Here is a 72,089-nt window from a genome sequence, read left to right as displayed (position 1 = left end):
TCTCCCTTGGTAGCGATCACTATATCATATGCACCACTGTCGCACTCCCCTTCCTTGCTTGCGCCTCTACTCGTCATACCGAGGTAGTTCATAAGGACCGCTTCGCTTCACTCATCTTTCTACATCCTCTGCTCTCATTGCCAATCTCTCTGCCAGGACTGAAACCCTTCTGGTAGACGTCCGCACTCCCACATACACTGTCGCGCGCTTCCCGCGGTCATTATGGAAGGAAGATGAGGTTTGGCGGAATAAGCAGAAGACGAGGAAGCTGGGTCTATCCGCTGTGGTGTGATAATCTCCAGCGCATCCTAACATCTGTGTAAATAAACCTCGTAACAAGTGTGGTGGAGTTTGCGGGCTACAGATCACCACGGGACGTCTCCTACTGCGCCGAAGCAGAAGAATTGCTGGGCTACCCCCCCCCCCCCCCCCCTACGACGGAGATGGCGCTAGCAGATGATTCAACGCAGCCCACGCCAGCAGCTCTCAACCGACCAACCATCGCACAGCCTTATCGGGAACCCCGGCACTTTTATGGCAAGCCCCCGGGGAAGACGTGGATGACTGGCCCAACCACTACAATCAGGTGAGCAAATACAACCGCTGGGATGCGAATACCAAGGTGGCGAGTGCGGTATTTTTTTCTTGAAGAAACTGCGCTAACATGGTTTGACAATCATGAAGCATCCCTTACCACATGGTATCACTTCATGGAAGAAATGCGAGCGGGATTTGGCGATACCGATGCTCGAAAAAAGAGCGCCGAACAGACTCTGGCTCAACGAGCGCAAGTACCAGGGGAGACCTGCACAACTTACATAGAAGAAGTCCTTAAGCTGTGCAGAATAGCTGATGCTCGGATGACTGAGGAAGACAGAGTGGGTCACCTCCTAAAAGGTATAGCGCAAGGCGTGTACAACTTTCTTATCTGCAAGGACGATTTGAGTACCACCGCTGATGTAACACAACACTGCCGCACGTTTCAACGTTTGAAGCGACGCCGTACCATTCCGAAGTTTGGTCGGTTGCCTAATATCACAACTGTTGCCAGTGTGGATGTGTCTGAAACAACAAGCATGGCAGATACAATTCGACAGATCGTCCGCGAAGAGCTTCGGAGGCATAAAGATATTGGGGGCCACGTCAGACCCGTCTACAGTGGCAGCTCTTTGTCAGACAATAGCCAATCTTCTACATGTTATGCTCCATCTGTTACGTCTCCTTCGGACACCCGATGCTCTGCTGCTCATCGCCCAAACATCCAGCCTCTCACCATCAACGTCTACAACAGCGAGCACTCTCGTCCTCCTCGTCGACTACATACAGAACATGAAGCGTTTAATCCAAGCGACGATGAGCCTTATTCATCGAATGAACGTGAGCCGCCAGTGTGTTATGCCTGTGGAACGATCGGCCACATTTCGCATTTTTGCCGCAACCGCCGTCCGTACCAGCAGTATCGCCGACAGTGGGTGAACTCCCGTACAAGTTTTCCTGCTGACAATGATGATTCATATAGAAGAACACCTGGCCGGAATGAGTACAGAGCAACAGCTAGCCGACAAGAACGCAGAATGGCGCTGAACCAAAACGAAGCACCTGCCTTTGCCCGAAGCCTGACACCACCATCTCAGCGCCTACGACGCTCCCCTTTTCCCGACGACGGTCGCCACCTCCTGGAAACTAGTGAGGGCGGCCGATGGGGGTGAGGTCGCAAATGATTCTAGCTTACCCATGCCTCTGCCCGTTCCGATGCTAAAAAACCGAATTGAAGTGTTTGCGAACGGTGCACGTGCTATGGCGTTGTTGGACACATGTGCAACCGTTTCTATTATGTCTCGCTTTTAAAAACTGCCTTGGTCGTAAAATTATGTTTGCTTGGGATAGTGCGACAACATTGTCTGGTGTTGGTGGCGAACTGCTTAACACACTTGGAGGCTGTTCCGTGAATCTTGGTATCGCCGGCCACACATTCCAAACTGAATTCGCTGTACTTGCTCGATCAACGCATGACGTAACTCTCGGACTCGATTTCCTGGAACAATGTGGGGCCACTCTCGACTTTCGCAACGGAGACATTTCTGTGAGCACTCGAATTGAATTTGCTTTGCGTGAAAATTCGCGGACCAATCCTCGCACGCTTTCGGTTTCACACGACATAGTCATTCCTGATATGTCAGCAGCGTTTATGCAAGTTGTTAGCCCAAGCTGTGCCAGTGATGCGTTCGACGCTGTGGTTGAACCGCTCACCCTCCACTGCGCGAAGAAAAGTATTCCGATTCCCCGCTGCATCATCGCAGTCATGAATGGCCATTCTTTTTTTTTTGGGCGACTAACTGCTCTAACGAACCTGTTGTATTACCACGTGGTCTAAAAGTGTGCCAACTTTGACGAAGATACTTTTAAATAAGTAGCCGTGCTCAGTACAGACAATTCCTAGCCTACCGCATGCTCAGAAGTAGATGAGACAAAATTTCTTGCCATGATTAGCAAATCCCTGCCAACAAGTGACCGTCACAGTTTAGTGGAAGTTCTTGCGAAACATACGGTGGCTTTCGATTTCTCTCGGGACTCGCCGCCACGGATTCCCATTTCCCGTACTCAGCACCGAATCAATATTGGGACTGCTGATCCAATCCCTCAGAAGCCTTATCGTTTATCCCCATCAGAGCGCCAAACAATCAAAGAACAAGTTCGTGCCATGCTGCATAAGGGCGTCATTCAGGAATCGTCTAGTCCGTGGGCTGCCCCTGTGATTCTAGTCAAAAATAAAGATGACACATGGCGATTTTGTGTTGATTATCGACGCCTGAATACTGTTACCAAGAAGGACGTGTATCCCCTGCCCCCTATTGATGACGCCATTGATTGCTTACATTCCGCCTCCTATTTTATCTCAGTTGACCTGCGATCAGGCTATTCGCAGATCCCCATGCACCCGGAAGATACAGAAAAGACGGCATTCATCACCCTAGACGGGCTGTATGAATTTAATGTGATGCCGTTTGGAATATGTAACGCTCCAGCCACGTTCGAAAGATTCATGGATACAGTTTTGCGCGGACTAAAGTGGCACATTTGTATGTGTTATCTGGACGATGTAGTGATATTCGGGAGTACTTTTCATGAACAGAACATTCGATTAGAGATTAAGAAAGCTGGTCTGGTACTCAATTCCTCAATTCCAAGAAATGTCGTTTTGGAGAAGGCCAGACTGTGGTACTTGGACATCTCATAGACAAAGATGGATTCAGGCCTGATCCGAAAAAGATCGAAGCTGTCACTTGTTTGAAACCGGCGAAATCGTTAAAACAACTCGAGTTTTGGGGGGCTTTGCTCCTATTTTAGGCGTTTCGTTTCGAAGTTTGCTGACCTAACATATCCCCTTACTTGTCTTCTGCAAAAAGATGTGCCTTTCAAGTGGACTGCCGATTGTGACTCCGCCTTTCGTCAGTTAAAATTTATTTTGACATCAGGACCAATACTACGCCACTTCTGTCCATCAGCTCCAAAAGAACTTCACACTGATGCCAGCGTAGTTGGAGTTGGTGCTGTGCGCATACAACGCCACAATGGCGATGAACATGTCGTTGCATATGCAAGCCGTTTTTTGAGGCTGAGCGTAATTACACAGTAACTGAACAGGAATGCTTAGCTGTTGTATTCGGTGTGCAACGGTTTAGGTCGTATCTTTATGGATGTGCATTTAAAATTGTGACGGACCATGATTCCTTATGTTGGCTTGTAAACCTTCGTGACCCCTGTGGACACCTTGCGCGGTGGGCTTTGCGCCTTCAAGGATTCAGTTTTACTGTGTCTTTCAAGAATGGTCGTAAGCACGGGGATGCTGACTGCCTGTCACGGTTGCCACTTGAAACTACTCATTGCGACAATGAGGTCTTGGATGAATATATAGCTACTATCTCTACAAGTTTCCGCGATGTTGGTGAATTCAAGACTGCGCAGCGGAACGACGAGTTGGCGCCGTTTTTGATGCAGCAAGTTCCCGGAACCCTACGACCTCATTCTGCATTGTTGACGGTGTACTATACAGGAAGAACTACTCGTCAGTAGGTGTGCGGCTTCTGGTAGTTCCTACAAGTTTTAGGTGTCAGGTTCTTCGGTTAATGCACGACGATGCCACAGCTGGACACTTGGGTTTCGCGAGGACATTGCACAGGACTAAGGAAAGTTTTTATTGGCCGAAGATGCGTCAAACTACTCAATGTTATGTGGCCAGCTGCCTGCAGTGCCAGCGTTTCAAGCACCCAACCTACTCTCCGCCGGGCCATCTTCAGCCTATAACGCCACCACGAACGGCATTCGAAAAGGCGGGAATTGACCTTCTAGGACCGTTTCCCCGTTCCCTCCAATGGAAACCGTTGGGTGATAATGTGCGTACACTATCTTACGCGGTACTGTGAAACTGCTGCTATACCGTCAGCAACTGCTTCTGATGTCTCGGCGTTCCTCCTACAGTCAATCATTGTTCGACATCGGCCTCCTCATGTGTTAATAAGCGATCGTGGCCGACAGTTTACGGCAGAAGTTGTAGAAGATCTTCTTCGCCTCTGCTCATCCCATTTTCGCCATTAAACTCCTTATCACCCGCAAACAAACGGTCTTACCGAACGCACCAATCGGACGCTTAGCAATATGCTCGCAATGTATGCGGACTCTCGCCACAAAAACTGAGATGAAGTCCTTCCGTTTATAACATATGTATTTAACACTGCTAAGCACGAAACAACAGGCTACAGTCAGTTTTTTCTTCTTTATGTACGACCTCCACGAAGCACTTCGGACACGTTTGTGCCTTTCTCACTCCCTGCTGAAACTTCACTAGCGCGTACTTTCTCTTTGGCTGAAGAAGCTCGTCGACTCGCTAGACTTCGCACTCTAGCCTCCAAGGAACGCTACAAGCAACGCTACGACAAGCGTCATCAAGATGTTAATTATGCCCCTGGTGTTGGTGTGGCTTTGGACGCCGTTGCGTAAGCGCGGCTTGTAGCAGAAACTGTTAACAGTTTCTGCTACAAGCCGCGCCAGTGTAGTGGTGCAATTGCACCACTACACTGGCCCTTTGTTGTACTGGAACGCCTCATAGCGGTACACTTTGTAGTCTCTCGCCTGACCACCCAAAGGAGTCGTTCTCGGGACTCAAGTAATCCATGTGGCCCGCATGAAGCCCTTCTATCAACTTGACGAACCTTGACCCGCCCAGCGGGCATCGTCTGCGAAGGGGGCAGTGTCACGCTCTTCCCGCGGCCCATATTGAAGGAAGATGAGGTTTAGCGAATAAGCAGAAGAGGACGAGGAAGCTGGGTCTCTCCGCTGTGGTGTGCTAATCTCCAGCGCATCCTAACATCTGTGGAAATAAACCTCGTAACATCCACACTCCCTGCAGCACCACACTCCACTTCTACAGACAGCCATCTGCTGCACCTGTGGGAAGCCCATCATGGTGTCCATCACCGCTGGTAGGCACAGAAATACAATCGCTGCTTGCGCCTTCGTTAGGCCCAGCTTGCGTCTGGTATGTAGGAGCACAGCTCTTCCCTTCTTCAGCGACAGTGGAACAAGCACTGCGACGGTACGGCGGGTAACCTGGGCCTTTGCGACATGTGGGCGCTTTTCAAGGTGCGGCGAGACTTACGCGCCCCAAAACGTGGAAGCGCAACGATATCCCCCGTTTCTTTCGCTCGTCCCCACTCACCGATATAGAGCTTCTGGAAGCCTTCCTGGACCGCTACTTCTGCAACGACCCGCTTACACCACTTCCCTCTTACCTTCTTACCTCGAATCACCCAATCTCAACCTTAATGCGGACATCTCCTTGGGTAACATACGTGCAGGTCTATAGATGCTCCGCCCCACCTCGGCCTCGGGTGCAGGTCTCGTCAATAACAAAGCACTCCGCAATCTAGATGCCTCATCTTTAGAAGCCATTACTGACCTCATTACACGCTAGCAAGCTTGACACATACATGCGTCTCTTCCCAAAAGGAGGCAAACCTATTGCCCTGAACACCTCGCCCCATCTTTGTCACCTCCTGTCTCGGCAAGCTCTTTGAGCATGTCATCCTGTCCCGCATTAAAACACACTTGGATGACCATGACTTGTATCCGGTCGATGTCCGTATTTCTACCCCAAATGGCAACCCAGGATGTTATGCTCAAGCACTGGGATAATGTTCTGCACCCGTCGCCACAAGCGCACTCGAACTGTTTTTGCGCTGGACCCTGCTAAACCATTTGACAAGGTACACCACAGAACCAATCTGCAAGGCAGGCTTTAACGTAAGATCGTCCTTAAGGTAGTAACTTCTGCCAGTAGTACTTCTCCCGAATTCTAATATTCTTCTGTGTAATATATCAACCTATCGCTAACAGCAACGATACTAAACTGTTACAGAACTACTTTAATTACATCGAATCCTGGTGTAGCAAATGGCTCATGTCCCTAAGCACAAATAAGACGCTGTACTGTGATAGTCATCGCCATCGACATGCACCTGTGCGTTGTGCGACGAAGAAGAAGTACGCTGGGCTCGCCGTTGCAAGGTCCTGTCCTCACAGCTCTCCATCTGAGCGTCAATAAACGCCCTATTACAATTGGCGGAGGTGCCGGAAACGATCCCACCCAAACTGGAACTGCGAAGCCGTACACTACCCTCTACGACCGCCATGCAAGACACTTCGACGCTGCCGGCCGTTCCACCCACGATCATGTGTGCTGGCGTCGTGCGCCAGCGTGACCCTTGCCTGTTCAGCGGCACGGCCGATCAAGATGTCGACGACTGGCTGTCATCCTATGAAAGAGTAAGCACCTACAACAAGTGGGATGACTCATACAAGCTCAGTAACGTCATATTTTATCTGACGGACGTGGCGAACCTCTGGTTTCGCAACCATGAGGCTGACCTGTCATCTTGGTCGACATTTAAAAAGAATTTCGCGGAAGTGTTCGGCCGCCCGGCAGTGCGTAAGCTTCGTGCCGAACAACGTTTACACGATCGTGTTCAGCGCGCTGATGAGACCTTTACCAGCTACATAGAAGACGTCGTTGATCTCTGCAAACGAGTCGACCCGGCCATGCCGGAAGCAAACAAAATCCGCTACATCCTCGAGGGCATTTCTGAGGACGCCTTCCTGATGCTGGTAGCGAAAGATCCCACCAGCGTTAGTGAACTCGTGAAGCTTTGCCAGAGCTACGACGAGCTCCGCAAGCGGCGCGCTTCTAGGCGCCGCTCCAGTGTGTGCGACGAAGGCGTATCCGCATTAGCCCTGGGTGGTTCGCCAACTTCTGAAGGGAGCCCGCTGAATCAAAAGATCAAAGATTTTATTCGTGAAGAGGTCGCACGTCAAATCTCACTCCTTCCCCATTTTCAAGACTCGGGCCGCCTCGTTCCTGAACTGGCTCCATCTTTGGCCCCTGCTATACGCCGTGTCGTGCAAGAACACGTCGCTGATGCCTTGCCGTACAACCCCGTGGTGCCGCCTGTGACGGCACCTCTCACGTATGCCCAAGTAACGGCTAGGCCACCACCTTCGCCCACGTCTGGCTCCTATGTGCAGGTCCCTGCCTACCGTTCACCGCCGCATGCTGAGCCTTCGTTTCAAGCCCCACCCTCAAGGTTTCGCCCACATCCTATGAAACCTTGGCGTACTACGGACAACCTTCCGATTTGCTATGCCTGCGGTCGGCCGGGCCATGTTGCGCGCCTTTGTCGCCAGCGCCTCCAACCTTCACAGCCTGACATTCGATTTTACCCGTACGATACCGACTCACGCTCGCAAATGATTCCGCCCGGTTCTCAATTTGTCCCACAAGATCGCCAAACCTATACCACTCGTCGATCACATTCTCCTCGGCGCCGATCGCTTTCTCCAATGCTGCGACGTTCTACCAGCACCGTTGAGGGAAACTAACAGTCGCAGTTCCGGGGGCAAGAACTGCGCTTGTTTCGAATTCCTCAAGTCCTCCATGCCGTCCCGCTAATGTTATCAAAGTTTCTGTAGAAGGCGCCACAGTTCTCGCTCTCGTCGATACCGGTGCAGCCGTCTCCGTCATCAGTGAAGCGCTCTGCCGTCGAATTCGCAAAGTGACCACTCCGATTTCCGACTTTTCGCTCCGCACCGCCTCATCACAGCACATTCACCCCTCCGCATCTTGCACAGCCCGTGTGGTCATTCAAGACGTCTTGTACCCCATCGAGTTTATTGTTCTGCCGAACTGCTCGCATGATATCATCCTCGGATACGATTTTCTATCGACTCATCAAGCCGTTATTGACTGTGCTCGTGCACAAATTGCCTTCGCCCCCCTCTGTGATGCCCCCTTCTGTGATACCCCTCCCCGCACTGCAAAACTTCTCGTCGCCCATGACACCGACATTCCTCCGTTCTCTGCTGCCCTCGTACCACTGTCTTGTGAGTGGGTAACTCCTTTGACTGCGATTTTTACACCTTCCGAAGCCACCTCCCGTCATCCCTGCCTCCTTTTTCCGTTCGCTGTTCTCGAAATTCAAGACGGCAAGAGTGCACTTTACGCCTCGAACCCATTTTCTTGCCCAGCAGTCCTGCTCCGTGGCGAATGCATTGGACGTCTTGAAGAGCTTGATCCCAGTCATATCACCACTCTTGCTGACTCAACCCCCTCCTTCGACGTTAGTCTGTGCTCTTGCGATGTTGCGACCGCTTCGACGCCCTCCGACGTTTTCCAACATGCTATTGATGCTGATCTTCCACTTGCGCAACGTGATCAACTTGTCGCCCTCTTGCAGAACTTCGCTTCTTCATTCGACTTTCCTCAAACTGACTTGGGCCGCACGTCTGTCGTAGAGCACACCATCGACACCGGTAAAACTGCACCTTTGCGCCAGCGCCCCTATCGCGTGTCGGCTTCGGAGCGCCAAGTAATTGCTGATCATGTGGACGACATGCTCCGTCGGGGTGTCATTCGGCCATCCCACAGTCCCTGGGCGTCTCCAGTTGTGTTGGTACCTAAGAAAGATGGCTCCTTCCGGTTTTGTGTCGACTACCGCCGGCTCAACAAGATCACGCGCAAGGACGTCTATCCTCTGCCACGCATCGATGACGCACTAGACTGCTTGCAGGGCGCCGAGTTTTTCTCCTCGTTGGATTTACGATCTGGCTACTGGCAGGTGCCAATGGCTGACGCTGACCGCTCTAAAACTGCCTTCATCACACCAGATGGATTATATGAATTCAACGTCATGCCCTTTGGGCTTTGCAACGCCCCGGCCACATTTGAACGCCTCATGGACACTGTGCTTCGTGGATTCAAGTGGCGAACCTGTCTTTGCTATCTCGATGATATCGTAGTCTTTTCTACCGATTTTCAATCCCACCTGCTCCGACTGAAGGACGTTCTCACTTGTCTCGCTACCGCCGGCCTCCAACTGAATCTGAAGAAGTGCCGCTTTGCTGCTCGCCGACTAACAATTCTAGGTCATGTCGTTTCTAAGGATGGCATTCTTCCCGATCCCACCAAACTTCGTGCAGTTGCCGAATTCCCACGCCCAAAATCACTGAAGCAGCTACGAAGTTTCATTGGCCTATGCTCCTACTTTCGCCGCTTCATCTTAAATTTCGCCTCTATTATTGCTCCTCTCATCCAGCTCCTCTCCGGTAGCTCCGACCTCTCCGCATGGACACCTGCTTGTGATGACGCCTTCAACACTTTACGCCGTCTTTTGGTTTCGCCTCCCATCCTCCGCCACTTCGACCCGAATGCGCCAACTGAGATTCACACTGACGCTAGCGGTATTGGGATAGGCGCCGTTCTCACCCAACGCAAACCTGGTATCCGAGACTATGTGGTGGCGTACGCAAGCCGCACCTTGACCAAGGCAGAGTCCAATTATTCTGTTACGGAAAGAGAATGCTTGGCCATTATTTGGGCCATCGGCAAATTCCGTCCGTATGTCTATGGCCGACCATTTTATGTGGTCACTGATCATCACGCTCTGTGCTGGCTGGCGTCCCTCAAGGACCCGTCCGGCCGCCTTGCTCGCTGGGCTCTTCGCCTCCAAGAGTATGACATTCGCGTCATATATCGCTCAGGCCTCAAGCATACTGACGCGGACGCTCTTTCGCGCTCACCGCTGCCTCCCTCTTCGTTGCCTGATGAGATCTGCGCCTACGATTTGTCTTCGCTTGCCACTATTGACACGGCCACGGAACAGCGGCGCGACCCGTGGATATCTACACTTCTGGACTTTCTTTCAAGTCACTCTCCAGGTCGTCTGTCTCGGGCGCTTGCCCGCCAAGCTCACCATTTTTCAATTCGTGACGGGCTGCTCTATCGCCGCAATTATCTTCACGACGGAAGGAAGTGGCTTTTAGTCATCCCCCGTCATCTCCGCGCCGAAATTTGTGCTGCTTTCCATACTGATCCCCAGTGCGCCCACGGCGGAGTGTTGAAAACCTACACGCGCTTGCGTCTACGCTTCTTCTGGCGTGGAATGTACCGCTTTGTCCGCCATTTTGTCCGCTCCTGCCAGTCTTGCCAACGCCGAAAAACTCCTCTCAAGTCCTCTGCTTCGTTGCAGCCGTTGCCCTGTCCTGCCCGTCCGTTTGATCGTGTCGGCATAGATCTATACGGTCCCCTTCCTACAACTTCAGCTGGCAACCGCTGGATTATCGTGGCAGTGGATCATCTAACCCGCTACACTGAGACATCATCATTGCCCTCTGCTTCCGCACGCGACGTGGCTGCCTTTATTCTGAAAAACCTGGTTCTTCGCCATGGTGCCCCTCGCGAACTGCTCAGTGACCGCGGACGCGTTTTCTTATCAGACGCTCTTGAGGCTCTCCTGAAAGAATGCCGCATCATACACCGCACCGCTACCTCGTACCACCCTCAGACGAATGGACTGACAGAACGTTTTAACCGCACTCTCGGTGACATGCTGGCTATGTACGTGAACACCGACCATTCCAATTGGGACCAAGTTCTACCGTTTGTTACTTACGCATATAACACCGCGACACAGGCCACTACTGGATTCTCTCCATTCTTTCTCCTTTACGGGCGCGAGCCACCCTGTACTATGGACACACTTTTTCCCTACCGCCCTGACGTTTCCGAATCTTCCCCGCTATCCGATGCCGTCACGTACGCAGAAGAATGCCGTCAGCTCGCCCGCTCTCTCACAACAGAAAATCAGTGGCAACAAAAATACCTCCGTGATACCGGCGAAGCTTCGCCATATCTCCCGGACACACTGGTGTGGCTCTGGGTGCCCTCCACAACCCCTGGCCTTTCAAAGAAGTTTCTTGCTCGCTACCACGGGCCATATAGGGTCCTCCAGCAAACATCTGCAGTCAACTACGTAGTTGAGCCCGTCACGCCCTCTGCGGACTTGCGTCGCCGTGGTCGTGAAACAGTTCACGTGAACCGATTGAAGCCATTCTATGACCCCGCTGTGCTTTCCGCGCCATAAGTCGCCAGGATGGCTCCTTTTTTTACCCGGGGGGAAAATGTACTGTGATAGTCATCGCCATCGACATGCACCTGTGCGTTGTTCGACGAAGAAGAAGTACGCTGGGCTCGCCGTTGCAAGGTCCTGTCCTCACAGCTCTCCATCTGAGCGTCAATAAACGCCCTATTACAACGCATTAATTACATTCCACCGTAGACAGTCCTTTCCTTCACCTTCGTATTATATATTTGGCTCTAAAATTTCCGCTGTTGACTCTTATAAATATCTTGGTGTAACCATTACCCGTTCCCTCACTTGGTCTACTCACGTCTCTAACATTGCTAAAGACGCCAATCACACGCTTAGTTTTTTACGCCGTAACTTGCGACTTTCACCTCCTTCTGTCAAATTGCTGACCTATTTAACACTCGTCCGTCCCAAACTGGAATACGCATGCGCAGTTTGGGACCCTCACCAGTCTAACCTTTCTCTCACCCTCGAATCCATCCAAAATCGTGCAGCAAGGTTCATTCATTCAGGCTTCTCATATCACTCAAGTGTTACTGATTTGAAGACAAAAGCTAATCTCCTTTCCCTCCAATCACGCCGCAAAATAGCCCGGCTGTGCCTTTTTCATAAATTTTACCATTCATCACTAGGAAACTGTGCCATCATGCCTTGTCACCGCGTATCCCATCGACTTAATCACAATAAAGTAGTATACCCGCTATCCGCAAATACAACTGCACATCTAAATGCTTTTTTCGTCCAGACAGCAAAGGACTGGAATCGCCTTCCTGCCGACGCAGTTCATCTCATCCAGCCCACTTCAAAGCATTCATTGAAAGACTCACCAATGAACTGTAACAGCCCACCCCTCATGTAATACCCCACCAGGGGCATTTGAGGTATATATAAATAAATAAATCAATAAATTCTTTCAGGCATACGACTAACTGTCAAGTGGCTGGCAGACAGGTCGTCGTGAGAAGCGCTGAAGATGTCAAGCCGTAGGTGCGTAGGTACGACGAGTAGGACTCTCTTTTGAGCTTTTAAAATTGCGCCTGTGGAGAACTCCACTTCCTAAAGCGTACGGCTGTAAGCCACAATGAAAAACAAGCGGTGCCCGACCACAGCGTTCTTCCAGATACTCGATGAGCGGCGCCAGCTTCGAGTCCTTGCGTTGAAGGTCAGCCATATGGGACTGGGTAATGGCCGCAATAAAGGGGAAATCGGCAGGGTTTTCCACTGCAGTGGAGTTCAAGGATGCGCATTACAAGCAATCCGCATCTTGATGTTTATGCCCCGATTTATAACTAACAGTTACGTCATACCTTTGAAGGTGGAGGCTCAATGATCCGAGCCTCAAACGGGTCTTTAAGGCTTGCCAGCCAGCCCAAGGAAAGATAGTCGCTGACAATGCGAAAGGGTCATTCAAACACATATGGTTGGAACTGGCTGATGGCCCAGATTATCACGAGCGACTACTTCTCCGTGGTCGAATAGTTCACCTTCGATGGTGACCGTGTTTGGCTCACATAAGAGATAACTCGATATCTTGCTGATAGCTAAGATTACCGCAAGACACTACTTCTCCGTGGTCTAATAGATCGCCTCCGATGTTGACAGTGTTGGGCTTGCGTAAGCGATAACTTGATCTGATCCGTCTTGGCGCCGTGGTTACGGCGCTCGACTACTGTTCCCAAGGACGCGGGATCGAATCCTGGCCTGCGGCCGCTTTCCTCTGGAGGCGAAAAGCAAGGTGCCTGTGTGCTGTGCGATGTCAGTCCACGTTAAAAAACCTCAGGTGGTCGAAATTCCCGGAGTCCTCCACAACGGCGTCAATCATAGCCTGAGTTGCTTTGGGACGTTAAACCACACAAACCAAACCAAACCGTCTTGCCACTCAATAAATACCGCCCCGAGGCCGAAGCAGCTGGCATCAGTGTGTACGTCGGTTGCGGTGTCTTTATCGAAATGGGCGCGCATTGGGAGACTGTGCAGGCGACGTCGGAGCTCATAGAAGGCTTGTTCTTGATGGCTTTCTCAAAGCAAGGGTGTTTTCTCTAGTTATTAGTGTCAGCGGTTCAGCTATCTTCGAGAAATTTTGTACGAAGCTAGTAAGAGCGAAGACCGAGAAATCGCCGATTTTGTCAGTGTGGCGGGCAAAACTTGACACTGCGGCAGTCTTGTCGGGATCAGGTAGAACACCCTGTGCACTGACAACATGGCCTGGAAAGCGAATTCCCTTGAAAACGGAATGCATTTTTGGGCCTTAATTTTGCGCCTTTGCTTGAAGCACAATACGCAACCAGTCCAGTTGTTGCTCAAAAGTAAGCAAAAGATGACATCTAAGCACACGACTGCCACTTCAGACGTGATAAAACCGTGTCCAGCATACATTGGAACGTGACCGGCGAAGAACAAAGATCAAACGGAAGCACCTTAAACTCGAATACGCCGTCGGGCGTCACAAATGCAATCTTCCTCGGTCTCTCTGATCCACCTCTATTTGCCAGTATCCGCTTGCGAGGTCCAATGAGTAGACGTACCTGACGTCACGTAGTCGGTAGAGGGCATCATCAATCGTGGGGAGCAGATAGACGTCCTTTTGGTAACGTTATTTAATTTTCGGTAATCGACACAGAATCTCAAGGTGCCATCTTCCATCGTCGTCCGCAAGCATTTCATCCACTTGCGTTTTATTGACCACGTTCCTTAGGAGAAACACGGTGCGGGCCTTGCATACCGGCAACGTGGTCTCATCGGTGAGGATACGATGCTTGGCGACCGATGTATGACTGACCTTGTAGCCCATGGCGAAGCAGTCTGCGAAATCAGAACAACCGATAGAAGGTTCCTCTGATCGGGCCTGAAATACGGGCTACTCCTAAAGGTTTGAAGGGCATGGCAGAGTGCGGCCTCTGCTGGGGGCTGGCCACGGCAGTGCATAAATGAGGCAAGGCAGTAACATCGTGAAGGAAAGCAACAGCTGTCTACTTGGCGAGATACCGCATCTCCTTAGTAAAATTAGTCAGAAGGATAGTAGCACAACCGTTATGGTGTTGAACGAGTCCTCGAGCGGCGGCTCTCTCCTTCTCGAGAACTATCGGGAAGTGCCCATTCGCGATGCCCTGGTAGTCGTGAAAAACATTTACCTCACAAGAACCAGAACAATAAACCGTGCTGACACCCTCACCTCATCGTCGACTATACACAAAACGTTGAGTCCCGGATCCTCGTTTTCAATGCGCACCACGTATAGTTTATCGAGAACTTCACACGCTTTTTATCCAGGTCAATTACAGCGCCGTTGGTCAGCAGGAAGTCTAGGCAGAGAATGAAGTCCTTCTGACACTTGGGCAGTACCGCGAATTCTCCGACATACAGAAAACCCCGGACGCCAAGCCTCGCAGTGCACTTTCCAGCAGAAGTAATCAAGTGACTCCCCGCCATGAGAGATTTCGGGCCGGACCAGTGCGTCAAAACTTTCTTCAATACTCAGGCAAGGTCATGACTCAATACTGAATAATCGGCACCAGGTACGTACAAATCTGAGGTAGCACGTCAGATACTGTCGCTACCTCAAATCAGCAAGATCTCGTCGAATCGGCTGGACAATGACGGAGGATCTTAACATTTCCCGACATCAGTGACGCTTCCTGCAAAGATTTCTGGTATAAGTTTCCCCGGCGAGGGCAGGGAGAGCTGTGTCAGGGTTAGATGAGACTTGGCGAACAGTAGCCAGTCGGGGACGGAGATCTACGCTCTTGGTAGCCGAACATGATGGTATACTGTCGCTCAGCAAGGTGGCTTGCGATCTCAGTAGGTCGTTCGCCATTCCGAGGGCAGGGGTCATCCTTCGATAAATCCCGAAGGCCGACGTGGCGATACGGGCACGCCCGGTAGAGGTAACCTGCTTCACCGCAATGATAGCAGAGAGGCCGACGGTCCCGGGCACGCAATATTTGACTCTTACGGGCTCGCTGGTAGGTGGCGGAGGGGCACTGTGGGAGCTGCGGCGCTGAAACCGTAGTCCGACGTGAGAGACGTACGTAGGACGGATGCGTAGATGCGTCTCGCGTCGAACTGGTGCGGAACGTCAGACACTTGCTCGGCTGTCATTCTCACCTCGTCCCGGAGGACTTCAGCAAGTGAGAGAAGAGATGGCGTTTTGTGAGGCATCCGGATGGCTTGCAGTTCCTCGCGCACGACAGAACGGATGAGGTTGCGTAATGCATCCATGTCGCTGTCGACATGTAAAGGAGTGCGTCGGACCCAATAGTGTTCACATCACGGTTGTATTGACGGGCTCGGTGTTGCTGCGTTCTCTCCATGGTGGCAGCCACACAAAGAAAATCTGCCACAGCGCACGGTGGGCTGCGCATCCGTTCCGCGCAACCTTCTTTCCTAACGCCCCGCATCAGGTGGCGGAACTTCTTTTCCGGCATTTGTAGGTCTGTGCGCTTGAAGAAATGTGTTATGTCCTCTAGAGCTGACTGCTCGAGTGTAGAGCAGCTTCTGCTCACTCACGGCAGTCGGAATTAGGAAATGTGCTGGGAAACGTCTCTTTCAAGTCACTACAGAAGTCTTCCCAGTATGGAAAAGATGCCTCATGGTTTTCAAACTATGTCCGTGCCGACTCTTAAAGAGAGAAGTACACATTGTGGAGATTACGCTCACCGGTCCACCCGTTGTAACGAGCAGCACGCTAGAAGTAGGTCCCAAGCCAGTCATCTGCGTTCTCGAACACGCCGCCATAAAAATACGGAGGTGTTCGCTGCTGATGACAAAGGGTGTACGTGGGAAGCTTGCTCTCAGGTGTCGTAGCATGTTCTACGGTCGTCTGAGGCTGCGACGTCCTGGTAGCGGCAAGAAGGGGATCAAATTACGGTGGCTCTCCACGTAAGCGGTAGCTGAGGCGCTGATATACCGGGATAAGCTCCATAGGGATAGGTTGGTTAATCAGGACTGGAATCGTACCCGGCCCAACCTCCACCATATTGTAACGTAACGTTACACAGAAGGCATTCTGGCACCGAGAAAAACCAGCAAAAAGTCAGGTCAGCACGAGACGGAGTGCAGTTTCACTTCTTCGTCTTTTCCCAATCGCCCCAATCATTCTCCGTCGTCTTGTATGAATGACATGTGTAGTATCACGAAGGCTAATGAGAAAGGTGTGACAAAAAATCGGGCACTTGGTCACGAAGAGAAGAAAAAAAATGCGCACACTGGCGGCGTCTTTCTCCTCTAGAACAACACCCGTGAGAACAACACAAAGGGACTTGTGGATGGCTACACACAAGTAAGCAGAAAAAATACACTTAAAGCCGGCTTGGAATTTCTGTACATCAGCCTTGAAAAGCGGGTTGTTCCAAAATATAAGCACAACATAATAAATGCAGAATGGTATCACAATAGTATGATAGCGATCAAAACTACTCGCGACCAGTGTGACAGAAGTATTACAGGGAGCCTACTGTACATGACTAAAAGCAGTAGATGGCCTCAGAACTTTAGGTCACGAACAGGCGGCAGCGCTTTTTCGACCACAACGAGAACGTTTTAGCCATGACAATAACGCGGCATGTTAAAATATTGCTTAGGAACAGTCATTGTGCATATACAGTGAGGTAAACATAATTCACAGAGCGATTCTAAATCCGCAATAAACTGTTCTTGTCGTGCCAAATAAATGATCGGGTTATGGTACGGATGAGCGACTGATAAATGTTGTGTTTTAAACTGTAGGTGTTGAGAGTTATATTTAGAAAATTGTTATTCAGAAAAACACGACCCAGAAACAAACAGTGGATGCACGGCAAAAGTGCATCACATCTCATATTTTATGTTATCAAAATAATTATTATACTTTATTAGAGAGTTTTAACCAGCATTACATCATGGTCTGCCAAAGCCGCAGCGGGCTTGAAGGGCGGGCCGACAGGCAGTGGTAGCAAACTCTAATGTCTGACAACCACAGTATACGTTGAAATATATTTAGCAGACACATGCAAGAAAAAAACTGACAGCAATGTGCGAAAAGATAAAAACGAGCCACGTAATTTGAGCTGATATGAATTGTGAGGTAGGACTTCTAGTATATAGCAACCAAGGCAAAAAATACCGAATTGGTACTGTAGCATTATCTCAGAATGAAACAGTAAAAGGAACATAAATATTCACACAGCAGAGTACAGGACACCAAATCAAAGAGAATTACATTCTTCGTGCTTACTTCTATACGCCAGTAGTTGTGAATTTCTGCAGTTATGTATGATAGAGATGAAGTTTAAAACAAGGTCGGAAACTAAAGTATTAAAGGGTAATACGATGAAGGGTTTGTTTTAATTTAAACTTTGTTTTTACGCAAAAGGCAGTTGCTTGAATTCCTTGAGACAAGATGGTATGTAGAAACTGCGGGTGCGCTGACCGAGTCTGGTGGAGCTGCTAGGACCCCGGTAACGTATTTTAACCGAGGCAACGCGAAGAAACATATTCACCTTTATTCTTTTGTGACTAGAAACGTCTGCGGATAACTGTTTCTATAGCAAGGGAGCGAAAATTTATGCACCTTCATCTTTTGAAAACGTCAGATCCGGCAGGTAATCATAAATCATAGCCAAAAATTTTCAAAATACTTAAAAGGATACAATTTATTCTATTTTCCCATCGAAACGCATAGTGACCAAACACCGTCATTCCATAACGTAGTATGCTATAACCCAGGGCATGTAAAATCATTTTACGAATGCACAGCGGCATGTAATATCTAATATTGTATAAGGTTCCTGAAACTGCACGAAACCTTGAGCATAGATAAGCTAATTGGGAATTCCAGGCGAAGTCACTGTCAAAAAAGACAATCAGGTATTTTACACAACAAACATAAGAAACAGGAGAACAACTACAAGAAGAGTCAGAATAAAGGTGAACCAGTAGCGGAAGGTTTAAGCTGCTTTTCTTCAAGGGATTGTGAAAACAGATAAGCTTCGTTTTGGAGACATTTACTTTACTTGCATATTTATCGAACTAGTTCATGACACTACTTGTTGCATCTTTCAAATGGGAGATTGCATCTGAAAAACGGGAATCTTGAGACAGAATAACTGTGTTGTCAACATACTTTTCTCAAAAGCACAGGTAGGAATAGCAGCGGCAAGGTCATTGACATATAGATTAAACAGGATTGGGTTTAATTAGATTCCTTAGAGTACTCCGGCTTTAATTTAGGTTATATTAGTCATACTGCCCATAGGAGACGTACCGAGTTCTGTTCTATAAGAAGTTTGAGTTTTAGAAAAGGTACGCGAAACCCTATCAAAGAGAGCTTAGTGAATAAAAGGCTGTGGCATACACTGAAGAAAGCTTTGCTAACATCAAGAAAGAGAACGCATACAACCTGGTTAGCGTCAAAAGCTGAATTTATAAGGTATGAAATATCCTCCCGGATAACCTGTGTGCTTTTGCCTGGTATAATGCCGTACTGCGCACTTGAAATAATGTTATTAGCACCGAGACACTTGAACATGACTACCAGCAGATATTTTCTAGTAATTAAGAGATATACGGCTAAACTTAAATTGGACAATAACTTTCGCGTTTGTTTTGTGCACCTACTTTGAAGAGAGGAATTACAATGCCTTTTTTTCATTTCGGAAGGCATAACACCACTGATGTTAAAAGCACGCACCTAACAGCATCAAACTTTATGCGTAACTCGTCAACAGAAATTCCTTTTACGCCATGTGATTTAGTAGATTTTAAATAAAAAGGGACTGAATTGAGGTCATATTCTGAGAATAGTGAGAGATGCTCAAATTTGCATGGGCTGTTTCTTAAAGTGCAAAAATCGGGGTGCGGTTTAGCAGTGCCAAAGATGCGTGAAAAGAATGTGTTAAATTCATTTGAGACAGTTGCGCCATTTGCAAAAAAAAAAAACTGGCAAATAAATATTTGCTGATGGCCACCAAATTTTGGTACACCGCTTAATTCATTTGCGAGAGACCATGTCTTTTTCATGTCTGAACGTGCCTCATTCAGGTTGGCACGCATGTGATTGCGCTTTGCCAACCGAATAAGAGAAATGACTATTTCTACGTGTCTTAAACTTCAGCAGCAGCAGCAACAGCAGCATGCAGCATGCAGCAGCAGCATGCAGCATCAGCAGCACGCAGCGCAGCAGCAGCGTAGCAGCATCAGCAGCATGCAGCAGCAAATGCGTTCACGTTACGCAAAAACGACTTGCTTAGTTTGTTCTTAGCTCACGAAACACCACAATTAATTCTACAGACAAAACAAACGTTACCGGCAAAACGAGTTGACGTGTTCAAAAACGCGGGGAGGTGGGCGTACTCGGCGGCACATGACCGGCGCCGTATCAACGTTGATATGAAACCGGGACACTTTAGATGCAACCCGGTCGACGTGTGATAAGATACCTTTGAAGTAGAGTGGAAAAAAACGTCATTACGCCACCTGGCGGGTAGTCAGACCCTTACTTGCTCGGCAGCGAAACGGCTGGAGTGTCCGCGCTTTACGTATATCTGTTTCTGTAAGGTATATGTGGCAGTGAAAGAAACAGGCGAAGCTATGCAATTTCGGCGTGCTTCAAGAATTCATGATAAGAGATAAGGTAGTTTTTGCTACTAATAATTCGAAGATAAGGAGAAACCGCTGCGAGAAAAGGATCTAACCTTACAGAAGGTGGAACAAAAGGGCAAAGCGGCCAAGATCGCAGCGTATGACGGAATGCTACTTGGTGAAATGACACCCTGCAAGTGCACTACGCTCACAAACTTGAGCATGACAGGAAAACGTTTCGATGTTGACAATGCAACAGGACTCATACGCAAACAGACTGCCCGAATAATGTGTATGTTATGCTAGCAAGAAGCCGAATCCTTTTATCATATGCTGCAAGCGCCGCCAGAGCTGACAGGTAGATGAAGTAAACGAACACAAAGCCGAGGACGGGTTCAACGTTTTAGATATCGGTGTGTGGAGCATCAGTGTCGGGACCGGTGCCGACTGAACTGTCAGCGGAAACATACACGAACAGGACACTATGTTCACAGTGGACATGGATTTGCGACGCACTCGCGACTTTTGATGAAGCGAAGGAAACAAAGATTGCTGCGGAAGCTTCGTTGGCTGGGTTAGGCGCTGCATTACTGCAAATATATGGAGGTGAGGGCGCATAGTGACGTACGCATGAATGACCCTACCAGATTCCTAACCCCGGTGTACGCAAATTTAAAAGGAAAAGCTTCCGGTAGTGTTCGCATGCGAAACGTACAATCATTTGGTTTTTGTCCGCAAGGTACTGATCAAAACTAACCATAGGACCTTGCTCGCAATCTACGAAAACAACAATGCAGACATATCTGTACGATTGCAGTGTTTTTTTTTTTTATTAGGCTGCTACAATGTGATATACATTGCAGTTCATTAATGGCAAGGACTTGCAGCTGGCGATCATATCGCGTGAACCGGTGCCAACCCCGGTGTCTAGTGAGTCATTGGAAGTGGACAGCGGCGCCCATGCCGTACAGATAGTCTCCAGCATCATAAACATGCCAATGAAAGAGCGTCTGGAAAAGGAAAGCAGGACTACCTGTACTTAAACGACGTGAGACAGTTTGAAGAGGGGCTATCCTCGACGGTAAATTGAAGCATTTTGCCAGAAAGCTGTATTTAGTATGAATACTACTCAAGGGCTGTATTCATGGCATACCTAGAGCTATGAGAGCAGAAATTGTTTAACGAATTTTACGATGGGCACCTCGGCCTGAATAAATGCAAAGCCAGAGCGCGGAGTTTGGTATTCTGTCCTGGACCGCGGATAGGTTGTGGTACTATGTAGCAATTACTCTATTCCAGCTTGGTGGAGCCACCTATGTCGTAGTGTAGGATGCCCACTCCAATTTCCCTGCAGTAGAGAAGCTAAGAGGCACAACAGCAAAAGAGTTCATAGCCACATAATTGGCTATTTTTTCACGGTATCGCATTCCGGCGCAAGTATGTACCAACAAATCGCACAATTTTCATTGTGAGTTTTGTTTAGTTGTGCAGAAGTACGACTTGCAGCACATACCATCGAGTTAAAAACTCCCAAGTTTAAACAGGCGGGCATATAAGGGAGCTCAATAGTTAAGCGCATCCTCAAGAAGACGAATGAGCCACGCGGTGACATTTGGTTGGGTCTCAACCTATCGTTCTTCTTCCTTAGAAGACGGCCGCTCTCCAGACGAACAGCTGCAAGGCCGACCCTCCGCACTTCCCTAACTGAATACAGCGACGATCCAGAAGTCCCAGTAGGAGAGCAGTGCCAGTCTTCGATGGGAAATTCAAAGAGGGCAGTTCAGTTCGTGTTCAAGGAGGCAATTGGTCACGGATAGCGACAGTAATCGAGAAAGCAGCACCGAGGTCGTACGTAATAGAGACAAAACCAGTGGCTCTTGGGCGAAACAGGCAACACTTGCTGCACATTCACGAAAGTGATGAAAGTATTCACAAAAACCAGGACGGCGACAGCCTTGGAGAGCAGTCTCAGAGTAGCAAAGACAAGGATAGGGACAGCATACAGAGACCGACGGAACATATGGTGCATCCGACGCCCGCAGCCCATGGGACAAGCCGGGACGTCGATATTACGCAAGAACAATCGCCAAGGCACAGAAAAACCATTGAAGAACCCGAAACAGCCACGCATGAAACAAATGTCACATCGTCAGGCTTACGAAAATCAACCAAGCAACGTGCGGAACCTTGAGTACTAAACTAACACTGCAGTTTTTGCAAAATATTCTAGTTTTATTTTTCTTTTGTCCGGAAGAGATATATCAAACAGCAGCTTACCTGCCCGAGAACGGCGGGCCTCATCTTTCCTTCCTTGGTTCCCTTTCACCTTTCAGTTCGTAGGCTTTAAGAGGCGATAAATAAACCACCGTCAATGGCTGCTTTTCGCCGGCGCCGCACCTTGTTGCAATGCGTGCGTATTCCTTTTAGCCGCTCGTTTCATGCACAATAATAGACTGGAATAACCTGCCATAACACATCGGTACTCGAGAAGACTTCAAAATGCTTTGGAACAGAAGGCTTTGCAATAGCAAATTTAATATTACTTATGTTACATTCTGTGCTTTTGCTAATATTTGTTATCAACTGTATTCTGTGAGTTTTAATTGATAAAGCGTTACTGGTGTATTTTTGTTTTGTACGTTTCTGTGCCCGCCTATATTAGTCTCACAAGAGGGCCTTAGAGTTATTTTAAATAAAATAATAAATAAGCAGGAAATCACAGCGATGCTTTGCCTATATTGACTCGGTGTATTCATCGAATTCGCTGCCCACTTATCCAGAGCATATGCTTCCTCAACCCGAGGAAACCGAGCTCTGATGTTGGCCCTACCTAGCTCGCCGCGCTGTGTGATCCTCAGTGAGGTTTGTCGAGACCTTGCTCCGTGGCAATATCAGACAATGTCTTCTTGTGTTTATATCCTGCTAATCATATTCTGTGCCATTTTATTATACTGTTTGTTGTCTATTACCTTCTTTTGTGTAATCTATAAGCTCTTTTAAAATCTGCTGTCCTCAATTTAGTCGTTTCGTCGTATTCATTTCCTTTGTAAAGATACTGTGGTATCATATAGACAAGACTTTCAGTCAACAAATCGGTTACTACATACCTTTAATGAGGATGCCAAAAACGCTTGTTTCCTGCAGAATGTTTCGACTTATTTTCTAAATACTTACTTAACTAGGTGCCCCAATCAATCGCATAGCTGTTTTGACAGCGCTTGTACATATGGCGTAATAGTGCAGGTTCTCTGCTTGAACGTCATTTTATTACAGATACGTGGAACTAATGAAAACAGTCCTGGCACCAGGATACTTACACGTCCTTACAACCTTTAGGCACGAAAACTACAGCCACGCAGGTGAGTCGGTCCATCATTCGTGCCATGTAGGCCATGCTGGAAGAGAGTGAGCTTACATTACAGATGTCAGCCTTAGTCCCGATGCTTTCATGGGCGCAGTCTACAGAGGTGAGTACTAGCGAAGCCGGCCGTGCATGGTAATCTCAATGACGAACTGCGGCTAGCGGCTCGCATGCTCACGGCGGCAGAAAGTAACTCAGCGATGGTAAAACAATGCTTGGCCATCATCTATACACTCCGATGATTGAAAGCCTACCTGCGTACACCTGTATCTTTGGAGGGACAAGGATCCTATTAGATGAAGGCCACATGACCTTAAGCTGACATAGAAGTTTATGTAAAAAAAAACACTACATGATATGCTACTAATGTGTTCAAATGAATTGTTTAGCGAGAGCTATTTTGCTAGATTTAGTTGTTTTGTGCCATTATGGCTAAACTAAGGCACTTGTCCTGATAAAATTGGGTTGTGCAAAAATTTGAAATCTCTTGCCACCATCTATGTAGAATGGTTAAAATAACATGGTTAAAATCTCGTATGTCGAAACAATCACCCTCATAAACCTAGGGGAATTGTTAAATATGCAGTACTATTATTGACGCATCTATGCATGTTTTGAGGCAATTACATGTTTCAAGTTTCTGTCAAAGATGGGAGACAGCCATACACATCGGTAAAAGACACGCTGTTTTTACGCTACGCTGACAGAGCTACGTGGAGGCTGTGCTTCGGAGAAGGCTCAGATTCTGCAGCTTTCGCTCTAAAAGGGGAGAATTAGGCATCGCCCACGCGGCGTTTTGATCGTGACTCAAAGACTGTATCTCTGTACTTCCAAAGCCAAGCAAAAAAGGATTTATAGGCGTGCATGGCCCTTTTACAGCATAGTCATTTACGAGAGGTTTACGACACAATGCTGATTTTTGCAGTGAGAGGCCAGACGTCTAGCTAAGAGACGAAATGTAATGAATTTGACAAAAAAATAATCATATTTGCGACTAAAAAAACACCAGTGACCAGTGGCATGTTTGATCCCCGTATATTTATCTAGCCGAGTTACCTGAATCAGACTGAGTTTCAAGCTTTTAAAAGCGCATTTTCACTAGAGATGGTTTAAGTCTGACGCATTCGGGCTTGAGTGAAAAATAAACCATGCTGAATTTCCCCTGTAAGAAGCTGCGAAATAGTGTTTATATGTAACATAGGCTGACAGCAGCAATGAGACTACTACAGGCCTGTAGCATCTGAATATTCAGAGCCTCAAATTGCTTTTATTGCTTCTCACAATTTAACTGACGCGTTTTTCACGCCAAAACATCCGGCACTGGCCAGGCAATCTTGCTGAATATGAAGCAGCCTTTTTAAGGTTTTAAATGAGCTCCTAACGATATGAATAAAATAAAAGCGGTTCCTTTAAAACCGGGAAGAAGTACACAACTTTCTCCAGTATGTAAATTTATTCCCTAACAACTGCCTATTGGCCAATATCATTTTTGTGGTTTTTGTGAGTTTTATTACCAAACCGACAACCACAGGCGTTAAACTTGCTTCCCCATTTGAGCTCGGCCTTTGAAAGTGGTGTTCTTTTCCAGGACCTCCGTACAACGTAAGTGACTCCGACGTCATGGAGCTATTTGGTAAGGCTCCTCTGGAGATTTATAAGCTGGGATGGTTGGTTGACGATTTTTTCCGGGTTTCTTAGCGCAGTAACCGTGTTTGTATATCGATAAGGCTCCCGTCGCTATTACTCATAGCCAGAATTCGGAATACAATTCTTCTCAGGGTTGCTAAAGGCAATTGCCATTTTCAAGTGTCACAGAAAAATACAAAAAAACGAACGCTTTAGCCCTAGTTTTTTAGAAAGAATTTCATTGCCATAAAGGAAAATTTGTGCATCAATTTTGAACTCACATTTTCGCTAGCATTTAAAGTCACGGGCCTTTGGAGCAGTCGAGAGGTACATGGGTGCCTCAAGCTATTTTACCAAATTCTGGTAAATGGTCCCACAATGACGCTTTTCCAGGGAATCAAGAAGGCAATATTCCCTCGTACATGTCTAAGTTTGAGTTGCAGTATGATATCCGTGGTCGCCCGAACTGCATTCCGCTTCGCATTCTAGAACTTGCGAAAATGAGCTTGTTAGTTTAGCAGGGGTGCACCTCAAATCTAACCTATGTGCACTCATTCGATTTCAGTGTCTCGTAAGCAGCTGCAACTACTTTGAGTACATGGTTCTTGTAAAAGCCTTACCGGTTGTTAGCAGTTCGTGCAGCCACACTTACGATTAGTTCGCTGTCTTGGTATAGGTAAGTTATCACAGTGTTATCAGCAGCGTGATGTGAAGACAAGCATTATCAAGTACGCTTAGACTGTCAACACGTCACAAAGGACACAGCTCGTCGTGGTGATCGCAACATGGATTACCGATGCTAAGCGCTGCAGCAAGAACACTGACAAACAAGCAGGAAATCTTTACTGATTGTGAGTTTGCATAACTGTGTAGAATGCCGAATTATTCAAATTGAACACAACTTGTATACCATTTGTAACTTTTGCAAATTGTTTTGGCGAGCTTTTTTTTACGTCCCTTACCGGTTACTGGGAGCTGTTCGTGCAAAATACGCAGGATGAGGGGAGGAGACCGATGCAGTAGCAATTCCATTCAAGTGCAAAAAAAGGAAGAAAGCAATCATGGGACCTTAGCTTCATCAAAATAAAATTGGGAAAGAAGACAACAATGTAGTACACCTCACAGATAACAGATTGAAAAATGACACCCTTTTAAGGTACCAGATGTGTAGTGAGCTCGGCTGAGCTATACCCGGCGCTACATTTCCAATTTGAAGCATTTATTGTTATCAAAAAGAGGTCGCCCACTTGTTTTCGTCCTTTTGTACTACTTGAATGGAAAAGACCTGTCGGTAGATGTAGTGTAAAGGCTTGGATCTTCTTTTAACCTAATCCTGCAAACCTAAGCATCTCTTCCGTCCTTGTTGATACCAAATAAAGTACTTTCTGGTAAAATATAATTTGTTTTTATGGTATCTGAATGAGCTTTGAACTTCCTAAACTATCAGTGTCACAGAATTAAATTCTAAAAAAGGCCTTAATAATAGCATTTCCTTATATTGCAGATGATAATGCCACTATGACCAAAGTGTCCGAATTGGTGAATGACGTCACCGTTGCCGGCATCGCAACACTGCATGAAGTCACATGGTGCATACAAGGATAGCCAAACAGTATCCCAGCGCTAATAAAACGATAGCATCCTTTCGTTCCACATGACACCATACTCTATACTTGATTGTATTGGCCACTAGTCGGACGCTTCGAAAGTTGAGATGTAGTTCACCTCTGGCCAGATGTGCCTCAGGGTCAGCTGGATTTCTGCGTAATAGATAACTTCACCGTGTTCATGACTGAGTTTCATGTATAGCAAAATCGGTTAACTTTAAATGCGTTCTCTTTCTGTACTGCTAGAGTCCGTGACTGGCACATGTGTATTTGGTGTTTCTGAGCCTAGGTAGGATTGTTGTCAGAGTGAGTTTCACGTTTCGCGTTTTGCATGTTGACATGAATGTTGTGTACGAGCGTCTCTATGGCCTGAATCGTGTGTTCTCCGATGCTGTGAATGATGCAGTGAATGATGATGGGGGTGATGTGCCGTGGTGGGACTGCTATGCATTTCCTTATATCATCAGTCTTGACGCCAGTTTGAAACCTAATGTAAAGGTGCCTACTCTCCAGCAGGGAATTTTACTTGTACAGACTGTTACCGATAAGCGGTGCGTATGCCACTAAAAGAAGAGGAGGCTTACCTTGATCTGTCGTCACCTTAACGATAGGAAGAACATGGTAACACATTATGAAAGAGCACTGAACAGGGGTAGATGGGAAGCCTCGGCTCGCAAGCCGAGCCAACGTTTCAACAAGTGGACTTGTTGCCCAGACGAAGACAAGTCCACTTGTCGAAATGTTAGCTCGGCTTGCAAACGAGCTCTCCCCCTCCTAACCCTTCCCTTATTCAGTGCTCTATCAGATAGCGTCATTCCTCACTTAAAGGATTGGCGCTACGACCTCGAAGACAAAAAATGTGCAAGAGCTTTTCAGGAAAAATACAACTATTAGGCATACTCAGGAACACTCTTGCGCTACGGATGAGCCCTGCATCTTTCTCGCAGAATGACATCACAGCGGGAAAAGTTGATTTGTTGATGTGCTCTGCTATCGTGTCAAATGTAAATTTTCAACTTCTTGGGGGTTCATGTTTGTACTCTTTCTGTCGTAGAAAAATCATATATTTGCGTTTTCGTTCCGTGCACGTGTAATCAGGAAACAACAATGTATATTTAAGCAGGAGCTGCACTACAGCAGCCAACTCGAGTCTCCAGCGTTAGTGTCGGTTTGCCCTTGAGCACCTTGAAGGCCGAGCCCTAGAGTGAAGTCAAGTAGGCCATACATGCTACTATGGTAGATCACATGATATGTAAGAGGTCTACCGAAAGGTCAAAGGTCAAGTTAAAGGTCTATGGTCGTCTAGTCGGATTGCGGCGCCTGGAATTCAGGTCGGAACAATAGGCGCGTCTACGTAACAATTTGGTGGATCATGTCCTGGAGCAGCATATAAATGAGTAGGAAAAACTGCCGGGACAGAACCACGAGCATGGAGCTGGCAGGCGGTAGTTGGCAGCTCACATGGCCGAGCACTAAAAGGGCTTTGGGTTGTCACACATTACGTCTGGCAGGAGCTTCCACCTCGGACTTATATTCTTTCCCATGGAAAAGTGATATCAGAAACAGTCTGCCAGGACCCTTGCATTCACAATACTCCTATGCCACGCAGGCAAGTCCACACGGCTTGGTTATAGCCGAGCTTTACAGTGGGCTGGCAGCCTACGCTATAACGTCATATCCTTAAATGCGGAGCTTAAATCTCCCTCATAATTTTGAAGCGGAAGATTCACGAAACCACAAATTAAACTACTGCTTGACCCTGTGTCACAACTTCGGCCATAGGCGTTGCCAAACAAAAGAAGCTTCCGCTTCCATCCAGGTTTAACCACAGGTAAAACACAGCTAATTTTTACATTGAAAAGACACGCTGGGTCCCACAGTAGGATGTGCTACCCAGAAACCTTAAATAAGACTGATGTAGGAGAACAATAAAGAATATATAAGATTTGTTCGTGAATATGCCTTGAAAAGTAACTCAGGCAGTGAACTGCAAAGTATGAGATAGATGTTAGACGCAGGAGAAAGACCAGTCAAAAATCTTTCCCGCAGAAATCAAATGATCGTCAACAAGTTTGGAAAGTAATCATGTACGTTAGCTGCGATTCGCTATAAACAAATATAGGTAGCATGGCAGAGCAGTGGAAATGAATAACCTGTTATGTTTAGAATTTCGTTACTCTGCGAATGTAAAGACAGTTCAAGAAGCAGGCTGCTGTAATCTCGGCTATGCAAAATTCAAACCTCCATATCCCTGGTGCACACAATGTCTTTGTATATGGACCCTAACTTGCCATAATTGTTGCAAAAGGCCCTAGTTCACAACCGACGTAGACGAATAAACTCTTGGCTTGTGCACATAGAATTTATGTTTTCACCATTCTACCTCCTTTCTATTCTGAAAACAAATTCGGCCCCGCCATGGTGGTGCAGTGGTAAGACGCCCGACTACTGTGCCGGAGTACCCGGGTTCGAACCCGACCTCGGCGGCTGCGTTTCGATGGAGGCGAAACGAAGAGGCGTCCGTGTGCTGTGCGATGTCAGCGCACGTTAAAGATCCCCAGGTGGTCGAAATTACTCCGTAGCCCTCCACTACGGCTCCTCTTTCTCTCTATCCACTTTCACTCCCACCTTCCTCCCTTCCCTTACGGCGCGGTTCAGGTGTCCACAGAAACAAGTGTGACAGATACTGCGCCTTTCCCTTCCTGTGAACCAACCAACCAACCAAGACCATGGGGCATGGATAATCACAAGCATTCTTTCCATATACGATCTTTTTCAAAGTAAATAGTCACAGTGGCTTTCTGCTAAGCATAGTACTGGCGCGCTCGTTGCATACGTTCCAGCGATAATTATCTCGCAGGTCATGCTAAATCTGCCGCACCTTTCTCGGATTTAGGTATTATGCTTTCAGGAGCCATTTTGAAGTGCCTACTAGCAGACCTATTAGCTGCATTTTTTGGCAAAGGCTGTTCATCACTGGGATCAAATTGAATCAGAGTGTGTTTCATGTTTTATCATATGCATGCCACGTCGCTAGATACCAAAGAATAGCAAAGCAGAACTTTGAGCTATTTTGGTAAAGGTTCATAATTAATAAGCAGCGCAAATATAAACACAAGACAGAGGAGAAGGAAAGACCACAAGCGTTGTGGTGTTTTCTTCTCGCCTCTGTCTTGTGTGTAAATTTGATCTTGTTTTGATTATATACCAAAGATTAGGCTGCAATTTATCCTTGCTCTTTATTTCCGGTTTCCTCGACATACCATCCATATACCTCCTCGTTTTCATAGAGCGGTGATACTGCGATCATTGATGTGTTCTGCCATGCTGTAAACCTCGCATGAAGCCCATCTTTTAGCTGCCACGTCGCAAAAGAGCCCTAAACGTGCTACAGTGGCTACCATGGTAAAGTTTCTTGCTTCCTGATTAGTGGGTCTGTGTGTAGCGTCATGCAAAGATACGTGGCCGAGTGCATAAAATTCTCACGGCCTCCTGTGTTATTTTGGAAAATATCAGTGGGGGGACGGCTCTCGAGTCGCACGCGTCACCAATAGACGACGCTCTGCAAGCGCTTATCTCCCTCATGTCGTGCGGCAAAAGCCTTGTCACCTATGCCCACATTATGGACTGGCCGAGAGCACTTTGCCTGCCTCGAGGTAAGTGACTAATTTTGTGAAATCCTAACCACATCATTGACGAGATTGCGAGAAGGTGGAAGAACAGGCACCTTCAACTTCACTGGCAATGCCCGTATTGTGTCACTGGAGCTAGTCAGTCGTACCGTCATGGCCGTGACAAAAATTCTAGGGGCGCACTCAAGTGGACTTACGTGCTGTAAAGCGCAAGCCTTGCTATTCTATTTGCGGCCTCCATCCCCACTTCATTTCGACCCCATTTAAGGCTACGCCTCTTCGACGTATATACGCGGTGTGCTTGCCTCTTTTAGTGCTTTGTGACTGTAGCTGTCGCCGCTTTTTCTTTTGACTGCTTGAGCATGGCGCAGCTCTGTTTCTTTCTAGCGAATCGGACATCCCGACGCTGGCACCTGCGGAGAGCGATCTCTGCATTTTTTGAAGCAGCTTCACGTCATATCCCTAACTCACCTCTATTTGGTGTTTTACCTATGACATTATGGTTATATAGGAACAACTGTGCCTTAGTTTACTTGATTATCCCTGGATCCGTCTGTCTCCAGATTTGAGGACTAGTGTCGAAATATAAGGACATCTGTCCGTATTAATAACGTCACATAAGGCATCAAATCGTATCCATTCCATAGCTTCCGTTCATGGGATCCTGTCACGACGCCGATTAGGCAGGAGAGGCTTTCGAAAGCCGTAATATTGAAGTGTTTAATAGCGCTTCGAAAGAGGCAAAACGAAAAAACTTCTGCCTGGTCTTAGGAAAATCGCTAAGCGTAGCAAACAACAAGCAGATTGAAGTTTCAGGACTCGCTCTGCACGTGGTAAACAACTGAATATTATTCTCTGCTGACGGCGTCCATTCCTTTTCTGACAGCGCCATCCACTCCTGACAACAATGAACTTTCATCGAAGGAACATGTGCAACAACCGAGCTTGACAAGTGTCCACTACTATCCTACGAACATTGGGAACTTCTTTGACGTGTGTACAGCCTACAAAAGGATGGAACTTTCAGTGTCAACTTGGGGCATGTAAAAGGCGCAGTAATGCCGTTGCGTTAAACAAAATTTCTTCTCCTTGTGCAGGTTGGTGATTGTTTAAACAACTCCAGTTAACTTGATGTGCATGTTTTGCTCATTCCGCCCCAGATTGTTTGCTAGCGCAGAGCCGCGACGTGAATCTCATTCTGAGCAGTGACGCTTCGTTCTATTGCGTAGTTATGCTTTATATTTTTTATTCTTACTATTGTGTGGGGACATTGAGTTGAATCTCGGACTCGATATTCAGGGCACATTAGACATACTTTTGGAGGAATAAAATAAAATTAAATCGAAGCTTGATTCTATTGAAACAAGACAGGAGGAGGGTATGACCACCATAAATGCCTAAGAAATCGAACTGAGAGCTTAGAACTAACTATACAATAGTTTGACGGCATAAACACGACCGTAACAGAATGCACGAAGCAATGCGAAGAATGTTTTTGACAAAGTCGTGGTTAAAAACTTTCTGAAACAGGTCGACAACTTAGATAACAGAAGTCGACATTGCAATTTGCTATTCTATGGAGTATCGGATACTGAGACTCATGAATCTCCTGCAACGTGAGAAGATCATGTCACGAATATAGTGTGAGATCTTGATTAGGTACCGTGCACATCGAAAGGGTACACAGACTAGGGAAGTACCAAGAAGGAAAAAACGACCCATTATCGCCAAATTTGCTCTTTTCAAAGAAAAGCAAAACGTGCTGGCTAACGCAAAAATGCTCATAGGCTATACGTCGGAAAAGAAAAGTCCTCTGGAATTTTTCGGATCCGCATAAGAGCGAGAATACCCGCGTGAAGATAAAACACGATGCGCTGCACCTAAATGATACTAAATACTTGTACGACTAAGGATTAGGCCAAGTTGTTCAGTGTGCATGACACAAGGGGGGATCAGTATCTAACATATCCTTTTTGATTGTCAACTGCCAAAGCATCAGAAATAAAGTCGACAATTTGGTAAACCTATTCCGCATGACAGAGCCCTCCATGGTTCTGGGTACAGAATCATGGCTGGATCCTGATATCGATGATAACGAAGTTTTTCCAGATGTATACACGTGCTACAGAAAAGACAGGAATCGACTTGGAGGGGGCGTTTTCATATTAGTTCATCACAGTGTATCTTGCTGCCGTCTTGATATCCCAGTTGGCCCATGCGAAGCTGTGTGGTGCAGAATTAAATTGCGAAATGGGAAATGTCTCTCTGCTTGTTCCTTCTATAGATCACCAGGTAGCTTGGTCGACATATTGACGGAATTATATAAAAGAATAGAAACCACGTGAACTGAATTCCTTGTCATAGGAGGAGATTTCAACTTGCCAGAACTTTGTTTTAATCAATCGGGTACGTGCAGTGTCGTCTCCGGTGATGGAAAACAATTTTCATGCATTATGCGCGATTTCTCATTTACCCAAATGTTAACGCAGGCAACAAGGCTAATCATACACTAGATTTAGTGCTGACAAATCGGCTAGCATGGTTTATATCCACTTTGGTAGTGCCAGGAATCAGTGATTACGAAGCAGTTGTATGCCAAATGCAGAGGTCGTACGAAAAGGTGCAATTGAGACCGGGAAAAAAAGACTTATTATTACGTGAGAGCTAATACTACAGAAATAAATCTAGCGCTAGCAGCTTATTTTCCGCTTTACGAGATGTTGTCAGAAACAAGCACGGTTCATGGACTATGGCTCCTATTCAAAAACAAAATGTTAGAATGGCAGGATAAGTTTGTGCCATCATGGGTGCAGTTACTGAGGCGCTGCAAGAATAAGGCGTAGTTTTATGAAAATCTAAGACGTCTTCATAACAAACGGTAAAAAGCGTCTAAAAATTTCAACAGACATCCCAATTTTTTGACAAAGGCAAATATAGAGGCACTAACTATGACATTCAGGTGGCCATTGAGCATACTAAAAACAACTTCTCCTTGACTCCTTTTTGTCAAGGTTCAAAACGACCCCAAAGGAATTTTAGCGATACGTTAAACGTAACGGTAAAGATAACGTAGGCATTCCAACTCTTGCGCATAATGGCCACCTGATCGATGAAAGTCTCGAAAAAGCAAACATGCTTAACAATTTCTTTGTTTCGGTATTTTTGCCCAGCATACCTCGCAAAATTCCTTCCCAACCAGTTCAGCTTACTCTCTGGCAGACATAGCAATAGATGAAATGGGAATTAGCGAACTTCTTCAGCTCTTAGACATGTACAAAGCCGGAGGCTCTGATGGTCTGTCTATTGATCTCTTAAATATATGTGCCCAATCTTCATCTCCATTTTTAACTTTCTTATTCAGAAAATCTTTACTTACCAGTTCCCTTCTGAGCCATTGGAAGCTTGCCTGCGTAGTCCCAATTCATAAGACTGCGCCTCGGGAATTCGTCCCGCATTACCGTCCTATTTCTTTAATACACAATGCCTGTCAATTTATGGAGCACATTTTATAGTAAAACATCATGAATCATCTCAGTCCCGTAAACAGCTCAAGCATTGCACCGTTGCAGCGTTATTGATTGTGTCTGTATTGATTTCAAAAAGACTTTTGACGCCGTAGATCATGGTTTGTTAGTCCACATGCTGCGTTGCTTATATATTAATGAGAAGGTTGAGTGCATAAAGAAGTATTTAAGCTTAAGGTCTCAGTCATCATCATCATCATCACCCGCCTGACTATACCCACTGCAGGGCGAAAGCCTCTCCCTTATTTTTCCAATTAACCCGGTTCTGTGCTTGCTGCATCCACTTGCCCCTGCCAACTTAACCTCATCAGCCCACCTAACTTTCTGCCGCCCCCTGCTACGCTTTCCTTCCCTTGGAATTCAATTTGTTACACTAACCGACCATCGGTTATTCTCTCTTCGCACTACATGTCCAACAGCAAACGGAAGAATCGGAAATGGACATGGAAAAGTCCTAACGGGGAGACTTAAAACGAAATTGCCTTCTTACTGTGTTCATCCCCCACCATTATGCAAAATGTAGAGGTAATCGGAAAAGTGCGATTCAGTGACTATAGGAGGGTGAGGTCCCATATTAGTCTATACCTGAAGAAGGAACGCACCTGATTACTACGAAAGCAGTCCATCAACGAACTAGCGGTGAAGGGGAGGGCAGAAGAGTTCAAGATCTCGCTACACAATAGATATTCAGCTCTAACCGAGGATGCAGACATTACCCTGGTAGCAATAAACAATAATTTCTGAGATATCATTACTGAGTGCGCTGTAGTAGTAGGCTATAGAATTGTTAGCGAGGATACCGGTAAGCTTTCTAAGGAAGCGAAATATTTGATTAAGAATCGCAAGAGTATGAAAGCTTCCAAACCAAGAGACCAGATAAAATTGGCAGAGATATCAAAGCTCCTCAATAAGCGCAAAGTTGCCGATATAAGGAAGTATAACATGGAGGAATTAAGCATGCTGTAAAGAATGGGGAAATCCTAAAAGCAGTGAAGAAGAAATTGCGCATAAGCAAAAATTAGAAGTATGCGTTAAAGGACAAGGTTGTTGATGCCATCACGAATAAGGGCAAGATAGTCAAAGTAGCCGGGGAGTTCAATACTGATCTCTAGCGTAGCCAAGGATGTGAGGACCGTAAAGAGATTGGCGGTTCGGAAAAACTGTCAGACGTTCCAGCAGTGACGAAGGACGAGATCAAGAAAGCAATAGAAACTATGTAAAGAGGGAAAGCAGCTGCAGAGGATCAGATAACTATAAATTTTTTGAAGGACGGGGGGTTGTGCTAGAAAAACGGGCCACCCTGTATACACAGCGCCTGGTGTCATCGACGGTACCGGAACAATAGAAGAGCGCAAACATTATCCTGATTCATAGCAAAGGGGACGTTAAATACCTTAAAAATTACAAACCAGTCAGCTTACTGTTTGTTACGTGAAAGGTATTTACTAAGGTAATCGCTAGTAGAATCAGGATAACCTTAGACTGCAATCAAGCAAAGGATCAAGCATAGTTTTGGAAACGGTACTCTACCATCGATCATATATCTATACCATCAGCCAAGTGATAGAAAAATGCTCGGAAAATAACCAGCCCTTATACATAGCATTCATTGATTACGAAAAAGCATTTGACTAAGTAGAAACCTCAGCGGTGAGGCAGTAATTGCGAAATCCGGGGTTAGACGAGCCGTACGTGGAAGTGCTGGAAGATATATATATAGCGGCTGCACAGCAACCATAGTTCTGCATAAATAAAGTAACAACTTTCCCATAATGAAAGGTGTTAGGCAAGGAGACACGATCTCCCCAGTAATATTCACACCTTGCTTAGAGGAAGTATTCAGAGACTTGAAATGGGAGCAGTTCGGGATAAGGGTAGATGGAGAATACCTCAGTAATCTGCGATTTGCTGATGACATTGCCTTGCTAAGTAACTCAGCAGATGAACTGCAAATGATGATTGATTACCTAGACAGGAAACGCAGAAAGGCAGGCTTGAAAATCAATATGCAGAAGTCTAAGGTAATGTTCAACAGCCTCGGGAAAGAACAGCAGTTTACATTAGGTAGCGAAGTATTGCAAGTAGTAGGCGAATATGTCTACTTAGGACAGGTAGTAACCGCTGATCCGGACCATGAAAAGGAAATAACAAGAAGAATATGATTGGGATGAAGCACATTTGGCAAGCACTCTCAGATTATGACTAGCAGCTCACCGGTATCGCTGAAGAGGAAAGTATACAACAGTTGCTTCTCACCTGTACTCACCTACGGGGCTGAAACGTTAAGGCTAACCAAGAGGGTTCTACTTAAGTTGAGGACAACGCAGAGGGCTATGGAACGAAAAATGGTAGGGGTAACATTGAGAGATAGGAATAGTGCAGAGTGGGTCAGAGAAATAACTCAAGTTACCGACATTCTAGTGGAAATCAAGGAGAAGAAATGGGCGTGGGCAGGGCATGTAGTGCGAAGGTCTCAGTACGTAACCATAAATGAAGCCAATTCTAATGTAACTTCTGCAACGTCTGGCGCCCCATAAGGGTCAGTTCTGGGATCTCTGCTTTTTCTTGTGTTTATTACTGATATATCGGTGAATGATACTTCCTGCATGCGAATGTTTGCCGACGACTGTGTGGTCTATAGAGAAGCAAAAAATAGCTCGCATGCTTTACAGGAAGATCTGGTTAGAGTGCATTAGTGATGCGAACAGTGGCACATGAAGTTAAACGACTTTTACAAGAAAGAAAAACGTACCTAATGATGTTTACAATGTGAAGGTGCACTTATTGCAAACTGTTTATAGAATATAATAGCTTAAGCTTCTATATCACTCCAGCTCTGTGTTGGCATCGGCATGTTCATTATGTTTCTGCTAAGGCTTGCAAAATGTTGGGTTTTCTACGTCGTAACGCAAGAATGTTCCCTCAAGATTCTAGAGATATACTTTTAAAACTTACATTAGTTCCGTGCTCAAATACGCATGTACTGTATGGAATCCGCCGACAAATGATGATGTCAAATTGTAAAGAGTTCACAACTTGGCTGCCCGCTAGGTTTTAGGAAATTATAGTAAACTAGCATCACCAGCGTAAAACAGAAATTACAATGGAAAACAGTTGAACTGAGAAGAAGAAAACAGAGGCTAAAATTATTTAGCAATATATATCACCAAACGGCTGCTATTTTCAGGGACAAGTACATTTTCTGTCCACACTCTAAATAAGAGAAAATTGATCACGGTGATAAAGTGCGTGAACTTTAAATCGTCGTTTTTTCCACACACTGCTCGAGAATGGAACGCCCTATCTTGATCCTGCGTTCATTAATCTGACAAAGCCTTTGCATCGTCTTTGTAACTGTTTTTTCTTATGCTTTGTAGAACTTTATCCCCACTCTAATGCTGTGGGTAAAATAAATAAATAAAAAAATAGTGATATCTAGCGCGGTGACACTTCCAGTTGCTGTCGCGGAAAGGTAGGCTATAGTGTAAAAGAGCCTTACTCATCATCTGAAGAATCTTATAGGTGTGACAAGTACCGGAGTCTGGGAACGATTTCTTATTGCAGTGACAGCTGCAATAAACAGATCTGGCTAGTTATCATGCACACTGCTCACACATTCATCACGTGCATGTTTAACGCAATAGCTTTAACCCTTTGCTAGAAATTCCGGCGTGGGTGTTGTGTGCGATAAATCACGAACATGGCGCTGGCAGGTTGCAAGGAGGGCCCTTTCCTTCATTGGTTTACGCGGCGTAAGGATACGACATGATGTCAAAGTTGTAAGAAGCTGCCAATTCGAGCTGCTTGTTCGCGGTTTGAAAATGTAAAAATGCGTTGCAGGCACTTATGTCTCTCTTGAGTGCGGTAACGCAAAAACACCTTGTGGTGGTTCCCCGCATCCATCAAAAAAGACACCACTGAACACAATCAGACAGATGCTTTTATAACGAGGACATCACCTCTCCTTAACCTATGAACTAGAGCAGACTAGGGACTAGTGCATAACCATTCCAGTGGTGACGCAAGCAACGGCCAGCGCGGCACAACTCCGGTGTACAGCGTTGGGACTAGTGGCCTAGTGAGTAGGCGCGTTCAAAGCGTATCGTATCACTCACAGATCAAAGTCAGCACCGAGAACAAGCGAAGACGCTGGTGCAGAGCACAGCTGGCCAGGTGTCCACAGGTCACGCAGTCGAAGGAGCGAGCGGGGCGGCGGCGAACCGAAGTCGTCACGTCCTTGGAGCTCATTGAGACGATTGAGGCGGACCGACGCCGTCACATCGGTGCACACAACCCCAAGGCAACACTCGCGGCGTAATGCTAACGCACACGTAATGCTAACGGTAATACGCGCACCCTACCATGTGCAAACCACGTCGTCTTCAACGCACACAGCTGTATGACGCACATTGCCTCCAGGGTGGAGACAACCTCGCCGATGACGCCATATTGAAGCACACGGGATCCGCTGCGCTATCATAGCGCTAGCATGCGTAACGGCGCCGTTCTTGATTTCGGTTCTTCAGAATGCTTTGAGGTGAATTTTCTTTTTCATCAGTATCGTATTGCAAGTAGTTTCACTCCTAATAGCAATTTTAACATCCAATTGTCAAAGTAGTAATTGTACTACTTAATTTATGGCCTCGAGTGGCCACGCTTGTGCGTCTGTGGGGCTGAAAAACCTGTTAGTATTTAACCGATCGTGTCGGCGGCATGTTCTGCTGCACTGTGCGGGTGGAAGAAATTGTCTTATGGTTTTTCACATGGACTTTTGTTTATTTTTAATCCGTCGCTTTGTTGACGGTCGCGCATGAGCCGCTCGCGCCATGCGGTTGGATTCTCTTACGTCGCGCGGGCTGTTTCTCTTTTTTGTGCTCGCAGAAACTTATGTCGGTCTGCTATCTAATCTTCCGTAGAAAAAATGCGAGTTGTTCGGCCGTATATTGTTTACAAGGAGCAATTGCATGTTTACAGGCAGATGCTGGTATATACTAATCATGCGCGAACTTCAGTATAGAGACGTTGCCACAGCGCCTTTTTTTTTTTCTTGGCGCCCACGAAAACCAACTTCTCTGTTGTTGATATCATAAATGATTACGCAAGTTTTCAATCGTTTTGTTTTTCTCATGGGCTGCCATTCGCTGAAAGTCCATGCATTCACTCGCATGCAAAATTCGCTTGCACCATGGACATGCGCACCACCGGGTGCTCGACTGAGATTCCTCTGTTATATTTTATTCTAGGCGTTCTTAAATGATTAATAAATTGTTACTGTTTGTTACGTGAAAGGTATTTGCTAAGGTTATCGCTAGTAGAATCAGGATAACCTTAGACTGCAATCAAGTAATCAGGTGCGTTCCTTCTTCAGGTTTAGACTAATATGGGACCTCCCCCTCCTATAGTCACTGAATCGCACTTTTCCGATTACCTCTACATTTTGCATAATGGTGGGAGATGAACACAGTAAGAAGGCAAGGTGAATTTGGGTCATTATACACTACAGATTTTGTTTTCTGAAAATTAGAAATTAGAAATTAGAGCAATTGTCTTTAAGGAAATCATTCATTGCAAAAAAAAAAACGATACCATAGAAGGTTTACTTGAAAACCTGTATTATTATGGTTGTACCTGAATTACCCTTTCTGCCGACTCGATTGGGCGCTGGGCAGTCAGGCTGTGTTAAAAATAAAAGCGCAGACACCTAAAGGCTGACACGTTCTAGCGCATATGAACGAGGACGAGAGAGATGTAGACAACACGAGCGCTATCTCTCTCGTCCTCGTTCATATGCGCTAGAACGTGTCTGCAATGCACCAACTCGCCCAACAATCTGTGCTCTTGACCTAAAGGCTGAGCCTTATTGCTGCTGCAGACAAGTATATGTAAAAAGGCTTATCAACCTTCCCCTTGCAGGCAGTAAAGATAGAAAAACTGCAGACGATGCGAAAAGCGCAGCTTGTTGATCCAGTTGATGCTTCGTAGGTTAAAAAAACAAACTAGCGAAACGACGCGTTCGTAACGAAAAAAGTACACCGGATATACGCTGGAAACACCACTGAAATTTTAATTTGTGTTTTTAGCGCCGTTCCTGTACTTCTCATATGAACGCGTCGTTCCCGCTGGGCTTTTTTTCACGTATAATGCAAATTACTTTTTAATGCTGAGTGCAGTCGAACATGGAAAAAAATGCAAACTGTAATAAAAATTACAGAGCCAAAAGAACGTATATATTGTGTATATACAGTCTGTTGTAACCCTTGTAGAAAGCAATGCGTGAAAAGAGATCCAAGCCACGAATTATGTGAAAAACTTAAAGCAACAATTTTAATGTACAGTGTGAAGTTGCATTCGCAACAAAAATGAAAGAAAAGTATGTCAGCTACGAAATTGCTACGAATACGTGTAGAGTGTAGTATAAGAGTTAAAATAAAGCACTCTACCGCAAGTTGACGTCAGCCAAAGTCTAGCTTCCATAATTGTCAGAATCATCAGGCTCGCTTAGCGAGCCTTTGCAGCAACAGTTTAGGAGGAATCGCTGTCTTCCTCTGAGGCAGCTGGTGCACATTTGGCAGGGCGTCTCAAAAGGTGTTCACTCGGCTTCTGTTGAGCTGAATGAATAATAAAAAAATATTGTTACTGTTGCGAATCGCTGGAAATTGAGCAAATAATACGCTCCAGAACAAGTATCACATCTAGTCAAAACGCACGGTAAAAGCTCTAAGTTTTACACGCGGCGTCCATCATGTCTCTGGAACTCGTCCTCATCAGAGTGGTTCTAAAGAAATATAAAAAGGCAAAAGTTATTACTGAAGCTAATTTCTAATGATACAAAGAAATACTTTGAAGAAAATTATCAAAAATGCTGAAAAGAACGTTTTCATAAAAATGTTGGTGCACAATACCAAGCCTCGCATGTTTATAAGCAATGCGCATACTACGACAGATACCGATCCAGAGAACTGAGCAGAAATTAGAGTAACGTGTCGACGGCTAGTTTACATGTCGACATCGGGCTTAGGCATTTAACTCCGCAACATAAATAGCAAGCACGCTCGGAAATGAACACGGCATGTACCATGTTGCCAACATGTACCCACCAACATAAAATTGGCTACATCGCTTGCGATTACAACGGCGCAATCTATACTAACCTAAAGAAATAAGTTAGTAGCCTTGACTTGAGAGCCGCGAGACATCGCTACCGAAGAGCATCTTCACTCGACTCTACAACAGCTAGGATACTACGCGCGCAGAAAAACAATGTTCAAAACGAAATATTGATCAAAACCCTCCTGCAACTTACTTGGCCGCTCTATAATTTCCCAGCTGATTTCTGTCAATCCCACTTCTATCTTCCCTTTCAGCGCCAGGGGAAATCAAAACAACATAGTCCTTTACGGGTTCATCCAGAGCACATCAGCATACACAAACGCTCGTAATGCTTGCTCGGTGGACTAAGGAAGCTCGTAACTCACTCGGTCTAACACTCTCAAACAAGTATAACCACCTGCGAGTCATCCACAGCCTCGAAGAACGCAAGCTTAGCTGCTTACGCTACGCAACTGCGACCGCTCCGAGCGCCTGCCGTGATTCAACATGGCGCCGCAGGGAGAAAGAGGCGGCGTGGGGCCGGTCAAAAGATCACACCACCCTGAACGGCGGCGCTGACATCGAGGCACCCTACACCTTCCGCTGCAGCCGCGCCAACACCACACCTTTTCTGCGACTCTTTGCACTCATTTGCTACTTTTTCACTAGCAATTGTCACTCTTTTTCTCCGTTTATTTTTGGCTGCTTTCCACATTTTGTTTCTTCCTTCTACCACGTATTTTGCACCCTTTCGACGTTCCTGACAATTTTTCCGTCAGCACAGTATATTGACGTCCTTGGGTATTTTCACGTATATTTGAGTTTTTGGCTCTAATTAATGAATTACTCCAGATAAACGCATTTTCGCACGTAGACAATTTTTCACCCTCTACCTTATACAACTATTTTTTTCTCATCAATAAATCATTTGTCAACAATGACGATGTACCCACCTCCACGCATGCACAAATATTGTTCCCACTATTGAGCCTGGCTTTCGCCTTAGTAAGAATCAACCTTCCTGGGCTCTTGATGGCCACGGCATACACGCACCCCTGGGCTACGCAGCAAGTTCATGCGGCGTGCTTAAAGAGTGGCTTCGTTCTTCTCATGGATGCCTACTCAATCGCATTTCACACTAAACGTGCAGCAAAGCTCCTTTTCGTTTCTATTTTTGTTTTGTTAGCTTACAGTGAGCAAGGGGAAGCATAAGGATACTGTCTATGGAAAATATGCTTTCATTATCAAAGAAACCATGCTGGCCAATTTCGTCGTGTAGTCATTTCAGGTCTTGTGCGTCCTGGCGTCTAAGATGTGTGTTTTTTTTCATGCTAAGATGAAAAATTCCTGTCTCTTCTAGCTTCGAAGCGTGATATTACTTTAAACAGCACAACTGGGGCGAACATAGAAATAAGTCCCTGTAACGGTACGAGATTATGAATGGGCGGATATGTTTGGAGTTTGGATGCATGTAAACCATTATTTCACATTAAATAATTCCCCTCCCTCCGCGGCACAATTTTCATTAAGAGTAGTAGCATGAGAGAACTTGTCTAAGGGCTGTAGCTGAATGAAAACTAAACAATCGAGAATTCACCACTCACCATTTTTGCGTCGAAAAAAGCAACGTAATGATTTTAGTAGTCTCTTGGTATAACCGTAGTGATTTTGTGTAATGCAGAATATTTATTATGGCCGATTTTGACATAGGATCTGAAACAAGAAATATTGCAAATCACATTCGTTTCCGACATATATATTGTTATTAACACTATATCATGGGAAAAAGAAGAGCCACTTATATAGCTGATATTACTTAAGAAGACACTCAAGTTTACAAAAAAGGGGAAGGCTTAAAGTCGTACTACGTTGCCGTTTGGACCGTTAATTTTTTCTCTCGTAAAGGACCTGTGGAAAGTTCGAGTTTGGACAATTACGCACTCAAAGAGAGTAGGTAGCAAACCTAGAAAATGGCTACAAGACAAATACCACACGGGAATATTTAATGTGCTGGTTGTTAAGAAGGAGACTCCATCTGAAGTAATACCCTTGTCCAAGAAAACATGCAAGGTCACACGAAATGCCGTCTTCTGCATAGATATGACGTAAGCACCTGATAAAGTACCCGGGGGCTCCGCTGTTGCACAATCCGTGCGATAAACACGAAGCCTCCTGTCGTCTGAACCGCTCAAGAAGAAGACAGGGGAGCACGCTTAGCTATCAGTCCCTCACCTTGCTCTCAGAGTGATATCAATGTCTGGGTCGAGGCTCCCTGCCAGTTCTTTCAAAAGCTGCCGACGCCATGGGGGTCACTGTCACGTTGACGCTTCTGTTTGCTATGACGGGTGAGTTTTCTCTTCAAATTCGCAGTAGAAGTACTGAAGATTTAGTAATGAAATTTTAGTACTAAAATAACCTTGTACGTCCTTATAGTATAATGTATGATACTGAACGCCTAAATAGCGATAAAGAATCGTTCGTTATCACAAAAAGGTATTTTCTCGATATAATTTCAATAATTACGTCATGCACTTACTTAGTTGGGCTGTTTTGTGTCAAAGCCATTACCAGGACAAAACTTTGTTTACAACACTGGTTTGCTGCTTAGAATCTATGTTTGTAGTCCCATTATTTTATATATAGTGTGGTGCAGCTACTGCAGTGGGAATAATAAAATCTTATAGAAATCTTTCTGATAAAAAAAACCTACAAAATTTACGTGAGCAAGAAGATTTGAAGTGAACTTGTTTGCCTGACTAGTTAAAAGGTATGGTGCTGAGTCGTTCGAGGCCAATCAAAACATCTGTGCTAGAAATAATATTTCTCCAGGAACTTCAGATGTTGCTCATTCATAAGAATGTAGGATGGCCATGCCTCTGGTAAGAGCTGCCTGCTCCGACACGTAATTTTTTACTGAAAGTTATACTTAAAGAGCAAATAGCGAAAATATACCGGAAGTGATAGATAAATATGTCTCCGTAGGACAGGTATAGTAACTACAAATCCGAAAAAAAAGCACTAAAGAAAAATAACTGGAAGTATAAGAACAGGATGGAGCGCATTTGGCAAGTACTCGCAGGTTATGACCGCAGCAGATTTTCTGTGGCAGTGCGAAATTATCACGTCAAGTGTGGCGGACCTTGTGGACTTCATGGTGGGTTTCTTACGTGGAAGCTAAAAAAGTATTTCCAATGTTGTGCCCATGATGACGGAACTTGGCCGTCGTCTTGAATCTGAGAGCTATGCAGATACGGACGAGAAACTGGCAAATGTATATAGGGACCGAGTGTCCTTCGTATGGCGCCACCGTCGCCTCGGCGGAACAGCGCCAACAGCAGGATAACGCAAGCCAGCGGAATGCCCAGGTAGCGGAGCGGCGCTGCCGGCTCCATTCGGTGAGGCGTACTCGAGCATGTCTCCACCCGTTGTTCTGCTCCTGTGTGGCTTTCGAAGCTTAAGTAATCACACGGAGTTTTTTCGGTCAGCAAATCTTGAAAAACAGAAGAGCCGTCCTCAGCAAGGAGCGCATGTTTTCGGAACAGCCCGGTGCATGGTATTTCGCTCACATACTCGGAAATGCGCGCGATTTCTATCTGCTTTAGGAACGCGTTCTGCGACGACTGCGGTGACACGACCTGCGCCTGTACCGCACAGAAACTTTCTTTTTTTTTTTCGAAACACACCAGAAGATCGAACATCACCGGGCAGTGAAGCGATGACGCCGTAGCAGTGATAGTTGCAATGCCCTGGAGCCAAATGATGAACACTAAAAAAAACGCAGTGGACTCAGACGATTAGGAGGAGACCGATAGCTGACAATTTTCCAGCTTTAGCCTTGCAACGAGAGCTGGAAAAACAAGAAAAAATGAGGCAAGAGTAAGATTATGTTTTTGGTAGGAAAAGCAAACCAACAATTGTGGGGGTTCTTAATAAGCCGTCGAGCCTCTTCTGAGGTCTAGGCCGCAAACACAGAGCTCCCGCGATCACACACCACGGGCAGCCGTTCTCACGGCCGCAAAGTGGTAATGCGAAGTACGATACAACACAGAACAGGACTTTGCCCGGAACCAGATGTTTATTGGGTCTTCCCAAAAAGAACGCTGGTGAAGGTCTTGCTGGAGACCCTATCCTTTTGGATGGGGCCTGACACTTCGAAGGGCAAGATGGCGACAACAAAGAAGTATAGCGGGGAGTTATTTACCTTGCGTCCTTCCGTTGTCGCGGCTCGCTGTCGTCTCTCCTCGGCGGTAGTCGGTTCCCGCCGATCTCGGCGCATCTTGCCCTTTGTCCTTTTTCGGCCAATGAGCGTCGCGTCTGCGACGCCTAGCGGTGCGCTTCTGCGCCCGGCGAGGGAAGAGGGAAACGCGGCGCTATCGAGCAACCCGATTGGGTTACTCAACCTCGGAAGAGAAGGAATACTTTTGTCCTTTTCATCCTCCGCGGCGCGCAGTGCTTCGGAGGGATGCGCGGTTCTCCGCGATCGCTACACTCCTCCTCCCTAAAGACCGAACGTCCCCTGAAATCAGGCGACGGTAGGCCGGCAACGACTTCCTTGCCGCCTTGTTGTCTTGCATCCAACGCTCCAACGCCGCTGTCCGGGTGGCTAGTTGGGATGGTCGTGTAGTCCGGTCTTCCGTACACTTCTTCACTGCTCAGGTGTAAGCGCCGTAGTCTTTCCGTTCGCTGCTCCACCGCTACTCTGTCTGCCGTGAAGCACGAATTAAGTCCCTTGTCTCGAAGCTCGCGATGATCACATGGCACCGCCACGGCCGCTGGATGGAAGCGCACTGGGTGCGGCCTGCTGCGTCGCGCCGCCGTCAATGGGCAAGCGCGTCCTTGGGGAGTTTACAGTTGCGCCCGCTATTTCTGCTGAGGGCGCCACTGTTCGGTGACACGTCACCGCCGGGGTTGCCGGCTCTGAGCGCGCGGTTTGCTTCCTTTCTGGACGCGTTCGCCTCGTGTCTGCGTGGTAAACGCCCTTTTTCTGTGCGCGTGTGCAAGCACGTTAACGTTGAGACGGGATGCGTTTGTTTTTAAGGCGAAAGCCGTTCTAGGCTCATGGAGCGGAAATCTGCGCGCAGAAGCTGTGGCTGTAATCTGTGCGTCGCATCTGTGCACTGGTGTGTCTATGGAAAAAGCGGACGTGCAAAGAGGGAGATTAAGAATGAAAATTATTCATGGTGATAGATAATCAATACAAGTTATAAATAGACATTGATAGAGGTAATGACTAATGCTAATAATGGGTAATAATGACTAAAATGATTTGTAATGACAAGTATATCAAACTATGGCATGTAATGACCGCAATTGATTAGAAATGAGTGCAAGTGCTTAGCGATGTGTGGTAATGAAGATAGCTAGACATGACTCATCATTACTGCTAATTACTACGAAATAACCAATATGTGAAAGGATGACATGTAATGACCACTGCTGATTCTAAGTGAATAACCTGCTTAGTAATGAGTGGTAAGGGCTACAATGACTACGCAGGCAGACTCATCATGACTGGGAAACGACCAATATAATAAACTACGAATTGAAATGACGAACTGTGGCAAACGATGAGAGGCAAATGATAGGACAAGGGTAGGCTTTCGCCGTCCTCCGCTTAAGAGACATATTAAGAGACCCTCAAATTTTATCTGCTGAGCTCGCTTCAGACAAAGGCAGTAGCGAGGAGTGGAAATGCACTCGCTTCCTCTGAAATGAAAGCGGCGCTAAGGTTACAAGTCCAGATGCTGAAGCATAATGCCCTATGAGCTGCTATTGAATTTGCTACAAGGGACAGCAGATTGGACTTGTTGGTGATCAATTATAGGTTAACAGTACAAACAACGTGACGGAAACACAGGAGAAGAGGACGGCACAACCGCGCTAGTTGTGTCGTCCTCTTTTCCTGTGTTTCCGTTACGTTGTTTAACCTATTTAGTTACCAGGAAGCTGGCCAGTGAACTAAGATTTTTAACGATGTGTTGTGAAGCAGATGAATACTATGAGGTAGCACCAGAGGCTTTTCTCGCCGGTTATGTTGCGAGGACATATTATAAAACGGTACGAATCGTTTTTTTTTTATATAACCCACTGATAGCGAGCTGGGCTGGAAATGTCAACTCAACAGTGGAGCGACATTTATGGCTATGGCATAAACCTCTCTCGTGAAAGGTTTTCCATCTGCGATTGGTAATTTTCTTCCTTTTTTGTGGGGCCATTTAATAAGCGTACTCGGCTGCTCGCTTAATCGCGGCTGCAGTTGAGCTCTGAAGCGTGAACATTCTTGTGATCGCAACGAAGAGTTTCACAGCAGGAACACTCGATGCGCGTTCTTCCATTGAAAATTACAAACCAGCAAAAATTGTACGGGTTTGCGAGCAGCCAATAAAAATGGTAATAAAAACTTTCGGCGCATATACGTAGCACCTTGAGGCAGCCTGGCTCTATGAAGCGCGCTTAGTTCGGTCATGCAAAATGCGAGAAGCCATGACGGATAGCCTTCTGGCGTACAAAGTCTAAGGTCTGCAACTGAGTCGGAGATCCGAGGTTATCATGTAGATTTGACCTAACAGACATCTTCCTATTTCCAACGTAGCATTTGTCAGAATGAGATAGAAAGGGTGGTTACATGTCGCATTTTCACAGAGGTTGCTCACAGTAGGACAATATATTTTTATTGGATAGCGCTGTCAGTTTAGAACAGGTTTACATAAATTGGTGTATAAAAGCTGTATGCAGGAATGAGTAAATGGTATGAAAATGACCCACGGAATTCGCGACATAGTTAAGTGGTTATGCATTAGGCTAGCATGGCAGCTGAACAGCTTCGAATTGTTCACAGCCGGGTGACATTTTCGTATGACAAACAACTTGATCCGAATGCAACATCACGGTGATGCGAGCTCTCCAATCGAGTGTCCTTGATCCACCGTCACATTAGGTTTTTCGGGGTACACTCCAGTATGCATCGTTGCCGAGCAAGCGCTAGGTGCTGACATGGCCACACTAGACATGAAATTATATACTAATTTGTGTTGCCTAATTGTGTGAAGCGGAGCTCTTATATCCCTAAAATAAAAGGCTTCTACCACTCCGACGCCTCCCTGAAAGCGCAGCTCTCCGCGCGCGGCTGTCCCCGAACGGTGGCGACGGGAAGTAGGCGCCTCCCGCCGGTTTCGGGCGACGTAGCAGGCCGCACCTAGTGCGCTTCCATCGAGCGGCCGTGGCACCGCTCGTCGGTACGCCGACCGCATGGAAATGCTGTCACACAGCTGCGACGACCGCGGTCACACCCACACTCGCGCACGCACGCGCACACGCCACTTGTCGGAAACACGGCGGCGATATCCGAAGCGCTTATTTCGAGAAGTGTCTCTCCATGGCGATCCGGCGCTCGAGAGGCAGCACTGCAGCCGGCAGCTGCTGCTCCTACAGCCGTCCAGAACCGTCGCCGGGCGCTGCTTCCTGACGGCTGGGCGGCGGCGACTTGGGTTGTGGCACGGCCGGTCTCGAGGGAGTACGCGCTTCTGTTGTGGCTGCTAGAGCTGCGACCGTCGCTGGCACCCAAGGCGTTGTTGCTGCTGACTATCCGATGCTTGTGATGTCGACTGCGTCAGCGAGGTCGCTGGGAGACGACGCCTGTCTTCGCAGCGCCCTCTTTCGGATTTCCGACTAGTTTTCCTTTGGCGCTCCTAGCCAATAGTTGCCTGCCATTTGGCCAGGTCCCTACGGCAGCGTGTGGAGAGGGGGGACAGCTTGGTAGCGTCTTCGCCACCGCCCGCTTTTCCTTTCCTCCCCCCCGTTGTTTGGGATGAGGGGACATACCAACATTACTGCTAGATACGACCCTCCCGTAGCCAGCTCGCTTCCTCACAACCGGTTGCCTACCTGACCGCTGTTCTGAGCGGTCGACGCGTTGTTGTCAGGCCAGTCACCCCGTCAAGGTCGTTTTCGCCTAGAGCGGGTGTTGTAAGGGCGAGCCTTGGGGTAGGTGGGGGCACTGACCTTTTCTCGCGTCTGCGCGAAATCGGCACTACCGCCTTGCCAGCCGCTTCCCGTTGGAAGTACTGCTTTAGCTCCCCGACGTGGATCGGCTTGCCGAGTCGACCCGTGTTCGGATCTTTCAGCCTGTAGTTCAACTGCGAGAGCTTCTCAGCAACTATGAACGGCCAATCCATTTAGGCGCAAGGCCTGCTGCGAACCCCATGCTCGCATCGCTCTGCACATGGCTACGCTTTAGAACGAAGTCTCCCACTTGAAATTCCACGTTCCGACGCGCGCGATCATAGGCAGCCTTCTGGCTAGCCCTTGCTTTAGCGCGATTTCGGCTGGCCTCGCTCACTGCTTTTTGCAAGCGATCACGCATGCGCCGCGCGTAGTCGGCTATTGCCGTTTCGCCTGACGAAGCATCCTGCCTTTTGGTCAAAATGGTGTCAGTTGGCGTATTTAGTTCCCTCCCGAACATCAGGAGGGCAGGCATGAAACCTGTGGAGCGATTCTCGCTTGTTCGCAGTGCAAAGGTGATCGCGTCGAGGTGGTCATTCCAGTCGTTGTGCGTCCGGGCGTATGCCCCGAGTAGTGGCTTCACATCGCGATTGCGGCGTTCGGTCACATTTGACTGCGGATGATAACACGTCGTTCGTTGCTGCCGTACGCCCATGGCGGCACACGTATCCCGAAAATCTTTCGCCGTGAAATACGAGGCGTTGTCAGTGATCAGCCTCTCCGGAAACCCGTAGCGACAGAACAATCCTGAGGGCTTTGTCAGGATCTCCTTCGTTGTGGCGTTTCACAGCGGATAGAGTTCAGCGATTCCGCTGAAGTGACATGTCACCACTAACACAAATTTGCTCCCTCTTTTGCTGCGCGGCAGCGGTCCGATCAGATCGCACGCCACAGTTTCCCATGGCTTTGTGCTCACGATCGGTTGGAGCAGGCCAGGCGGTTTTCCACCTCGCGGCTTCCTTTCTTGGCAGACGTGGCAAGTCCGTACGTATTTACATACATCAGCCTTCATTCCTGGCCAGGTAGCGAGCCGACATAGTTTCTTCCATGTCTTTGGTGCGCTTCCGTCACCGTCTGCGTCGTGATAGTGCTGCAAAGCAGCATGCCTCAGTTGGCCGGGAATGACGGCTTTGAAGCACTCGTTTGAGTCTTCTTTGCCAGTCACGTATTTCAGCAAAGCTCCATCAGCGTCCAACAGGAAGCTCTCCAGCTCACTCGCAGCAATACCAGCTGCACTAGAGCTCGCGCCTACCGCGCTCTCCGCGGATTCTGGGCGCACTTCGACCAGCGGTGTCGATTGGTCCGTCTCTTCACGCAGACTGGCGACCATCTCACGACAATACGAGTCTTCCTGTTGAGCTTTGATAAGCTCTTCCCTGCTGAATGCAATCTCGATCGGCGTTTTCGCTGTCACGAGATGCGCGTGCTCCGGAGGCAGGAATTTCTCCTTTCGGCCCTCCTTTCCCGACGAGCGGGGAAGTTGCCGCGCCTCCTCTCCCGCGGCTGGGGACGGGTCATTCACCGGCGCGCGCGACAGCGCTTCCGCAACCACGTTTGTGGCACCTTTCCGGTAGCGCACCTCGAAATCGAAGCGCTGTAGCGTCAGTGCTCAGCGCGCGAGCCTCCCGCTCGGCTCGCGTAAGCGGGTCAGCCATGTCAAGGCCATGTGATCGTTTTCGACCGTGAACCTTGTACCTTCCACGTACATCTCGAATTTTCGAAGCGCGAAGATGATAGCGAGGCATTCCTTCTCCGTAACTGAGTAGTTGCGCTCCGCCGGCGTCATCGCGCGGCTGGCGAACGCCACGGGGCGCAGTTTCTCGGCCTCCTTTTGGAGAAGCACTGCGCCCACTCCGAAATCACAGGCATCTGTCTGGATCAAAAAGGGCCTATTTAGGTCGGGGAGTTTCAGTGACGCGGTATCGGCGATGGCTTGCGAGAGCTGACGAAAACTCGCCTGCTGTTCCTCTCCCCATTCCCACGAGGCTGCCTTCCTTAACAATTTTGTTAGAGGGGTTTGCAGGCGGATGCAGTGGGAATGAATTGGCGATAGTGGCCCACCATGCAGAGAAAGCGGCGCACGGCCTTTAACATCGTTCGGCACCGGGAATTCCAGGATAGCGCGAAGTTTGTCAGGGTCAGGGGCTACTTTTCCTCGCTGAACGCGGTAGCCGAGCAAACTGACTTCAGCCCTGCACAGCTGTGCTTTAGCGGGGTTCAGCGTGAGACCTGCTGTTCTGAGTTTTCCCAGAACGTCTCGGAGGTGATTGAGGTGTTCCTCGAACGTGCAGGAGTAGATGACGATGTCGTCCAGGTAGGCGAGAGCGTGATGCCATTTGGCGTCTCCCAGTACACGGTCGATCAGCCGCTAAAAGGTGCTCGGACTTCCGGACAGTCCGAAAGGCATCCTAACGAATTCGTAGAGACCCCTGTGGCAGGTGAACGCCGTTTTACACTCGTCGCCTGGTCGCATCTCTACTTGGAGATAGCATTTGCTAGCGTCCAGAGTAGAAAAATACCGCGCTCCGCCGAGGTTCGAAACAATGTCGTCCACGCTCGGGAAGGGGTATGCATCCTTTTGTGTGACCGCATTCAGTCGCCTGTAGTCCACGCACAGCCGTGAGCTACCGTCCTTTTTGGGGACCAGCACCACTGGGAATCCCCAGGGGCTTGATGAGCGGCGAACAATGCCCGCATTGATCAGTTCTTGCAGCGCCGCGTCAATCGCCTGCCTTTTGGCGGGGCTGACCGGTATCGGGTTGGATTTCCAAGGCTGCGCGTCTCCTGTCTCGATGCGGTGCTGTACAAGCTTGGTACAGCCGGGGCGGTCCGTGAACATCTCTTCGAAGTTTCCTAACAACGAAAAGACGCGGGCGCGCTCATGGTCTGTCAGGTTGTCGGCGTTTGCCAGCAGACCCCGTAAACGCTCCTCCGTGCAAGGCATGGGGACGGACTGCAGCGGCTGAGGGGAAGCGCCGCTTCCTCGGGAGGTATTCCTCCTTTCCACCTCGGAAGCTGTCCTTTCGGTCGTCGCGGTCGGTGCTCTGACGAACCGCTAGAGTGGCGCGAACGGACTTTCCCGATAACCACCATTGCCGATATCAACCACGATTCCCGTACGGGACAAGAAATCTCGGCCGAGAATAACTGGTACCGTGAGTCCAAGCAGATGAATGAAACGCTGTCGCCGAGCGCGCTGATTCCATCGCGCGACAAGGCGCGCATCACCGCCTGAGCATACTTCTCCGCTCGCCAACTGGAGGGGCAGGCTGCGTTTTCGCACCCGAATGCCTCTCTGTCGAAGACGGGGAACGACTTCGTCTCCGATCAGAGAAGTGCTAGCACCAGTGTCAAGCAGTGCTCGGAACGTAGTCCCTGCTATCGCAAGGTCTATGAACGGAGCCCTAGTAGTGGTCGGTGTTCCGATCCTGAGAATGAGGGTGCCACTATTGCAGCTCCGTCGCTCGGATCAGCTTCGGCCGCCGGCGCTGCTACCGACGGCCTACCTCGTTTCCCTGACTCGCAGGGCAGGCACGAGCCAAGTGATCAACTTGGCCACAAGAGAAGCATGTCCCGGGATTCCGGGCTCTAGGCAGACGAGGGTGCTCTCGCGTACGGCCTTCCGTGAGAGCTTGTTGAGCCGGTGCCACCGCCATGTTAGGCCTCATTCTCACAGCCGGTTTTTCTCTCCTCCGTCGCCTCCGTCGCGCCGGCGCTCGCCCGAGAAGGGGAGTTAATGGTGCCAGTACTCCCCGAAATCGGGTGGCCGGCGCAGTGGGGTTGTGCTAAGGCGCCGCCGGCCCGGCGAGCGGTGGACTCCGCCCCACGAAAGACGGACCAGTGAGCGCGCTCGCTACTCTCACGTGACTCTACGTCACTGCATGCGTGTCGCGACCAAGCGAGCGCCGGCGGAGCGGCCGCGCGGCCACCGCGGGCTCGCATGCAGACAGCAGTGCGCGAGCACAGAGAGAGAAAAAAAAAAGCTGGGGTTGCCCTCCTCTCTGGTGCCCCGCGAAGCGCGCGCTGGCAAGAGACATCAAATGCTGTTCCTTTTTTTTCTTCTTTTTAATTTCTCAATGCACCGGGTGTCGCAGCTAAACATGACCTCCTGCAAAACCTTACGATGTTTCAGTTGTATATTTGAATGGGTTTATCAAAAGAAATCTTGCAAGTTCTGGCGACCCATTCCTTTATTGATGACAGAGTTATATATTTTCCTATAGACTTCTTCGATTTCGCTGACTGCCTAGAATAATATTATAAATATTATAGGAGTGCGCATTTATGCTGAGCTTGGATATATATTCGTACCCATTTGTTGTTTCGTAGTACGCGCGATGTTTGTACTGAGGCTGAGATAACAAGGCGTTCCAACTCCGAACTGCTGCGAGAAGTCGCGACACTAAATGTGGAATATAAGAGATGGTGATATTTTTTTTTTTATCAGGGGCGCTGAAGTAACAGTACTATTCCAAGTAGTAGATTTGGAATTTCACTCACTTCCATTCCGGAGCTACGCAAACGATACCTCGCTGCAAACAGTTAAGCGGGTAGTTTTTCTCGCAAACCTAAGCCGATCCAAACGCAGAACAGGTGCTTGGCAAACTTAAATCATATAAAGCATGTGGCTCATAATTTGAGCTAAGATCCATTATATAGACACAACCAGAAACAAAAACAAGTACGGCGTAGCAAACAAGGTTCGGGACAGTAAAGATTTGGACGGGCGGAAAATCTATTGGCTAGGCAGGCGAAGAAGTCAAAATGACTGCCGCACTTGTGAAGGAAAAGAAAGAGGTAATGGGTGAGGTGAGGAAAGGAGCAGAGGGGAAAACGGAACAAAGAAAAGAGAGAAAAAAAAGGCAAACAGTGGGTGAATGGCGCGGCAAGAAAACATCATAAATGGGAGGAGGTCTAAGGAACGAAATAAAGAAAAGCCATACCAATGGGAAAAAAAATCAAGAAAAAGCCGCAGCCTACCTGCCAGACAAAGAACCCCTTTTATGAAAGTTGTGACGAAACTGCTTATCAAGAGTAATATAACTAGAGTGTGCACTTACACTACGTTTTAGTACTCGCTGCTTATAATCGTTACCATAAGCTTCCGTGCTGTACGCGCGGCGCTTTGCAGTAAACTCTGGAGTTGCGTACAGCTACTGAAGCTAAGATGGCAATGCCTTCCAGCCCCAAAGCACAAGAGGCTAATAAAAAATGCCGATTTTATTTAATTTGGCAATATGCAGGACGGTACAGCTAACCTCGACTTCCGACAGATTTGCGTGAAATATTATTTCAGTCGGTGCCATTCTAACTTGATTTTTAATGCTTGTATCAAAACCATATTGTCATGCTGTCGCGAACAATTCTTTTATTGATAGAATAGTTCATTATGCTTCTGTGACTGTGCTGATTGAGAAGAATAATTTCGCTGATTGTGAAGAATAATGTTATTGGAGTGAGCATAATTTTTTGCAGCTTAATACATGGTTGCTATAATTATACTCATTTGCTTTGGCGCAGTACGCGTGGTGTTTGTACCGTTACCGAAGCTGAGATGAAAACGCGTTCTAGCTCCAAACTGCTGTTAGAGGATGTGAAACACCACGCTTCTTTTTTTTTCGTACAGACGCGGAGCACACGACTTCCACCGCTGCAGGGAGGGCAGCCGCCCTCCGCATTTTTTTTTTTGTGCAGGAGAAAAAAAACCGCTCTGACGTAGAGTCGCGTGTGAGCGGTGAGGCCCCGCCCAAACATGTTTGACGGCGTCCGGCGCCCCTTTCTGTTTGAACATCGCGCCGCTCCATCCCTCGTGCGGTATCCCCCGCCGATGCCGCCGCGACGGAGAGGAGCACCGGCTGTGAGAATGAGGCCTTACGCTGCCCGTCCGCATGCGTCACCAGCGCTCGATCATTTGACCGTGTTTGGTAATCTCTGTCGGGCGGTCGGCGTGAGGTTGACCACTTTACCTCTCGCACAGCTTCGATGATCCTCGGCCCGTTTGAGTAGGGATCAAGAGCGCGATCCGAGATTTCCGGGAAAGCGCCCTCACCTGAAACACGTGACGTTCGAGCGTTTTCACTCCTTGAACGCGCACTGCCATTCCAGGCGCAGCTGGGCTCCAGACAATGCGATGGGGGTGGCGGGGGCCGGTACGCACGGGCAGCTGAAATTTCGGCTTGCACCCGACGCGCTTCCACGGCAAGCTCATTCAGGTTCCTGCAGCGACTTCCCCGCAGGTAAAGAGCAAAGGTGGGGTGGCTCTCTCGGATTACTCGTTCCACTTGCTCCGTGTTCGAAGCGTTGGGATCGGCGTAATCGTAAAGCTCCTGCATCGCCCTGACGTATTCGACGAGCGACTCGTCGAGAGCTTGGGCTCGCAGTTCCAATTCTCGCCGCATTCGCTGCTGGTAGTCGTGAGGAAGGAATTCCTCCCTAAACATACTGCGGAATTCAGCCATAGCGCTCGCTGTGTGACCTACCAAACGGTGCCACCGAGCGGCTTGGTCAACCAGTGCCACTGGTATCACTCTTCGCAGCATGTGGGTCTCGCTGCAGCCGTTGACTTGGCCGTACTGGTCTAACGCCAGGAGAAAGCTGTTGGCGCTCATTTCATCGCCGTAGCCGCTGTACGTTGGCATCGGTGTTCCGATCCGCGGACTGGGTTGCAAGGACTGCAGCGCTTGCTGGAATGCACTGGCGAGGACTCCTGCGAGGGTTTCGGCGTTGGCCGCTGCCTCGCTCTCGGGTGCCTCGACGAGTGGCGAGATCGTCGGCGGGGTTGGCGCGGTCCCTGTGCTGCCGTTTGGTAGCTGCGTGGGCGGACATGGCGTGCCTGGTGCTTCTCCCCAATCCGTTCGCGCGTAGTGCAAGGGTGCGCCAACTCTTGAGGACGGCATTTCGCGGTGTCTTCGGGCTCTGCCTGTGGGCGTCGTGTTTCGCTGGCTGCTCCTGCAGCGGCGAATTGTCCCGTCTGTAGAGTCGCGCTGGCGGCGAGCGAGCCGTGAGCCGGGCTTTCCCTGTACCCGGGGCTGAGCTCTGCGAGCCACATCAGATCAGGCAGATTACTCCGCTGGTCTGGCATTGTGTACGGCGCGAGCTAGTAGCTCAAGTGCTTCTGCACGAGAGAACCACGTTGGGGCGCCAGTTGCGGGGGTTCTTACTAAGCCGTCGAGCCTCTTCTGAGGTCTAGGCCGCAAACACAGAGCTCCCGCGATCACGCACAACGGGCAGTCGTTCTCACGGCCGCAAAGTGGTACTGCGAAGTGCGACACAACACAGAACAGGACTTAGCCCGGAACCAGATGTTTATTGGGTTTTCCCAAAAAGAACGCTGGTGAAGGTCTGGCTGGCGACCCTATACTTTTGGATGGGGCCTGACACTTCGAAGGGCAAGATGGCGACAACAAAGAAGTATAGCGGGGAGGTATTTACCTTGTGTCCTTCCGTTGTCGCGGCTCGCTGTCGTCTCTCTCCGGCGGTAGCCGGTTCCCGCCGATCTCGGCGCATCTTGCCCTTTGTCCTTTCTCGGCCAATGAGCGTCGCGTCTGCGACGTCTAGCGGTGCGCTCCTGCGCCCGGCGAGGGAAGAGGGAAACGCGGCGCTATCGAGCAACCCGTTTGGGTTACTCAACTTCGGAAGAGAAGGAATACTTTTGTCCCTTTCATTCTCCGCGGCGCGCAGTGCTTCGGAGGGATACGCGGTTCTCCGCGATTGCTACACAATGTTCCGTGTCTCCCTGCGCAGTTATGCTACCACGGCTTGTGCACTGAGCCCGGCCTTGAGGCCACCCAAATTATTGCTCATATGAAAGCAGTAAAGCATCGTCTTTACATATACAACAATACTCTGATTGAACGCTCCAGAGCTGCTACTGATAATTGACTCTAGAATTACTAAATATGATTACGTTTCTCTCGGCATGCTGCGGAGTTTTGAAAAGTTAATTTTCTTGCTCTGAGCGACAGTATTTTTCGGATACCTACTATATAGATGCGGTCCTAGGAAAAGTTTGCTTTTGTTCATCAAGGCCATCTCCAAGCCCAGGAGATTCGTCACGTTTACGGCACCGGTCTAAAGCCCTTGAAGGCCGTAGTTAGGTACTGCGAGAACCGTAAACTACAATCGAATAACAGAGAGCGCATACTGTGTTGTTGAATAGGTGGCCAAAAACTAAGAGGGCATACTAAGGCCTCATTCTCACAGCCGGTTTTTCTCTCCTCCGTCGCCTCCGTCGCGCAGGCGCTCGCCCGAGAGGGGAGTTAATGGTGCCAATACTCCCCGAAATCGGGTGGCCGGCGCCGTGGGGTGGCTCCAAGGCGCCCCTGGTCCGGTGAGCGGCGGACTCCGCCCCACGAAAGACGGACCAGTGAGCGCGCTCGCTCCTCTCACGTGACTCTACGTCACGGCTTGCGTGTCGCGACCGAGCGAGAGCTGGCGGAGCGGCCGCGCGGCCATTGCAGTCTCTCATGCAGACGGTGGTGCGCGAGCACGCACAGAGAGAGAGAGAGAGAAAAGCGGGGGTTGCCCTCCTGTTTGGTGCCCCGCGAAGCGCGCGCTGGCAAGAGACAACAGATGCCGTTTCTTTTTTTTTTTTTTTTTCATTTTTCAATGTACCAGGTGTTGCAGCTAAACATGACCTCCTGCAAAACTTAACGATATTTCAGTTGTATGTTTGAATGGGTGTATCAAAAGAAATTTTGCAAGTTCTGGCGACCCATTCCTTTATTGATGACAGAGTTATTGTATATGTTCCTATAGATGTCTTCGATTTCGCTGACTGCCATGAATAATATTATAGATGTGGGCATTTATGCTGAGCTTGGATACTGGCTTGATATATATCCGTACCCATTTGTTGTTGCGTAGTACGTGCGGTGTTTGTACTGAGGCTGATATAAGAAGGCGTTCCAACTCTTAACTCCTGCGAGAAGTCGCGACACTAAAAGCGGAATATAAGAGACGGGTATTTTTTTTTACCTGAGATGCTGAGGTAACACTATCTTCAAGTAGTGGTTTTGGAATTTCACTGCCTTTCATTTTGGAGCTACGCAAACGGTACCTCGTTGCAAATAGTTAATCTGGTAGTTTTTCTCGGCAACCTAAGTCGATCCAAACGCAGAACAGGTTCTTGACAAATTGAATTCATGTAAAGCATGTGGCTCACAAGTTAAGCTAAGAGTCATTATGTAGACACAACCAGAACCAAAAACAAGTACGGAGTGGCAAACAAAGTTCGAGGCAGTAAAGATTTGGATGGACGGAACACCTGCTGGCTAGGCAGGCGAAGTCAAAACGACTGCGGCACAGGTGAAGAAGGGAAAGGAAGAGGTAATGGGCGAGGTGAGGAAAGGAGCAGAGGAAATAAACTGAGCAAAGAAAAGAGAGAGAGAAAAAAATGCAAACTGCGGGTAAATGGCGCGCAAGAAAACTTCGTCAAGGGGAGGAGGTCTGAGAAAGCAAGTAAAGAAAAAAGCATATTAATGGGGAAAAGAAATGTAAGAAAAGGTCGCAATCTCCCCGCAAGACTGAGAACCGTTTTTAAAAAAAAAAAAGTTGTGACGAAACTGCGTGTCAAGAGGAAGCCACCGCTTTTAAAGCCGCATTGCTTGCACTTGCAGGTGATAGCGAAGTATTAAGCGCTACCTTAATATCACGAAGGGTGGTATCGACAGGAACGTTTCACTGCTGGTGAACAATGCTTATATTGATAGCAGTCTTGAGTTGCGTGGAGTTTCGTACAGCTACTGAAGCACCAAAGCACAAGAGGCTAACAAAAAATGCCGATTTTATTTAATTTTGCAATATTCAGGACGTCACAGCTAACCTCGACTTCCGCCAGATTTGCGTGAAATATTTCAGTCGGTGCCATTCTAGCTTGATTTTTTAATACTTTTATCAAAACCATCTTGCCATGTTGTCGCGAACAATTCTTTTATTGATAGAATAGTTCATTACGTTTTCTGTTGTGCTGATTGCGAAGAATAATTTTATTGGAGTGAGCATAACTTTCTGCGGTTTAATACATGGTTCCTATAATTATACTCATTTGTTTTGGCGCAGTACGCGTGGTGTTTGTACCGTTACAGAAGCTGAGATGAAAACGCTTTCTAGCTCCAAACTGCTGCTAGAGCACGTGAGACAGCACGCTTCTTCTTTTTTTTTTCCCCCGTACAGACCCGGAGTACACGACTTCCACCGTTGCAGAGAGGGCAGTCGCCCTCCGTATTTTTTTTTTCTTGTAGGAAAAAACAAAAAGCGCTCTGACGTAGAGTCACGTGGGAGCGACGAATCCCCGCCCGAACAGGTTTGACGGCGTCCGGCGGCCCTTTATGTTTGAACATCGCGCCCTCCATCCGTCGTGCGGTGTCCCATGCCGGTGCCGCCGCGACGGAGAGGAGCACCGGTTGTGAGAATAAGGCCTAAGAAGGCATTCTATTGCTAAAATGCTGATCATGATGGGCCGTTCACTAAGTGCTTTGCTTTCTCTGCGTGCCACGTAAACTAAGTGAACTACGGCTTTCTGTAGTGCCGTTAAATTTGTTTCACATTGTTAGTCATATGAGCAATTTCTCCGAGGTAATAAGGCCTTGTCTTAACTACGTCTTAATCTGGAATGCTCACGTTCACCATGAGGTCTGTGAGAAATGCCATGCTTAGGCGGGCGAGAAAATGGGCGAGCTAAGAAAGTACATAAAGCGGTGTCAAATGCGCGCAAAGCTAATGACAAATAAAGAAAAGATAAATATTTGCTACTCAGGAAGATATATGCGCCGAAACTGCTAAAATTCGAAACAACAATTTGCGTGCATTTGAAAAAAAAAAAGGCTGAGTTATATGCTCGTTTCCCTTAACTAAAATTTCATGTGTTTTTTCACATTTTTTTTTCTTTTCACTGGTACCAGCCTCTGTAACGATGTGGTATTGAATGAGTTCTATATTGTGTGCTTTCATTGTGTGAGAAGGGCATGCCACACAGAAGAATGAACAAATTCGAAGAGTCTCAACTCATACTAAGTTCGCAGTACCCTGGCACTGAAGGACGAAGGCAGGAAAGATGACAAGAAGTTCGTGAGAATAGCAATCGTTCATGTCTTCTATCTGCTATTTCTATAAATAGATGAAAATAAAATCATTATAGTGCTGCCTTCGGAAGCAGGTGTGCAAACATGATTTATTCCCATCATTGAAGAGCGTAGCTCGGCTAGAACAACGATGGTATATGCTTCTTCCTTTTCTGGTTTACACACGGAACAATGCTTGTATAATAAGTTATAACTGTTGAATTCCCTTTCCAAGTGCCGATAAAATGACTACAGATACTATAGAGCGCGGCTGCGGCTCCGAGTCTCTTGTGCTATCACTCCTGTGGAACAGAAAACACAACTTGTGATTGCAGCGCTTACTGCTGCATTTAAAAAAAACGTTTAAAAAAATTCCGCACATTTCACGGCCACACAGTAACCAAATCCGTAGTTACAAGCCTCTGTCTTTGAACCAACCGCGTCCAGGTCACTCACCGCTCATGCCTGTGTGGGCACCGATTGAAAATAATCAAATTTGAAGCGTCCAACAAGTTTGCGTTGCTGCCAGTGCAGCCGTCAACACGACACGTTTGCCCAGACTTCGTTTCACCGGGCATATTCACGCACAGTGTCACCTAAACCTGAGGAGTACCGAAGCAATCTCACTCAAACCAATGACAGACTACCCAGAAATGCGGCGCAACGTACACAAACACGTGAATAGCAACATAACACAGGCGCACACTACCAACTGTATTACGAAACTGAACACGCACTTTCTCTTCAACACTCAGCCACAACTACCCAGGAGTCAGAGCTACGTGTGCTGTATACTTTTGTTCGTAGAGTTAACGAGGCTAGGTCTTTAAGATATGTATCATTTTTCGCTATGCCGGAACGGTAGTGTGCTCTAAGAATGGAATTTTGCAAGGCGGTAACAGGTTTTATGTTTAGTTGATCAAAGATTGGTTTTGTATGGGTGTGAAGTGATGATTCGTATTGCTTTTTTCTGTAAACTAGAAAGAGTGTTAATGACAACCTGCGTGGTAGTGCCCCAATTCAGAAAACAGTAGCTCAAAGTGGAAAATAACAATAAATTATATAGTAACAGTTTAATATTTGGTGAAAAATAAGTACTCGACAGCACGTTATAACCATACGCTACAATCATAGAAGGTTGTTAATTGACTTTTTGTGTTGATTTTTTAATAAGCCCGAAAATAATCTCGCTTTATAGCTTTGCATTTTGTTGTTTCGAAAGTAAAGGACACGCGCACGCGGCGTCGCCCTGGCTCTTCATGCCACAATTTCTCAAGTCATCTTTCTCTTTCTTTCCTTTTTCTCCACTTATTTGCGCGTGCACGGTAGCCTACTAAGTAACTTCTTTCCGTTCTTCTGTTTATCTGTCACTCTTTCTCCAGACATCTTTCGCGTTCCGCCGGAGCCTTTCGCGCGCAAGCACTCACCAGACCCGAAATTAAACAGCAGACAAGCAGTGGCGTGGAGGCGACTGCAAACTTATACATATCCGCACCCGGTTATGGCGAACCACATGTTCCCTGAGGCTAGGAGTGACAAGCGCAATCTTTGTGGGGCGAGAGGGACCCTCGACCACATAATATGGGAATGCCCGTATTCTCCCAGGAGGACGAACAATATAGGCTGTAGAGACACCTGGGAGACCCTGCTGCGCAGCTCGGACCCTGAGCTCCAGCTCCTACTCGTCCAACTGGCTGAAGAGGCTGCCGGGACCCAAGGCCTCCCGGCCTGCCTTTGAGGCGGCGGCACCCGCCCCTTGACCTGCGTGTCGGGGGGTGGGTAGATCACCTTATCTGTTGGACATTAAAGTTTAGTCCATCCATCCATCAACATTTCACCAATTATTAACCCCAGCGATTGCCTTGCACATAGTCCACACACACACACACACACACACCGCCCCCCCCCACCACACACACACACTGCTGGAGCTGGAGCTACTTTGCAAATCTGTCGATTCGTTCTGTTTACGACGGGTTCCTTAAGTATTTTTGTTCCTGCATTCAAATTCCGCTGATAACAGAACATGACAAATCGTCAGCGCTTGTGGGGAGAACACCACTTTCCGCTCCCATTCAGCGCCAAGCTGCTGCGAATATTCTGTCGCAATTCTTGCTCTTCAACTCTAACCCTACTCGCGTCTCGTTAACTCGCTCAGCCTCTCCGTGCGTACTGCTGCCGAATCCTCCGACCTCAAGTATGTAACTGAGGCTGCAACACCGCAACATATTTCGTTCGCCCCCACTGCAAACCGAGGCGTCCGAATCGCGGAATGCACCGCAGCGGCTCGGCTCCTAGAGCATCGCCGTTTTTCATGCTTGAGCCAGTATACGGTAGCAGAAGGCAGCGCTTTTTTCAATCATATATTTTTTCTGAATGCGTAACCCGATTGTGTGCTTCCGTAACCTAGCACTGTCCTACCGCACACGTCACTCATACGTCACAATTTGAATAAAATGGTGAATTTTCTAGAATAGGGCCCATGCTGTTAACATCTATCCCTTACCAGTTCTCGCAGAGTTTGACAGCAGATGCGCACCAGCGGCTGATCGAGGGCCATGCAGCGCCCGCATCCCCATGTGGGCCTACAACGCCACAAGGGGACGCTGCCAGCGATTCACGTATGGCGGCTGCGACGGCAACCAGAATAAATACCACACCAAGAGCGCTTGCGAGCTGATCTGCCTGCGCTATAAAGGTATCATTGCTGTCCTTCTTAACGGCCCCAAACGAGGCAATGTGAATTCTGGTGTTGCATTAAAACACGCTGGTATCTAGATTATAAAAAGAACAACGAAATGAGTTCAGATATCAATATCTAAGCTAATCAGGCTTAGCTGCGCTAACACGCTTTGGTCTTCTTTTTCCTTGTTTATCGAATTTTATATTCGTTTATCTTTGATCTGGGGGTTCCTTTTGGAAATTATTGCTTGTCTGCGCATTGCTCCTGAATCATGTTGCAGCTCAAGCATTTAGCGTTTTTTATTTCCTCCGTTAATATCTCACGCATACTGGTAGCATACAGTAGTCAGTTACTACATAATGTGAAAGAACACTTAACCTTGATGCAAAGCCTGATTTCAGCCAAGGGAACAGGATGTACTTGTATGACCTGGTAGGAGCGCATTTGACTCTAGATGAAGGATCGTGGAGACTACGAATCTTGAATCCTTCCCCATCTCAAAGGAAGTGCTCCCGTAGACAGTTTCTGGCAACTCAAGAAAGTCTTGCGGCATGATGGCTACACGCAACGCTCTAACTACCGCGAGAAAATGCCCCTTGGTAATTACCTAGTATCAATGGCTTCCCAAAGGCAAGAAAGGGCTTTACTACTGTCGCATTGAGCACTATAACGCAGATATCGCTAACCAGGCTTACAACTGGTGAGGGGTTGAATCTCATTTCATGTACTTTGCGCCTTCTTGCAAGAGTTACAAATTGGAAGTTGTGTTTCATGTCATAATATCCTTGTTTACTTGCTGCGGCCATTTTATAAGTTGATATCCCTATAGCTTAAATAGCATGTTGCAATCGTCTCCTCATGAAGTCTGTAGTGCTTATAAGTCTGTAGTAAGCTTATAAATAAATCTAAGCGACCTCTGTACCACCGACGGAAACATGAATCGTCGAGAACTCTATGTCCATGTCTAATACGCTTTCGTCGGCATTTTCCTGCTCACTTGCAGTTATATAGGGTGCAGTCGAAATAGAACTCAAGCGCCAGTTTGTTTGCTACTTTACGTTTCGATTGGCGTCGTGCGTAGGCCTTTCTTTTTGTTTCTAGCGTAGCGGACTTGTTTTGAAATAACAGGACGATGGTTGTCAGACATCGACCATCAACGCTTTAGTAGAATGCACATGCATACATGTTAACTTTCAAAAATCCGGGTACACACTTAAGCCTGCTTATGTACAGCATTGCAAGGACATTTACACGTCGACATTTTTATTTGTGTAAATATTTTATGTGCATTCTATCTATTCTACATGCTATTATTTGTATTTGTTAATTTACTGTGCCTTATGTGGTAAGTATTTTGTTTATTTTGTTGCCATAACGCTTTCTAGCGTCCATATCTTAGAGAGAGACAATTATGGACACATTCGCAGCCATTCGGCGTAGAGTAGTGCTTATAGCGCTCTCGCTGAGAGACTAAAGGGTGTTTATTCAATTTCTGGAATGGATAAGCTTTTCTCTTTGTCATTCCGGCGTCCTTACGCCGCAAAACGATTGTGAACACATTGGCAGGAAGTCGGCGCATTGTATTGTTTAGCGCGCTCGGCTTGGACAAAAATGTAAGACCAGCGGCCTTCCGCTTAAAAATAAGAATTGTGGAGACGATCGCAAGAGGTCGGCTTAGAGTGTACCGGTTAGCACGCATTATCTGAACATGGTAGGTAGGATTGCGGTTCGATTCCTGGCGTGGACAGGATTTAATTTTCTTATGTGTAAGTTCTTCCGGATAGGCCCAAAATAAAAGCTTTGCGGTCGCATTGCCGACTACTATGATGACTATCTTCATGAGACAAAACGTGCTTTCGCATTGAACGTGAGCTTTGGTGACATCGGTAAGTGCGCAAGAGCTGCTAAAGTCTTGGACATTCCTCAATGTCTACTATACAGCTGGATTACTTAATAAGTGTTAGTTTGGAAATTAGGAACTAACTTTGTGGATAAAGAACCAAACCAAAGCAGCCGATTTAGGGTGCCACTAACACATTAAAAATGACGTGTACCGACTAGAAAGGCCGGTGTAAATAGATGGCACAGTTTCATAACTAGCACCTTATATTGATGAAACAAACCAACTAGTTAGTATAATGAAGCTATCAGTTGTGACGCGCCTATTGAGTCCTCTTTGTGTCTATGTGCTGCTTGGTGCTCACTATAGCGGGTAGCAGTGGGAAGCGAAGCGTGCCTACTACAGCTCAGACGTGAGGCTAAAACTGCTAGTTTCTTACTTCTACCTTAATTTTTACCATTCTTTGGAGCATACCTTCTATACCAAGCAGCGTTATAACACCTTATGTCATTCAAGTTATTCAGCTTCGAATTGACGAAATGCTTTCCGTTCCCGTGTTATGAAAGAAATCTAGTTTGTAACCTGAGCAAGCCGTATTTCATTCGCGTCATTGAGCCTCGTCATCACCAGCGGGGCTATGCCCAATGCGGTGCGAAGGCTTCTTCCATACGCATCCAATTAATCCGGTCATGTGCTACTAGTTGCCTCCATTAGATCGCTGCTTAATTTCTTCCGGCCACAAGTCTTTCTGCTGCCTCTACTATGCAATCCTTTCTTTCCAATTCAGCTTGGTACCCCTAGCTACCATCGATTATCCTCTCTTCGCACTACACGTCTAGCTGACACAATTCTTCTTGATTTTCACTAAAGGGTCAATAATGCGAGTTATTTCTCTTACTCAATGTGCGCGCTTCCTACCGCTTTGTGTTACTCATAGCAGTGTGTTTTCTATAGCTATATGCGTGGTCCGTAACTTAAGGGGAACTCATTTCGATAGCTGGCACGTTTCAACGCAATAGGTGAGTATCGATAAGATGCAACTGTTACATTCTTTGTTCATGAGCGATACCGGTAAGCTGCTAGCCATAATGTGCGTCTTCCAAATGCTGTCTATCTCAATGTTATTCCTCTTATTATCTTCCTTCTGTTGTCCGGATGTGCGGTGTCTACCTGTCTTAAGTAAACATACTCGCCTACCCCTTCCAGTGCTTAGCAGCCTATTGCAAACTGCTTTTGCGTTCAGAGCCTTTTAATGATTACTTTAGTCTCCCTATAATGTTGGGATTACCTGTCTACTTTTCCTGCCTATGTCTTCAATCTTTCCTTAGCAAGACGTTGTCAGCAGGAAGTCGCAAAGTACTGAATAATTTCAATAAACCCTTATCCCAGACCAAGTCTATAACTTCCTCTAAACAAGCTGCCCCGCCGGGGTGGCGCAGTGGTTACGGCGCTCGACTACTGTTCCCAAGGACGCGGGATCTAATCCTGGCCTCGGCGGCCGCTTTTCGATGGAGCCGGAACGTAAGGCGTCCGTGTGCTGTGCGATGTCCGTGCACGATAAAGAACCCCAGGTGGTCGAAATTTCCGGAGTCCTCCACTACGGCGTCTCTCAGCCTCAGTCGCTTTGGGACGTTAAACCCCACAAACCAAGCCAATCTAAACAAGCTGTAAATTGAATTGAAGAGGCTTTGTATCCTTGCCTAATATCTGTCCTAATTGAAACTATATTAACTTCTATAAGGAAAGTTCTGGTTTCTCTGAGGCCACTATACATGGTGTACAAGCTAACTTTAGTCAAGCACTAAAATATAAAACCTCTGAGGTTTTATATATAAAACCACTTTCACACAGCTACCTGGCACACCAGAGGCAAGTTTTGCATTGAAATGAACTAAGTAGAAAATAAGATCATTTTTAATTTACTAACTATAAATGTATACAACGAATGTAATTTGCAAATTAGCAGAATACCATCAAAAACCGCTTTGCATTATTTGCGATAAACGAAGCTTCACCTGTATCTTTTCGGCGATCTCCAAAGCTACCCGCGAAATACAAAACCTATCACGTAATGCACATTCGTGCGCCAGGATTGTTGTACTCTCAACCGTGCTTTGAGTGAACTAAATTAGCTGCGACAGTGAGTCGACGGCCCAGTTCCAGTGGCAGGCTGATACGTTGGTGACGGTTGCAGCGAACGCGGTCAGCTGTCACCACCGAATGAGCGCGCTGCATCTTGCACTGTCACATGCGCAGGCTGGCGCCGCAGTTAAAGACGACAACGGAGACGTATCGGCCTGCTGCTGTAGCGGGGCCATAGATCCACGGCCTTAACTGATTTCATTCACTCAAACCACGGTTGAGAGCAGCACAATGCTTGTGTGCGAATGCGCTAGTCACTTTTTTTAATTTCACGGGGTGTTTTGGGAGCTCGGAAGCGATACAAGCGAACCTTTGTTTATCGCTAATAAATGAAATGGAGGTTTCTGAAGGGGCTCTCCAGCATTGCAAATCGCATTTTTGCCCAAAGTCAGTATTTATTCAATTAAAAAAGGTACCCTAATTTCTAAGAATTAATTGAAAACTAAAATTCCCTCCAGCGCATCAGACGGCCGGAAGCTGTACGCAGGTGGCTTCCAAGGCTTACCTGAAATATTTTATTTCTTAACCCTTGGCCGATGTAGCTTGGCCCTGTATATATCTTCCAGTACTTTCATATATGAGTCGTATACACCATGATTTTGCAATGCCTACAAGACTGATGATGTTTCGACTAAATCAAGAACTTTCTCGTAATCACCAGAAGGGACGTTTAGGAGCTGGTTACATTCCGAGAATTTTTTCCGTCGCCTACGTGATAATATGGAGATTACAAATGAAAGAGTAGCCCTTAAAATTTTGACTGGTCGTTTCGTCAGTTGAAGTCTACGTTGCTCTGAATCTATTAGCGATTGCGTTAGTAAATACTTTGTACATAGCTTTGTACAAATACTCTGTAGCTGATTGATCTGCAATTTTTGATGTCCTATCTTCGTCTCCTTCTCTATGAATTCAGATAATCTTGGCGTTCTGCAATGACTTCGGCACCCCCGATGTCATCAGTCATTGCGTATACAGTGCGGCTAGTTGTCCTAGCACGATATCCTGACTCACCTTGAAACCGGATCCTCCCCAATTGCTTTCCTCCTTCTTAACCTCGTCGTTCGTTACTGGTGGAGCGCCTGATGACTGTTGACAACAACCAATCTCATTACTGTCATCATTACGTTGGCTACTGTAGAAGGTGGCGCAAAACTTATCGTCTACTTTAATGATCGGTCCACATTATTACCGACTTTAACTTACATGTCCCATAACGAAGACATCTGATTTTCGACTAAGGATAATTTCCTATTAACAGTGTAAAGCTTGCCACGTTCATTAGAGTATACCAGATTTTCTCCATATTATACTTCTTTATGTCAGACACTTCACTCCTTTAAATACCTTTCATACCTCTATTTGTATCATCTATTTAATTGCAGCGTTCATAATTGGGCTTTTCCGAATATAATACTTCGCTTGCGTAGGCAGCTCTATCCTACCGCCTACTTCTACCGCAGAAATCTGGGCGAGTTGGTGAACGTTCATAAGGTAGAACCGCCACTCAGTGATGATATCTCTGGAGTTATTGCTAATATTTCATACACTAAGGTAGGTCGTCTTCCTCGGCTAAAGCTGAATATGTACTCTGTAGAGAGATCTTTAGTTCACCTACCTTCCCTTTCATCGCGGATTCTTTAATGGTGTTTTCCTTTCCTAATCTGTCCCGTAGCCTGTTCAAATTTAGACTACTTCGAGATATGCCCTTCCTGTGGTCTGTGTATTGCACCTTTCCGATTGCATTTGCATCCTTCACAGTGCCAAAGGTAGACCAGAGTATGAGTTCAATCTCATTTTTATTGTCTCCGTTCAAGATTTGTCTGTCCATTTCTGGCTTTTTTATTTGCTGAAGAAGGAATGCAAAATAATAGGTTATTGTTTCCTGTCAAATAAACTAATAACTCCATTTCTACTATTACTAGAGCCAATGCCATAGTACCGCAGTGGCTGGTCTTCAGCCTCCTTTTTTTTTTTTGGCTGCCTTGGCATTGAAGTAGAGGTCAAACATATCAAGCGCCAAAGACTCAAAGCTATCTTGTTTACCTATTATTGCAGGGGTTAATTTTTTAGGTCGCTAAGTTTAAATTCTCTTACTTTGCATTGTTTATTGCTCCATTTTCACAACGTACACTTCCATAGAAAACCTCCGTGGTCTTGAATGCATCTTGCTTTTGAATTACCCATGCTTTTGGACAACGAGGGAATTTTTCGCTCCTAAAAAAGCGGCCAAGCAGGCAACAGGAGTAACATCGATGTGTCCTTTTAAACCGCCAAACTTCTGCAAGAGGTGCCCAGAAATGGCGCCTTGAATTCATGTTGGCTGACATTCCTATTTATTCTAGTCACCCCATTTAACTCATCACTGCCTCCAATAACACTCCAGCTCTGAAGAGCTTAAAGACATCTGCAAGGAGCGCGCTTTTGGTCATGACCGGAACGAGAATAATTTATTTTTTTAAGGATGAGGGGGGAGTCCACAGCGGTTGTAAAAAAATAATTTTCCTGTGACGTATAAAATCATCCTTGATATTTGTTCTATGACTAACAAACCCAAATTGTCTTTGCAGATTCAGAAAACCCGGGAAAGCCCCAGGAGTTGCGAATGGGCGCCCTAGAAGTACTCTCCCAACCGCAGGCTCCTTCCCTAATGTGGTCTCGTTGGCAGCTTACCTCCCTCATTGACATGTGTGGGTCCTTTGAGCTGTTCTTAGAATTGATTTTCAGTATAACTTCTTTAATACGCAAGGTGCTTTCAGTGCGGAAATGCTAGGGTTCAAAACCTATTTTTCAGGCGTGCTACGTAAGTAAAGCCGGTCACCAAGCCAGGGAAAAACTTGTAATAATTACGTCATGTCTGGTCACCTGACGAGGGCATTTTGGAGAGAACTGCTTATATTCCGCACGCTAGACGAACGATCAGACACCTTTAAGATTGTATTCAGGTGTAATTTTTTTTTTGTAGAAGTTCAATTTTTGGAATACGCTTAATGTTTTATAAATATTTATTTATTTTTTCGTGCAAAGTGGTGCCATGCTCGCTTCGTAAACGTTATTCAAGCAACTAAATCCGGACATAACACCGGGCCGGAGATGAAGTGGCGACGAATACTCGGTGCGCTTGATGTTATCGAAGAAACTGTGGAGCTGGGCTGTAATCATATAGCACAGTGACTCCTACTTCCTTCTGTGGCACAAGTGTCTAAAGGCTGCACGTCCTTTCAAACTGATGTTCTTTTAAAAAAAAAGTATGTTGAGATTCTGACGACAAATTCCCAATTTTGTGTTTATTCCAGTTCTCACAAATCCGGCCTGCCTTTTGCCCCCCGTGCGCGGGATGTGTTCCGGCTTCATTCCGAGATTCTACTATGATCCGAGCAGAAGAATGTGCCAAGCATTTGCCTACGGTGGCTGTGGAGGAAACGCCAACAACTTCGCAAGCCTAAGCCAGTGCTATCAAGACTGCAGCCCTAGGCAGAACATTCTGCCTCACTCCTGATTCAAGCGCTTCCGAGTAGAACGTTTTGGCTCTGTGCATTGAAGTTGTTCATTCTAACTGTCCACCAAACGAAGCATTGTAAGAGAAGAACATCGCATACTTCGTTAACGAACTGAATGAACTGACAGATTAGTAGTGAACAGCGGACGCTTGCGAACACGCGTCGGCTTCATGTGGTATTGCAACAACATTTAAATGCGAATTTTGAAGATATCAACAAACGTGCGTTTCAGCGTATCACTTTCATATCATATTAAGGAAAAGAAACCTTGTAGAAAGTAAAAGATGGTTCATTACTCTCCCTCTGTGAAAACAAAACTCCTGCGGTAAATATTTTTTGTCGCTTCGAGAGAGTCAATTTGGTTACTACTTTATTAGGGCTGGTATAATGAGAACAAATATGCTTACTTTGGCTTTTTTATTTATTGTCGTAGACTTGCGCCAATGCGAGACTACACCCTTTTGCAGGTAGCTTTTTAGTGTTATCACAAGCAAAAAAAAAGAAAAAAAAGCATTCAACTACTTTAAAGTTTTAGGTTCTTTAAAGTAAAGTACTTTAACGATTTAAAGTCCGGCAAAGCGCCAACTGGGGCTACATATTCCAGCGTTTGAGGCGAGATCATTCATCTGCACATCTTGCGATTTCTCGACATGGGTCAAGTCCAAAAGGCACTCATTTGCCGAAATGGCGATGACGGCAAAGAGACCAAAAGTGCCCCGAAAGAGCAAGAAAATTTGGGCGGCATATGTCTTCTCGGTTTATACTGCAGCCTCGTGGGCTATTGCGTCAGTGCGTAGCCGTAATTTTTTTTTCCTTTTTAGTGCGTTAGGGACAACTGCAGTAAGAATGGATCCGAAACCGGATAACTGTGCATCTGGAGTACACACTCGTTGCGAAATGCGAAAGCCTGAGCATTGGTGGTGCACATGGTGCGTCACGTTTGCTCCCAATATGATTATGAACTAAGTGTACCATCATTATCATTGCTAATAGCATCATTCTGATTCCCACTAATTAGAGCGTTTTGTAATCGCTACTATCGTATTTAATGTAGAAAAGTAGGATTATGATGTCTCATCATCATCAGCAGCAGCAGCATTATCCTGACTATACCCACTGCAGGGCGAAGGCCTCTCCCATATTTCTCCAATTAACCCGGTTCTGTGCTAGCTGCATCCACTTGACCCCTGCGAACTTCTTAACCTCATCCGCCAACCTAATTTTCTGTCGTCCCCTGCTCCACTTTCCTTCCCTTGGAATCCAATTTGTTGCCCTAAGCGACCATCGGTTATCCTCTCTTCGCATTATATGTCTTGCCCATGCCCATTTCTTCTTCTTGATTTCCTCTAGAACGTCCACTATATTATTGATTTCCACTAGAATGACGTGTATCTCACGACAATACATCACGTATTTTTGCACTGTAGGGAAAGGGTTTAATTCTCTGACGTGCTACAAAATACTCTTAAAAGGAGTCACCGCTCAGCTCGTATGGAATCAGATTTTTGCCTGCAGTGCAGATAGTTATGCTTGTTGGCCTGCGTTGTGTATTGCGCTCGCGAATGGCCATCTGTCACTGTGATATTCAGGCCCGGTCGGCACGCAGGCACTTTTATGAAAATATTCACAGGTTTATGAGGAGTATGCAAACTAAATTTCAGCGCAGAATTCAAGCCCTCCAGGCAAAACGTTGGCGATTATTCTGTGAAACGCTTGATCCCCGCAAGCCTTTATCACGCATCTGGAATGTCGTTCGTGGTGTCCGAACATCCCCTAAACAGCTCTACCCATTCAAATCTCCCGCACTTCAATTACCAAAGACTTGGTGAGGTCGAGGTAGCTGAAGATTTCTGCTCTAGGGTAGCAGGCCAATCGACTCCAATGGCAACGCTACATTTCAACGATGTTCCAGCTTCACGGGATTCACGAATGGACCTTCCCTTCTCCATAGAGGAGCTTGACGCTGCGCTGGCTTCTTGCAGACTGTCATCATC

At 47.1% G+C, this 72,089-nt stretch overlaps 1 protein-coding gene across 3 annotated transcripts; it reads left to right on the top strand.

The window, feature by feature from the left end:
- Positions 1 to 43,080: 43,080 nt before the first annotated feature.
- On the top strand, positions 43,081 to 70,310 carry LOC146177777 (kunitz-type serine protease inhibitor 6-like). 3 transcript variants are annotated; one of them, XM_084580578.1, is made up of 4 exons: positions 43,081 to 43,217; positions 62,443 to 62,631; positions 69,166 to 69,255; positions 69,892 to 70,310. In XM_084580578.1, the coding sequence occupies exons 1-4, from the start codon at positions 43,175 to 43,177 to the stop codon at positions 70,092 to 70,094; spliced, it is 525 nt and encodes a 174-aa protein (XP_084436704.1). In that variant the 5' UTR covers positions 43,081 to 43,174; the 3' UTR covers positions 70,095 to 70,310. The 3 variants fall into 3 exon arrangements, with proteins under 3 accessions (XP_084436704.1, XP_084436703.1, XP_084436705.1); XM_084580577.1 differs by having other exon boundaries at positions 69,166 to 69,285; XM_084580579.1 differs by lacking the exon at positions 69,166 to 69,255.
- Positions 70,311 to 72,089: the final 1,779 nt, after the last annotated feature.

The sequence above is a fragment of the Amblyomma maculatum genome, chromosome 10, assembly GCF_055883805.1.
Source record: "Amblyomma maculatum isolate TAMU_Amacu chromosome 10, ASM5588380v1, whole genome shotgun sequence".
NCBI classification, from domain to species: Eukaryota; Metazoa; Arthropoda; class Arachnida; order Ixodida; family Ixodidae; genus Amblyomma; species Amblyomma maculatum.
This window is presented reverse-complemented; position numbering and strand designations above follow the sequence as displayed.

Excerpts from the sequence above, each read along its gene's own strand:
- LOC146177777 (XM_084580577.1), top strand. The coding sequence starts at position 43,175 with ATGGGGGTCACTGTCACGTTGACGCTTCTGTTTGCTATGACGG. Across the intron at positions 43,218-62,442 it reads GCTTCTGTTTGCTATGACGG|TTCTCGCAGAGTTTGACAGC; the intron begins GTGAGTTTTCTC and ends ATCCCTTACCAG. Across the intron at positions 62,632-69,165 it reads GATCTGCCTGCGCTATAAAG|ATTCAGAAAACCCGGGAAAG; the intron begins GTATCATTGCTG and ends TTGTCTTTGCAG.